At 40.1% G+C, this 72,089-nt stretch overlaps 2 protein-coding genes across 2 annotated transcripts; both read right to left on the reverse strand.

Moving 5' to 3' along the window:
- Positions 1-15,845: 15,845 nt before the first annotated feature.
- Positions 15,846-20,370, reverse strand: LOC307118521 (uncharacterized protein). The gene is made up of 6 exons (XM_079804164.1): positions 19,774-20,370; positions 18,406-18,681; positions 17,991-18,314; positions 17,791-17,898; positions 17,235-17,297; positions 15,846-17,156 (listed from the first exon to the last, which is right to left on the reverse strand). Exons 2-6 carry the CDS (start codon positions 18,653-18,655, stop codon positions 16,756-16,758), a joined length of 1,146 nt encoding a protein of 381 aa, XP_079660290.1. The 5' UTR covers positions 18,656-18,681; positions 19,774-20,370; the 3' UTR covers positions 15,846-16,755.
- Positions 20,371-23,178: 2,808 nt separating this feature from the next.
- hhla2a.1 (HERV-H LTR-associating 2a, tandem duplicate 1) lies at positions 23,179-30,424 on the reverse strand. The gene is made up of 7 exons (XM_079804165.1): positions 29,790-30,424; positions 26,181-26,465; positions 25,232-25,510; positions 24,049-24,375; positions 23,841-23,930; positions 23,676-23,738; positions 23,179-23,550 (listed from the first exon to the last, which is right to left on the reverse strand). Exons 1-7 carry the CDS (start codon positions 29,857-29,859, stop codon positions 23,489-23,491), a joined length of 1,176 nt encoding a protein of 391 aa, XP_079660291.1. The 5' UTR covers positions 29,860-30,424; the 3' UTR covers positions 23,179-23,488.
- Between the last annotated feature and the right edge of the window lie 41,665 nt (positions 30,425-72,089).

Consider the following 72,089-nt stretch of genomic DNA (forward strand, 5'->3'; position numbering starts at 1 on the left):
CAACACTATGAGGCACTGATAGAGGAGGCTATGTCTAATATTAGACAACAGAATAACCAAGCAGATTGGCCGCAAGCCTTCGAGACAGCGAGTAACTGGGCTGAGAGAAGGTTCGGAAAAAGAATCACCAGCCAAACCATCGAACAGGCTGAAGCCTTGATCGCGGCAGAAAGAACAGAGGAAGCCACTAATGCAGTGGCTCCCTCAGAAAGAGCTGTAGTAGAGGTGGCGCCGGCGGCACCACCACCACCACCACCACAAAAAAGACGCACCTATGCGGAAATAGTGGCACAAGTGTCCACTTCACAGCAGGCGGGTCCCAGTCGGGTCTCTATGCCAGTGGTGCGACCCAGAAAGGGGGTTCAACATATAGAGGTGCAGACATCGCCCACGCTATTAGGGTCCCCTTTAAACAGGAGGGACTGGTCTTTCGAGGAGGAAGTTCCTCCAGCAGACCTCCGGGAGGTGCTCCAGCCCATACAGGCTGGTGAGTTCCCTCCATTGGAACAAAGGGCCCAAAAAAGAGCACAAAAACTCCGGCACTGCACTCGCCACCCTGACACCCCCGAGGCTCGCCCACCTCATGCAGCAGAAGTCTCTCCTGCCATAGCAGGGGAGCTGCTGTCATTTGAGGATGAGCAGCCACCACAGAGCCCACCTCATGCGGCAGAAGCCTCTGCTACAATTGTAGCGGAGCTGCTAGCATTGGAGGCCGAACCTCCTGTGGAGAATCCTCCTTCTCCTTCTCCTCCTCCTCCCGCAGCAGAAGCCTCTGCTACCATAGTAGCGGAGCTGCTGGCTCTGGAGGAGGACGCTCCTTTAAACTCATTCCAAGTTCCGACCAGTCAGAATGACCCTGACCCCTTGTTGGACGCTCAGTCACCACAGTCTAGCGTCATCCTTTTCTCCTCATATCATTCGGAGGATCCGGCCCAATCACCGTCTCCACTCACTAAACTCCTGAGACAGCTCTCACCAAATCTTAGTCCCATCACGGCTGTAGATAAAGAGAAAGGTCAGGAAAGTGAGACAGCGGAAAGGGTACAACAGGTCAAAATAAACCAACCCGTTTTCACTGACATAACAAAAAGCAAAACAGTGCAGTTTGAGAGATTCCCGTTAAGACCACTCTATGCCCCGACACACAAAGCACCAGAGAAGTCCACACTTGTGTCGTTGCGGCCGCTGGCAGATAACAGAGAGGCTCAGGTTCCCTCACTTCTTCCAGTTAGTCCGATAGGCAGAACGGTCAGGCACGCAAACACGTACAAGAAGCTGTCAGATTGGAGTCTAACCATTGAGAAAAAATATGTCATCATCGGGGACTCTAATCTGTCCAGATTTCCTGATTTTGACTGCCCGGAGCTCCAGGTAGAAAGCTACCCGGGCGCCAAATTGCATCATGCTGGCCATTTAATAGAAAAGGCCACTATAACAACGGAACCAGAGAAAGTTATCTTAGCCTTCGGACTAAACAATAGAAGTCAGAGAAACAAACTCACAGCGGTCACTGAGCTGGTCCGAACTAACAGAGCGGCCATCAAAAGACTGCCCAGAACGGAGATCCTGTACCCTATCATTAACTTCTCCAGATCTCTTCCTATCTTTGAACAGGAAGTACTAGAGCATATTAATTCACATATAAAAAAGCACTTGAATTTTGTACCGGCCCTGCCCTCCACCAGTTTCCATGTTGACACGGACGGTTTTCATTGGAGGCCTGTTACTGCGAAAGCCATGCTGGAACATTGGATGCAGGCTTTAAACTGCCAGCTGTCCATAACCGAGTAGGGGGACAGAACAAGCTGATAGTTAACCTTTCCAAAACAGTAACACTCAGCCCAGTACAAAATGCGGTGCTCTCTCGTGGTCTCTCTTTCATTCCCACTCCGCTAGATTTTAAAACGCAAAGAATAGAGCTACTTAAAGACCTTCAAGACTATCACCGTAGACTTAAATTAGAGGCTTTCTTTGAAGGGAAGAAAAACAGTAAGGAAAAGGTCCCTTTTACCCACAACTCAGACTGGTCTCCAGCACTGTCCAGTCTCCCCAAGGAAATTATAAATATTATTAAAGCGGATAATTATGCATACAAACACTTAAATTGGGGACATAAAGATATTTTAAATTTAACGTCTACGGAAAGAAAGGCTTTGAAAGAATTAAAAAATAATAATAACATTATAATAAAACCCGCGGATAAAGGGAATGCGACTGTGATTTTAGATAGAGAGCAATATGTTCTAGAGGGACAGAGACAGTTAGGAGTGGAAGAACACTATCGTCCATTGGAAAAACCTATTTATACAGATACAATACAGGAAGTGAGAGAGATTTTAGAGGAAATGTGTATAAAGAAAATAATTAGCGGTTCACAAAAGGAGTATCTGATGGGTGAGACATCCCCTAGGCCGAGGAGATTTTACCTCCTGCCGAAGATCCACAAAGAGCCAGAGAAGTGGAGCGTCCCCCATGAGGTCCCTCCAGGCAGGCCCATCGTCTCGGACTGCAACAGCGAGACGTATCGCACGGCGGAATATATTGAACATTTCCTGAATCCTCTCTCCACCAGGCACCCCAGTTATCTGAAAGATACTTATGATTTTATTAATAAAATAGGGCCACTAAAAATTCCTCCAAACTCATTATTATTTACTATAGATATTGACAGTTTATATACCAACATAGAGACGGAAGTGGGATTAGAAGCAGTAAAAAAGATGATGATTAAATATCCAGATTATAACAGACCAGATAAATATATACTCCAACTATTAAATATAAACCTTACTAAAAATGATTTCGAGTTTAACAATAAATATTATTTACAAACCAAAGGAACTGCCATGGGCAAAAAGTTCGCCCCTTCCTATGCCAATATTTTTATGGCAGATTGGGAGGAATCTGCTTTAAACACGGCCCCTATCAAACCATATCTATATTATAGATTTTTAGATGACATCTGGGGCGTCTGGACCCATTCTATGGACGATTTTGTTGCTTTCACTAATCACTTAAATAGTCACCAATCATCAATAACAATTAAATATACGGTACATCCAGAAAAAGTAAATTTCCTAGATGTTGTGTCTTACAAAGGTCTCAATTTTCCTGCCACCGGTCAGCTGGACTTCAAGGTCTATTTTAAGGAGACCGATACGCATTCACTACTGCACAAAGACAGTTACCACCCTAGCCACACTTTTGGAGGTATAGTAAAATCACAGTTGTTAAGGTTTAAGAGAATTTGCACACAAAACACATCTTTCCTTGAAGCATGCAAGACCTTGTTCACAGCACTGAGAAAACGAGGATATACCCGTACTTTTCTCAAAAATGTATTCAGAACTTTTGATCGGCCGGCAGAGAAACCTTTAGAGGACGTGAGACAGAGAGACAAAATCATACCTCTGGTGACACATTATTCTAGTTTTAGTACACAGTTAAACGCAGCAGTTAAAAGTAATTTTGAAAAATTCATAACACCCTCTAAATACTTGCAACGTCATAAACCCATTGCAGCCTATAGGAGAAATAAAAACTTCCTGGACATACTGGTCCAAAGTAAACTTGTTAAACCAAAAAACAAAGGCCGAATTGGCAGTTGCAAATATTATGTTTCTCACAGATTCATTAAAAGCAGGGTAAATAAATGCGTTATAAAACTGTCTACGTCTCTGTCACATCTCAGCAAGAACTGCATATATCTCATTTACTGCCACAAATGTCGACGACAGTATGTAGGCCAAACCAAAAATGAATTAAGGGAAAGAGTGTACCAACATGCACATAATGTGACGCACAAAATAATGAAAAGACAACATTTGGTTCAGCATTTCCTGGTTCATGGCCTACAGTCGTTGAGGGTCACGTGTCTTCAAGCTAACCCACGATGGTCCTTACAGGAGCGACTCAGGGCCGAGAGTCGCTGGATCAAACGCTTGGACACTGTGCACCCCAGGGGACTAAATGAGATGTAAAAACTTATATGTATCTATCCTCTTTTATCTTTCTATCCTTTTCTCCACTTTCCAAAGCCTATGTTTTTTCCTTCTTTGAGCCACGTGTTTTTTATTAAGGTGACACACCACTCTAACCCTAAACCTAACCATTTGAGACCTGGCTCATAACCCTGATGGGCACACACCACTCTAACCCTAAACCTAACCATTTGAGACCTGGCTCATAACCCTGATGGGCACACACCACTCTAACCCTAACCCTAACCAGCACAGCCCTCTGGCACACAACCCTGAGGCGCTCACCCCTCGCTCTTCTAACCCTACCCAATTCTAGCCCGCGGGTTTTGAACCCGGGTAATAATAGCCCTCTCCAAAATTACCCCTCTGAACCGTACCCCGGGCTTGGTGTGACCCCCGGAAAAAACAAGTGGCTTCCTTTCTCCTTTTTGTTCTTTTTCTTAAATTATCAATACATTATTAATATATACCCCCTCTGTTCCTATAAAAACAGAAGTAATGGATAAATGGTTATATAAATAAATAAATAAATGAGTACATGAACACACTACAACACATCACACACAAGGAAACATACAACTGTGGGGCAGAGTACTGTGGGGTTTGGACCCTGGCCCCGTCCAGTAGCCGTCTTTAGTGGTCAGTGGTTGGGTGGAGAGTGCATAACCATTTCCGATTCCTTCGGGGATCGGATCTTGGATCGATTTCCCCTAACCCTAACCCTAACCCTAACCTAACCCTTAACCTAACCCTAACCCACACCCACTTAAGTCCCACCCAAGTCAAACACAAGTCCCACCCAACTAAGTCCCACCCAAGTCAAACATAAGTCCCACCCACCTAAGTCCCACCCAAGTCAAACACAAGTCCCACCCACCTAAGTCCCACCCAAGTCAAACACAAGTCCCACCCAACTAAGTCCCACCAAAATCAAACACAAGTCCCACCCAACTAAGTCCCACCCAAGTCAAACACAAGTCCCACCCACCTAAGTCCCACCCAAGTCAAACACAAGTCCCACCCACCTAAGGTCCAACCACGTCCTATATATATATATATGTGGGGCTCAACTCCATAACTCAAAAAGGGGAGGAGATAGAGGGATGGGACCACGCCCAATCGACTGGGCGTGGCCAAATTAGTATATATACCAAATATCCTCCCTCTAGGACCAAGGGAAGCAAAGTGCACCAGGGGGTGCAATAGCATATCTCGGCACCTGGTGGCGCTAGAGCCACGGAACCAAGTGCAATCGACTGGGCATACTCTAATTAGTATACTCACAAAATTTCAGATCTGTAGCTGCAAAAAAAATGGTGGTGCAATACCATATCTCGGCCCCTGGTGGCGCTAGAGCTCCCAAACCAAGTGCAAACGATCGGGCGCCCTCTAAATAGTATATATACCAAATTTCAGCCTCCTAGGACCTATAGAAACGAAGTGCACCCCACCCTATAGGGGGGTGCACTTTCGCATTTTACCCTATTACCCCTAACCCTAACCCTAACCCTAACCCTAACCCAGACAGGCCCTAGGGAAATGTGTGGCCCAGACAGGTCTAGCATTTCTTGGTTCGTCTCTGAGTAGAGTTCTGGGGAGGGGGAGCAGGTTCGGAGAAGGACTTTGTACTCGGCCAGGTTTAGGTAGGATTGAGGCGTTTAGTTAGTTTGTGGATTAGACACCCGGGCCTTGAATTCCGAAAAATCCATACAAATTTCGTTTTTGCCCAGATTGGTTGGATCCTTGAATTCTGAAAAATCTAAAGAAACTTCGGTTTCTGCCCAGTCAGACAATGATCTTTGGGTTCGAAAATATCGATAATAGCTCCGGTCTTTGAGGAGTAGAGTTCCCAGAAATTTCGAAAAAACTTACCGCGGGTGAGGTGACAGGTCCTGCAAGAGGTACTTGTTGGTTCAGTTGGGTGGAGTCAGGAATTGAAGCACCTGACGGTTGTCTTTCAGGTAAGGATGCTGTCTGCTCGGTGTTGCTTTGATCATTAGGGAGAAGGGCTGGTAGAAGCTTGGTGTGCAGAAATGTGCATCCGCCAGTTTTGACTCTCGGCCAGGTTTGAGTTGTTGGGGCCTTGCCCTTGTCCCGGGGCAGGTGCTCTTGGTTTAAGTCAGTAGAAATTGTTCTCTGACAAAGGGCCCTGATGGCAGACGTTTCTCTCAGGCTTTTCTTGAGCAACCTGGATACCTTGCGGTGTTAACGAAGGGTTGTTTGGGGAAGCGGTAAGTATCCAGCCCCCCTGGGTCCACTTGGACAGCACGCAGGGATGGTGGCCTGGGGCTAACAGGCCTTAATTGGAGCCCAATCTTCTATGGTTGATTAGCACCACTCAAGCACCAGCACACTTGCATCAACATGCCTACACACTGAAAAGGGGTTGTAGTGGGGTTCGATCTATACTGTTTAATGTTGACTGAACCTTAGGAAAATAAGCTTATAGTTTTTTTTACCGAAGCATATAAGTGTTGAAAACATTGTTTAACTCCATTTGCTCAACCAGTACAGAAACAATTGGCACAGTTGACCACTTAAAGTTCTGCAAGTTTCCAGTAGGTCAACGCAAATGAACAAAGTACCCAATGAACCAGACTATCCGTTCCAATGAGGAGGAAGATTTCAAACAAGCTGAATGAAATCTCAGGCAAAAAAGGCACAAAGTGTAATGGATATCCACTGGAGGCGAGTTGCAAAACACAAGTGCAGTTTAATTTTAAAGATGACCATATACTGAACAAACAATGACTTAAACTTGACTTAAAACATGAACAGACACTCACCAACAGCAGATTACATATAACAATACTAGACCAGGGCTTAAAGAGGGCTTAAATACACAAGGACTAATGACAAAACTAGACACACCTGTGAACAATGAACAAAACAATGAACCAATGAGAACATAGAACACAAGAGACTAGGGAAGCACATGACATGATCACATGAGGGCATGGGAATCACATGAAAAACCAGGAAACATGAATGTGATCAACTTCAAAATAAAAGACATAAAACATGAACAGGAAACAAAACCAAAACACACTGTGACAAAGGCAGAATTAAATGCATACAAAAGTCAGTCAGAGGGAAAAACAGAGGTGCATAAATAGACAAAAAAAAAAAAAATATATATATATATATATATATAGGAGGGGGCATTGTCAAGTCAATGGGGACAAAGAACATAATGGCTAATAAAAGGCAACGAGTATAAATATGAACAACATTAATTAAAAAAACAAACAGGAAAAATGTTTTACCTTTTTGTATTTGTTCATTTTTTTGGTCTATCAAAGACGAGTCTTAAAGAGGAATACAAGAGATGAAGACATGAATACAAAAGCAAACACTTATATGGGTATGATGTCACAGGCCTTGTAATATTCCAGGGAGAAAATGCAGATGACCTCATCAAGGAAAACACTTGGATGTCAGCATATCCCACATCAGATACAGAGCGGTGTAACTGCCTGTGTTGGTTATTAAAAAGGTTTCAGGATAGCGATCAGTGTCTGAGCGTGAGATGGAGCACCAGTGTTCATCACTCGAGGAGAAACACGAGCAGCTGCTGGCGGCGGCTTTATCGAAACATGCAAACTCCGTAAGGACACATGGCCCGGGACCTTCTCGCTGTGAGGCAACATTGCTACTCACAGTTTGTCTGGAGGTTCCTGTCTGTTTCACGTGTTCCTGGTCGTGGCTCTTCGTTCCGGATTTCTGGATCCCGCTGGTTCAGTTTGCCCATTGCGTCCCTGCGTCGCTGTTCTGAGTGGTGTTCTCTTCAGCCTGCTTCAGTCCTGCTTCATTCGTCTGCGCTTTGTCCAGCGATCTGTCCTAACTCTACTGTGAACCCGAGTATAATGAATACCTGTTGTTGAACTGCTATTGGGTCTTCTGCCTTTTTCCTGTCACCAGACGTAACATTCAGCTGCTGCTTTTGAAATAAACCTCATTCATTTACTGTGAACTAGGGATGTGGAAATGAAGCCTCATGAAGCAGTGAGGCTTTACCCTGACTGTTTCGGGAAAAGATTCAAAGCTTCGAGAGTGTCAAGAACAGCGCCATCTGGTGCTTATTTAAAATTAAGCAGGCAGAAGTCTGTGGAAGAAGCTCTGTCAGATGAAGCAACCACAACACACTCCATCGTTTCAATGCTATGTGTACAAATAAAAGCTTTATATGTTTGTGTTTAATGTGTCCAGTAAATAAATTAATTTACCCATTAAAGTGTGTCAATAAAATATAATATGAGCTTATATGATTCAATAAGATGTAACGTAGGCCTACTCTCTCTCTCCACACACACACACACACACACAAAATAAGGACATTGTGTGATAGGATCATCTGTAATTAAATGTGCTTATGACACTTGGCAGTGATAGTGCTTGTGTAACAGTAGGAATGACAGTAAGGCAAATATTTTACCAAAATACAAAGACACAACTCCAACAAACAAAAAATAATAAATAGTGACAAATAAATGTTTATCTAAATGTAATATATTATTTAACTTTCAAAGTACAGCACTCTCCTCACAAAACCATCAACCAGACTGAGGCAACCAAGGACTTGTTAAGTAAGATCTGGGGGTTCGAAGCTTCTGACACGCAAAGTGAAACGCGCACGTGATTGGACAGAAAGTGAGGCTTCATTTGTCATCGATCACGTGACTCTAGGAAACCAATACACACCCCGATACGGAGCTTCACTACAAAATGTGTCGCATGCGCGATACGCGCATCGACTTTTCAGTGTCATACGTAACATCACTACTGTGAACTATACTGATGTCTTATTCAATCTATTATATTTTAAAATATATGACAGACATTGTACATTAGATTATTTCATATTTACAATGTATACAATATATATTATAATTATATATAATATATTATGTAATATAAATCAATATATTTAAGACATATGTTCCCATATAAATCTGATTATATTATCTTGTACATTGAGGTATATTATCACATATAATTTTACATATATATATACAATGGCTCTTCCAATATATAATTTCATATTAAAAGGGATGTATTTCAATATAAATAACAATATATTAAATAGTATATGTATTTATTCAATATATGAAAACGGCAATTGCAGTATTGTCCCATATATTGCAATATATAACTTACATATATAATATATTATATAATATATCATATGATATATTACTATGTAAATCTCACAATATATGGAGACACATGAAATATATTGTCATGTAATATATTGAGAAATGTATTTTTGTTGCGTAAGGGACAGATCAGGTTGGGAGGTTTCCTTGACATCCCCGAACATAGAGTTAGCGTTTCTGTCATGTTAGATGGTTATTTCTCTCTCAGCATGTCAATGCAGATGACTGGCAGTCAAGAGCAGGAATGGATGAAGGCCGTCTCTATATCAATGAAGGAGTGAATGAATCTTCACATCAAGATCATCCACTTAAGATCAACAAAAAACATTATTTACGCATTTACTGTCGCTATTCCAGAATATTATGAATATTAGGCCTATAAGTCCTGCATTGATTCAGACTTCTACTTATTCTGTAGCTAATCCACCTTTTTCCGGCGGGCGCTACTGTAAAAAAAGAATGTGGGTACAACTTCCGGTGAGGCGACAGAAGCAGTTTACCAATGGGATTTTGTGTGCTTGTTAGTGGAGAGGCTAAATCATTAGCAAGGTTTCAAAATTAACATTTTTACTATTGTTTTTATCAGATGGTGCCACAAGGGTTAAGTGAAGGTTACACAAGTGAAGCAACATGAATGACACACACTAAACATTTCAGTTTAGTACATTTATTAGTTAATTTATAATATCACAATACAATAAACAAACCTTTAATTGTCCTTACTTTACTGACCTTCCACAAAAGAGCTGCTGCATGACAACAACCGCGTCCTGGCCCTAACACATGAACACCCTCGGTCTGTCCTTCACCGGTCACTGATGCTGGCACACATGCCTTGTGAAGGGAAACGTGTAGACTCAGGCTCGGCTCAATGTCCGCTTTTAGATCGTTTCCGACAGATACTGATACGCCTCTGAGCTTTTTAAATTGCTTGTCTTTCCATCACAGGCTACTGAACCTAGAAAACAGCTAAAAATGCTACCGTACGTGATCCGAGGCACTTCTTCACGTCATCCTCCCAACCCACTACCGCGGAGGTTAAAGGTACTGTTGCTTCACCCTTTTGAAAGTTCGTTGAGGTTGTGTTCCCACAGCGTTAGCAAATTTGGAGAGCTTGAATGACTGTCAACTGTTGAATGTCAATAAGCTGTTTCCATCCACCTATTTTTATGCACATTTTAGGATACCGCATCAAAAAATGCTGAATGGAAATGCCAAGATTCGCACAAATTCTATAAATATGCATAAAAGCGTATGCGATCGTTTGAGTCGGATACATTTTCTACTTCAGTGTACTTCATTAACTAGTGTACTTCACTATCTAGTGCACGTCCTAGTGTACTTCACTATCTAGTGCACTTCACAATCTAGTACACTACCTAGTGTACTTCACTATTTAGCGCACTCCCTAATGTACTTCACTATCTAGTGTACTTCACAAACTAGTGCACTTCCTAGTGTATACTTCACTATCTAGTGCACTACCTAGTGTACTTCACTATCTAGTGCACTATCTAGTGTACTTCACTATTGAAAGGTGGATTCTGAAATCCACTACTGCTTCAATATAATTATGTATATATCCTAATTAAATTCATAATCAAAGCCTCGATCAATATTCATCCTCCTATATATTTTTTATGATTTGAATGATTGTTTCCAGTTATGATTTTGCTTATATCAAGAGGACCAATGATTGTTTCTTCCTTTATATTATCTAAAGTTTATATTTGGTCTCTGAGTGGTGACTGAGGGTCTGTCCTGGTTGTGTGTGATGTTTCGCAAGAACACTTGATTTCAGAACGTGTGTGTTTGGATTTTGGGGGCATCACACACCTCCAACTCGACAGGAATGCAGTAACAGAGATTGCTCATTTAGCCTGGCTTCCAGAGATTAAATATGGATTTGTCTTTCATTTTATTTTATTTTATATTTCCTTTTACTGAAATCCTACAGATTGCTCACGGTTCGGTTTGTGTCACCGTTTTAGGTTCACGGTTTCGGTGCGGTTCAGTATTTGCTATGTTCAGGGAAAAAAGCACTACTGTCAAATAAAAATAAAGAAAATAATAAGAACAAATAATTTAAATACAAGCAGCAGCACAAATAAATACTATTGAGCAAAGATAGGCCTTCTAATAAAATAAACTATTCTTTTCAGGTACGTTTAACATTAGTTTTCAGGTACAGAAATTGATCAAATGTAAAATAGCATTGCATATTTGAGTGTATAAATTAAAGATTAATCCTATTAAACTTACAAAAGTTATTCAGTCAAAAGCAGTGAGTGATGTCCTTGTCTTTTGTTGTTTGACATTAAACAGACCGCAGTAAAGGCGACTGCCCCTTCAAGACCTAATGCTCGGATATGCGTCATCTTTCTCGACTATAGAGACAGAGCGACACGCGTCATAATCTGAAGACCACGCCCAACGTCTCCATTGACTTTGCATTGCGGGAGGCGGCCTCCTTGTCATTTCGGACTATTACAAAAAACTGAACAATGTATAAAAGCTGATATGTGACAAAGTGAACTGCAAACAAGCTAAACAAAACCCAGAAGCAAAAACCCAGACGTTTTTATAAGCTGTTGACCCAAAAAACGAGCGTTTAAGGACAAAAAAGTGGATTCAGGCCATTGAGACAGAGCGCTACAGGTCATATTACACTGAGAACTACGGCGACTAGAGCGGAATGTAATCAACGACAGGAAATATCATATATAAAACGGACATTTGGATATTTGACTTAACAGTGACAAAATGTTTACTGCACACATACACATACTGAGACATACTGAGTGTCAGGATCCCAAAATTGACCCATTCATCCTGCTGAAGCGTCACTTCGTATTGCCTGTATCCACTTTTATCTTCTTAAACGCTCGTTTTTTTGGGTCGACAGCTTATAAAAACTTATTTCTGTGTTGTTTAACTTGTTTGCTGTACACCTTGTCACATATCAGCTTTTAGACATTGTTCTGTTTTTTGGGGGGCGGCAGTGGCTCAGTGGTTCATGTAGGTTGTCTACAAACCGGAAGGTTGGTGGTTCGATCCCCAGTACTACCTGACCAAGTGCCGAGGTGTCCATGAGCAAGACACCTAACCCCAGCTGCTCCCGACGAGCTGGATGGCGCCTTGCATGGCTGACACCGCCGTCGGTGTGTGAATGAGTGTGTGAATGGGTGAATGTGAGGCAAATGTAAAGCGCTTTGGATGGCCGTAGGTCTGTTAAAAGCGCTATATAAATGCAGTCCATTTACCATTACCATTTACCATTTTTGTTATAAGTCCGAAAAGACAATGAGGCAGCCTCCCGCAATGCAAAGTCAATGGAGAGCGTTGGATTGTTTTCCCCCCCGGTGTGGGCGTGGCCTAAATACGCTCTGTCTCTATATTAAGTTTACTTAAGGCATATACAGACTATATCTGCTACAATACTCATCAAGATGGACATGTTGACATACTTTTTGTTTGAGTTTGTCCGTTCAAGAGCGAGACTTGAAAGGGAACTCAGTATTTGCGCGCTGTGAGATGTGTGCACGCTCTCGGATGAGTGCACAGAGACAAATTTTCTCACAGCGCACACGACTTCTCATTCGCGTCTTCTGGTACTACACCCGGGTGGTGACGGCGAAAATGACTGGTCATATTCGAACATACGGCAGCACTCGCGTGCGTGCGTGCGTGCGTGTGTGCGTGCGTGCCCAGGGCTTTCGGTTCGGTGCGCGTGTGTTCAATCCTAGTTCCCACTCAAACATATTACAGTTTTTCTCAGTCGCTTTGGTACATTTCTCAGATCAGAATTGAAATTCTCAAAGCTACCTGTTCAATCTTCACATCATTGTGTCACTTGTGCACATCAAAAAAGCAGTTTCTCATTTCTTTGAACAAGTTGCAAATGCTTGTATACATCCATGCAAATGATTATGTCCAATTATCTGCTGTTTCCTACATTATCAGTTGCTTATGTCATGTTGATCAGGATGTATTATAATGAGTCTCTGTTGAATAGTCTTACCCCCCACAACATTTAGGCATTAGTTCATAGCAGAAGTCTTTACATGCAAAATGGTTGAACAAGTTGTCATAAAATGTCAAGCATATTTCTATACATTTCCATTAGACGTTCACATTTCTACTTTTGTTTTTCTCTTTTTTTTCTCTTTGTGCTATGCAGTGCTGTCTTTTCCTTTCTGTATCGATTCGCAATGACATGGTCTGTCAACAAATTACAGTACAAACAGTAAAAGCGTAAATGTGAATCTTGTCCAGTCTCTTGCATTCAAACTCCCACATACACTAAGGTGTAACCTACAATTTACAATAATTGTCATCAAAACTTTAGCCATATTTACATCAGAACATCCCTCCAGAGTACAGTTATATTGACAACATGACTAAGCAATTTGACTGTGTTATTCATACACAATGACACAGGACTTGTCATTCTGATGGCACTGACATGTTCATTGACACAGAGATTTACTTTTGAGAGATGAACTAAGGATTTTGAGCAAGAGACTGGCTTTTGCAGGTAATCCATGGGGTTTTGCTATTTGTATGAATTGTTTTGAGAAATGGACCTACTGTTTTGCAAATGTCGAGGATGATTCGAGAAATGTACCAAAGCGACTGAGAAAAACTAAGTATTCAGTCCATTTCATCACGAAATTCAAACGATAAATGCCGTTTTGATGCTCTTTAATGTGACAACTGATCGCTGTATAGACGCGTCAATTCAAGCGGCTGCGACGCGAGTGAACGCGATCATCTCTTCCAGAAGAATAAACATGAATTAACATCTTAAGGTATGTTTAGGATAACACTTACTGAAACGTTTCATATGTCGTGTAATCGCTCAATCAGTGTTTCAATCGCGGAAAGACGTCAAACAGCTTGTAAACAATGTCAAGCAGCATCATGTACCTCGGAGTCATAAGTCCTTCAGTGTCCACAGCTGTTAATTCACTGAAATCAACTCTTTCACTAAAAATATGCACTATATTAGCCTATATATATATATATATATATATATATATATATATATATATATATATATATATATATATATATATATATATATATATATATATATATATACACTCACCTAAAGGATTATTAGGAACACACACTAATACTGTGTTTGACCCCCTTTCGCCTTCAGAACTGCCTTAATTCTCCGTGGCATTGATTCAACAAGGTGCTGAAAGCATTCTTTAGAAATGTTGGCCCATATTGATAGGAGAGCATCTTGCAGTTGATGGAGATTTGTGGGATGTACATCCAGGCCACGAAGCTCCCGTTCCACCACATCCCAAAGATGCTCTATTGGGTTGAGATCTGGTGACTGTGGGGGCCATTTTAGTCCAGTGAACTCATTGTCATGTTCAAGAAACCAATTTGAAATGATTGGAGCTTTGTGACGGTGCATTATCCTGCTGGAAGTAGCCATCAGAGGATGGGGACATGGTGCTCATAAAGGGATGGACATGGTCAGAAACAATGCTCAGGTAGGCCGTGGCATTTAAACCATGCCCAATTTGTACTAAGGGGCCTAAAGTGTGCCAAGAAAACATCCCCCACACCATTACACCACCACCACCAGCCTGCACAGTGGTAACAAGGCATGATGGATCCATGTTCTCATTCTGTTTACGCCAAATTCTAACTCTACCATCTGAATGTCTCAACAGAAATCCACACTCATCAGACCAGGCAACATTTTTCCAGTCTTCAACTGTCAAATTTTGGTGAGCATGTGCAAATTGTAGCCTCTTTTTCCTATTTGTAGTGGAGATGAGTGGTACCCGGTGGGGTCTTCTGCTGTTGTAGCCCATCCGCCTCAAGGTTGTGTGTTGTGGCTTCACAAATGCTTTGCTGCATACCTCGGTTGTAACGAGTGGTTATTTCAGTCAAAGTTGCTCTTCTATCAGCTTGAATCAGTCGGCCCATTCTCCTCTGACCTCTAGCATCAACAAGGCATTTTCTCCCACAGGACTGCCGCATACTGGATGTTTTTCCCTTTTCACACCATTCTTTGTAAACCCTAGAAAGGGTTGTGCGTGAAAATCCCAGTAACTGAGCAGATTGTGAAATACTCAGACCGGCCCGTCTGGCACCAACAACCATGCCACGCTCAAAACTGCTTAAATCCCCTTTCTTTCCCATTCCGATATTCAGTGTGGAGTTCAGGAGATTGTCTTGACCAGGACTACACCCCTAAATGCTTTGAAGCAACTGCCATGTGATTGGTTGATTAGATAATTGCATTAATGAGAAATTGAACAGGTGTTCCTAATAATCCTTTAGGTGAGTGTATATATATATATATATTAATTCTACTTAACCTGTTAGTGATGCCTTGATTATTTAATGCTATGTTTAGATAAATCTGTCATGATTATATTTCAACAACGAATTGGAGAAAAAACATAATTTTATAATTAGATTTAGGAGTTAATGCAAAAACTGCCTTATGTGAAGTTTACATGTTTGCACACAATGTGTTATTTGAGTGTTGATTATCCTATATCCTATATCTAAACATGAATATCAGCTGAATATAGGCTCATAGTTTAGGCTCTGTTGTTAACCTTTAATATTACAGTATTAATGTGCAAGTAAGGGCTCCCTATATAGTTTACAGCATTATCTTTAAGAAACTTTTAGTTATAATTTAATTCATTTAAGGACAGACACATTATTTCCAGTAAAGCACTGTTTAATAAAAAAAAAATGCAATTTTTTAAAACTGCTGTACCGAACCAGTACCGAACCGTGACTTCAAAACCAAGGTGCATACCGAACCGTCAGTTTGTGTACCGTTACACCCCTACTATTGACACAGTTGAACAAGCTGGGAAGAGAAATTTCGGCTTCTTTCATTTTTAAATGTCCATGAGGGACAGACGTGTCAAAAATAGTGTCAGCCCCTTCCCCTGAATCAGGAGAGATGTACTGTAAAAGCAGCCTGAGGTCATTACTATAATGTGAAGTGTGTTTGTGTTTGCTGATTCAACAACATGACAGTTGCCTGTGGTTCACGGCCAAAACATTTTATATTAAATGTTTTTTTTTAAATATTACTAAAACACTTGGCCAATATTATTTGTTTTAAAAAATCACACACTTTTAATCCAAAGAAAAGCACAGATAAGTCTAGCAGATATTTACACAAATAGAAATATCGCCACCTGCTGGTTAAATAATAGCACATTTCACAGTTTTATGTATTTAGTATTATGTTTATTTATGTAAAAGTCACTTAGTCGGTTCACATTGTCACTTTCTATATCAAAGTGAGAGAAATAAACCACTAATCAAACTAATTAAAAATGAAAATGGTCAATTTCATAAGCTTTATCTAAATTATGATAACCTAATAGGTCTGTGAGGTTTGTGTACTTGTTTAAAGACATACCTTTATATAATGTGCACGAAATATAATAATAAAATAATTTTATATTCAAATGTATTTTATTAATTGAGTATATTGAGGGTTCAGCTGGGTGGTTGTGGTTGGACAAGATAATATAATAATACTGTATAAGAGGCCATGCATTCCAGAAGTGAATATAACTAGTCAGCACCATTTTAATGAATCAAACGAATATCCATCACCTGAAGCCATGAATCTGTGAGAGCTCAGGTGTGGCAAACCTCTGGATCATCGTACTTTCCATCTCTACTTCATCTGCAGAGTGTGCTTCAGATTTAAGCTCATTTCTCTCGTTTTCTTTATTATCAGATGCATGTGTATTCATCTCAGTTATTACAGCACCTGTGGGCGATTGTGGCCTGGATTCATGCCTTTCCTCTGGTGTGTCAGATGCAGAGGAATCTCTGATAAACGTGTTCATCACTGTTGGTGGATGTGGCTGGAGCTCATTAAGGCCGTCAGGGTCTTGTTTAAATGGCTTGGATGCTGCAAAAGGTGTTGTGTTGCACGGTGTCTCCGCTGATTCCAAACCGTTGCGTCCGGGTTCATCTGGTCTTTGTCTTTCAAATAGAGGGATTTCTGCCAAAAGTAATAAAGGATTTTTGAGATTGTTGCATTCACAGCAGTATGAACGCATGAATGAGGATCATTATTTACCAGTTTTGTTGCTACATCTGATTCGTTTATTGATGTCTGAATGCCCGCGTACTGGACGCTCACCTGCAAGAGACAATGTGCATAAAGTAAAAGCTAAAGCGAAATCGCTTTAATAATACAATATTATATATTTTACAATACATTATTATAATATTTTACATTATAATATTATTTATGATTAATATAACCTTATATAGATAGTGTAAAAATTGTGTAATAAAAATATATAATATTTTTGATTCTTATAATACAGCAAATGTTTAATCACATATTATACTGTGTAATATTATAAACTATATTTAATATAACATGTTATCATAACATAATCATAATATAACCTATGCATATTGTATAAAATATTTTGTAAAAATATGTTTGTATCAATAATATATTGCTTAAAATTGTTATTATAATAAAGTGAAAGCTAAAGGGAAATTGCTTCTATTTATATATTAAATTATGTAATATTACACAAAATATATTAGGATATTTTATGAAATATTATTACAAAAGTATGACATATTGCTATGTCAAAAATGCTAAATATTTGATTTACCTCTCAGTCTAAAGCATCGTGACAGAGCGACAGATACTGTGATGAGAAATATGAAGACCGAAGCAGCAGTTCCCCACCATGACCTCCTGCAGTCATACTCATCATCATCTGGGGGAAATTAGAATATTATGTATTGACATTTTAGTCATGAAGTTAAATGAGCCTGTTCCAATCTTTCACACACATGAAGTAAATCTTACCAGTCACAAGAACTGTAACATTGACATGGGTCTGGACTTGATGTCTCATTTGGAAGCCGGAGAATGTGCAGATGTAGGTTCCGCTGTGTCCCGCGCTGTCTGGGTTCAGCAGATGAAGGGAACCGTTCCCTAAGTGAGACTGATCTATGTCGAGTTCAGCTTTACTTTCCCACAGGTTCGCGATCCGACGGGTCCGGCTGTCATAGGTGAAGATGAAGATGGGTTCTGTGCTTCTGATGAAGGTCCAAGTGAGGGTAAAATCGTGGCGAGGTTGTGGTATCATGCAGGGAATCATAAGTCCAGATCCCTCCTCACCAAATAACTCTAAAAGATTCAAATAGCCGTTTGAAGTTTGTAACAAACACTTTTATTGATATTGTCTGTTTTAGCAAGTGTCAGAAATGGAAACTGTTACCTTGGTGATGCAGTGAAGCGGTCCACACCTGCGCTCCATCCGCTGAGACCACAGAGCAGAAGTAAATGTGGTCCGAGACGTTGCCCATCACGCGGATGGTGCTCTCCACGGTGAACAGGCCCTTGGAGTCCGAGGTTTTCCGAGTGAAGTTCTGGATGCTTCTGCTGTCACTAGGGGGATCCGTGGCCCAGGTGACCTCAGGAGCTGGATAGATGTTCTGGGACAGACATGTGACCCTTTCCTCAACCATCTCAAGCTTCACAAACTGGATCAGAGCTGAACATAACAGGAAAAGGATATGAAATTCTCTAAACACTTTGGTTTGTTTTTTAGGAGCATTGCAGATGCAATTCAAATGAATCGATTAGTTATTATTTGAGTGGTGAATCTATACAAACGTATACAATCTGACAATCTTTTTTTGTTAATTTTATCCACGTTATCTTGTCTACATGCATTGTAATAAAACTGTACACTGTAACAGAGACAAACTCCGTGATTCCCTCCTCTGGCCATCAGAGGGAGCTCTCTCCTGAGTACTGACTCTCACTTACACTGACACACTACATTTCCCATAAGCCCATGCCTTGGACTGATTACTGTACAGCTGTTACCCATTACCTGGCTCTATAAGAACCCCTTTCTCCCTCAGAACCATGCAAAGTCTTGTTTTGCCGTGGTGAACATTTCTGAGTGTTATCCCCAATCCTTTGTTGCTGATCCAGTTATCGACCCGTTATCGACCCTTGGCTGCCTGTCTCTGACTCCTGCCTGTTATACCGTTCTGTGAGTGTTATCTGCCTGCCCTGACCTACTGCCTGTCTACTGTTTACGATTCTGCCTGCCCCTGTTACACCTGTTTGCTCCTGCCTGTACTACTACGATTGTTTCTAATAAAAGCATGCAAATGGATCCCTGCCAGAGTGATGAATCGTTACATACACAATATATAATGCATGGCATAAAATGCTCTAAAATGTATGATATAATGCAATATATTTTCATGTATAAAATATTTTAACTATTTATCTATTCTTTGTTATTGTTAACAATTTTGTGCTTAAGACCAAACAACAAACCTGAAGAAAAAAGGTGTAAAAAATGATTAAATAAACAAACAAATGAATACATTTTTTCAATATTAAAATGAATAGTTTTTTCAAAAATTGTCCTAATTATTTCAGTGTTATTTGTTTTAAATGTACACCTTTCTCTGAAGTTTCGCTCAGAGTTCCTAGTGCCCTCTTGTGCCCCCCAGTGAGTAAAATAAATTACTTTTACAGTAGGTGACCAAAAGTAGCTTTTTACATCAGACAACCTCAAAAACCCAGGCAAACTCAAATAATATGACAGGACCATGTTACTGACCTTTCACCCCCAGGTTAACAAAGGTTTCCTGGTTTCCCTTCCTGGTGCTGGTGTAGCACTTATACCTCCCTTGATCCTGGACTTTCACTTTCCTCAGCACCAGAGAGGCATTTCCCTGTGCAATCTGGGAATTAAACAGGTTCGTCCTGCCACTGAAATGTTTGTTCTGTAGCCCATACTGGTCTTTATTGTAGTAGTAGCTGTGGACGGGGATTTGCTGCTTGTACCAGTGGATGACCACGGCTCCTGTGGGCCTGAAACTGCAGGGTAGCACGCAGTCTTCCAAGAACAGACACGTCACGTGTGCATCTAGAGTGAGGCCAGCACATGTCAAATAATTGCAATGTTAAATTCAATTTTGCTTTGCATTCAAAAATACAAGCCTATATTAGTTTCTCCAGCTAACTAATGTTCTGTGAACTATTGAGTTATGAAAGCAAGATTATTCTGAACTTCCTCAGATCATTTAAAACATCCAGTTTTTTTTTCTTGGTTATAGGAATGTTAAAGGACAACTCCGGTGAAAAATGAGAATATTACGCGTACACAGACAGGAGCCATCTTGGAAAACAGTCTCGACAAGTCGAGCCACGAACGCTGTGCTAAGCTGCGATAATTCCTATCAACCAGCTCACTTAGCACAGCGTTCGTGGCTCGACTTGTCGAGACTTTTTTCCAAGATGGCTCCTGTCTGTGTACGCGTAATATTCTGTCTTTATAAAGTATCTTCTTATTAAACTGTTCTTACACTTACAAAGTTGTCAATGCTTCGGTTTGCATGTAGGGACCCTCATTATGCTACCGTGTTAGTGTGAGGCTATTTTGAGCCTTGTTAGTGGTATAAACTAGCGATTTAATTTTACTTACTCTGTGCCCCATTCACTCGCGTTATAAGCTAATCTGCTTTTAGAGATATAACTCTTTACATTCGATTTTCAGGAAAACGCATCCCAGAGAACGATCTACTCGGTAACCATGTGTCAATTACCCCTAGGTTCATTATTCACCGGAGTTGTCCTTTAAGGGAACTTATCCATGCTAGGCTGCACAGACAGAACAGAACCATAACGAAAATCCAAACTATATGCAATCATCTATGATGACAGTGGTCCTGACAGAACTCAAATATGTCAGTATGACTTGGCGTGTGCATGCGCAAGCGACGGGATTTCGGTGTACGATCACCAATTGCACTGAATCGGCTGCAATTTGCCGCTGTGTCTCTCATTGAAAATGGGAAAATTGCGCTTTCGCCGTCCCGTGTGAATCTGCCTTAATGTCGAAGTCGTAGGCCTACTACCGGCCCAATTTATGAGCGGCCCACCGGGAATTCTCCCGATGTGGAGTTATTGCTGTCACAATGAGCGACAGAGAGAAGAGAATGCGGCAGAGCTTGTAATAAAATGAGAACCAACATTGCCTTAGCTTTTCGGAGTTGACCAGAACTGAGGGATTTGCAATTATGTAAAAGTGACGCGGAGAAGGTGTTTTTGTTGCTCAATAGGTGAGTAAGGTATTAAACAGATAAATGGCCACGTAGTTAACAGATAAACAGAGTCCATGTTAAAGCACTGTCTAATGCGAAGGGTCGTGAGATTTTCACCTGCACAGTCACGAAAAGCCACAGCACAACCAAAACAATATTCTTACAAAAAAGCATGCTATTTAGTTTTTTGACCACTAGAGGGCATAGCGTACTTTAAAAACGTTACACAAACTGAAAAGTTTCAGAAAAATGTTCTAGATAACTTTGAACTAACATTCTCTAAACATTATTGGAAGAACATTTGTTCATGACTTTGAGAGAACATTCCCTGTTAACTGGGTCACTACAGATTCTGGTGTTCTGGTTGTCTTGTTTTAAAACTGCTTTATGCCAAACAATGGCAAAATATCAACATATAAAGATGTATTCATGAACCTGTTCTTTTGTTCAAATAGCCTGTTATGCAGGTGCTAAAATATTCCCTTAGCCTTATGAGGATAAATAAATGACAGACTCAGTGTCATTATTCTGAGACTAATGAAGTTTCCTACACGAGCTGCTTTGATCCATTCACTGAGCAACAACTAAAGCTGAACGACTTAAAGATGGAAAACGGGAAACAATTTGAATAAACAAGCACCATTCCAATAAAAGAAATATTCCAGTAACAATTTATTCACTTATCATCTACAAAATATTTGATCTTGTATTTTATGTTTTATATTATAAATGAAACATTTTATTGTACATTATAGAATCACTTTTTTTTCTGATAAAGCACATTTAATATTTTAAAAAGACAACAAAACCATTAAAAAGCATGTAGAGACATGGATGGTCATTTTTCTATTTTTCCCTTAAGAGAGTAGCATTATATCACACTGAGAAGTATCAAAAGTGAGCATGTGTGTCCATATGTGGTCTTACCTTTAGTAACGCTGATCCCAGAAACACAAGTCCTGAGTAAAAGTACAAATGCAACACACAGGAACAGCAGAACCATGACTGTCAGACTATGCCACACGTTCAGATCATTTATTGTGATGGTCAATCTTTCTCTCTGTGCATGTACATGTGTCCTGAGAGTGTGTGCGCGTGAGAAAGGGGGAGAGAAAGACCCTTGTGGACATATCAATTAAACCAGTAAATGATTATCCAGAGAGTGCATGAGTGGACATATAGTGACCAGAACTGGTTTGGCCATGTAATGGGTACAGTTAAGCTGAGGATAAAGAAAAAATAACCAGGAAAAAGAACAAACCGGTTCATTTAAACCTCAAAGCGGACTGTGTGGTCTGTCCATGCATGTGTCATGTTGTGGTTATTTTAGTCCTAAATAAGTTGATGATTATGATTAAAAACACAACCGTTCAAAAGTGTGGGGATGGTAAGATATTTGAATGTCTTTAAAGGAAACTTTATTTATTTGATCAAAAATACAATAAAAACAGTAATATATTGAAATATTATTACAATTTAACACAACTGTTCTCTATGTGAATATATAGTAAAGTGTGATTTATTCCTGTGATCAAAGCTGAGTTTATCATCATTACTCCAGTCTTCAGTGTCACATGACCCTTCACTCATTCTCATATGAGGATCTGATGATCAACACACAGTTATGATTATGATCAGTGTTGAGGACAGTTGGGCTGTGTCATTTTTTTGATACATTTTTATCATGATTCTTTGATATATAGAAATTTCAAAAGAACCACATTTATTTGAAATATAAATCTTTTGACACTTTTGATCAATTTAATGCATCTTTGCTGAATAAAAGTATGAATTTCTTTTTAAAAATCCTGCTATCCTCAAATTTTTGAACAGTAGTGTAATTACAAATTATATTGCAAAAAATAGCCGTGTGAGATTTATGGAAAATTACTAATAAAATATGGATAAATAATATATTTGTAAATAATATTTATTGTATTGTATTTTACAAATTTATTACAAACATTGTAAAAACAGCCAGTGTGAGATTTATGGGAAATTTTTAAAAAATGTATTGATAAATAATATATTATTTTTTTAATATATTATTTTTTTAAATATTTAATCAAAGTACCATTCAAAAACATAAAATACAAGAGATGTATTCGGTTTCTTAAAATGTCTGAATGACATTTTGTTCACACAAACACTAGAATGCATAGAAATAAAGTCCCATCGACTGGTCTCCAAACGTGTATTTCCTCTGATTCCTCTGTCATCTGTCCACGGTTAACTGGGAGAAGGCTCTCTCATGAGTTTACTTCCTGCTTGTGGCTCTTCCAATGTTTTGGCTATGAAAGAAAAGAAAAAATTCAGTTGCAAAATTGAAAATCTATGTTTAAAAATTTGATTTGGCAGAAAACTTCTATAAAGTGCTTCTTATGAATTAATTATAAAATAAAAAACAGGACAGTACCCGAGTTCATGCTTTGCATTTCCGCGTTCTCTTCAGCATTTTCGTGTTTTCTTTTTGATTTTGCTGTGAACATAAATATCATGGACCATTTTTACAGACTGAATATATACACAACATTATTATGCAGACAAAATATTATGGATTGAGTTCTGTTTACTGCATTACCTCTGTATTTTTTAACAACCAAAGTTATTGCGAGAAGAGTGATTAATCCTGCGACGATACCCAGCATCCACAGATTATATTTAAGAAAATCTACAAAGAGAAAGAGAGAAAACGTTTAAACTGCCACAGTGTTTTAGCAGGAAAGGACTTCTATGTTTGGTCCCACAGATTAATTACTGGATGGATGAGTTCATGGATCAGTGGATACCTTTCCCCTGCCTGAAGGATGTAATATTAACACTGGTCTGGATCAGATGCCGAGCCTCTGCTCCTGAGAAGGCACATGTGTAGATTCCAGAATGTTCTGAGCCAACAGGTTTCTGCAGGTTTAGTGAAACATCCCCTTTCAATGCGTTGTCCTCTTCCAGTTTTGCATGATCCCAGGAGCGGCTGGATTTATGGGTCCTGCTGTCGTACTCGAGGACATCTGTGGTTTTGTTTGCTGACGTAAAAGTCCAGACGAGAGAGAAGGACTGAAGGTTCTTGGGAGTTCTACATGGAATAATCAGGTCTTGCCCTTCAGAGCTGCTCATTTCTGTTTTATACATGAGAAAACATTGTTGGGGAAAGTTACTTTGAAAAGTAATGCATTACAATATTGCGTTACTCCCTTAAAAAGTAACTAATTGAGTTACTTAGTTACTTTTTAAGAAAAGTAATGCGTTACATTACTTTTGCGTTACTTTTTCTCACCTGGGCAGGGCTTGTTTTTGTTTTGTTTTTATAACAAAAAAGTTATATTTTTGTAAAGACCTCTTCATACCAACATGTAAATAATAAGCCCCAGGCTGAGGTAAAGATGCCGATTCCCTCATGAACACTAGAGGGCGCAGCTCTGGATAATGGAGAATAGGATGCAGGAGAAAAAAGTTTTACCAATAAAAACAAAAAATCTAGTAATTTTCCTCATCAAAGGTCAGCAGCAAGACATTGATAAATTAAATATAAAGGTAGATTAAATGCATAAAAATAGTTGTTTTATTTAACATTTAATTATTGGAGGTTTGCATAGTATTCTGATTTTGCATTTGACTGATTTTATTCATTTTGAGGAGAATAGAATCTTTATTGTGCAAGTGAGATAAATAAATGCTCACATTTAGAACTACAATAACCATCATGTTCACATACACGCCTCTGCACTAACTCAACATGAGGGCAGGAGAGCTGTCAGTCAAATTAATGTGAAAAAGTAACTCAGATATTTTGTTGTAAACTTTTAGAAAAGTAATGCGTTACTTTACTAGTTACTTGGAAAAAGTAATATTATTACGTAACTCAAGTTACTTGTAATGTGTTACCCCCAACACTGATTATCACCTTATATTCATAAGCATAACATTTATAACATTCATCTGTATTAGTACTACAGCATATATCACAAGTTTTACCTTGCAGCTTTAATGAAGCAGTCCATGTCTGCGTGCCATATTTGGAGGTGATGTTACACACATATATCTGATGGAGACTGTTGTTCTGCTGTTTTAGAAAACTCTCCACTGTGAAAAGGCCCTTTCCGGCCGGAGCCATGCGTGTGAGGGGCCTCAGGGCCGCAGGAGCTGATCTGGGCTCTGTGCTCCACTGGACCACCGGAGCCGGGTACACGTCTTCAGTAGAGCAGCGAATCAGCCCAGACGGGTCTGTCTTAATGGAGATCATCCTGATGGGAGCTGAAGGACATCAAATGAAAAAAAATATTTGATAAAGTATCAATACCAATAAAAAAATATTGATATTAAGAGTCGATCAGTCAAAATTTAGCTATTGTCATAATAGAATTGGTCAATATCTAAATCAAAATCTTCATCACTATACAAATGGATAGGTTATTATGGCAGTGTTTTCCAAACCTGTTCCTGGAGGCACACCATGGCTGTTCGAAATCGCCCCCTCATTCACTATTCCCTACATTAATCCACTAATAAAGTACACTTGAATTTGTACATTCGTTGTACACTAATTATTTTGGTGCATTGTGGGATTAAATGAGTGCACTCTGTGGTTTCGGACAACACTACAAATGGCTGTCCCCTCAAATAGTGCCCTATTTAAGGGTATGGGTTAGGGTTAGGGTATGGGTTAGGACCGACCAATTTCCTCTTCCTATTCCTAATCGAACACACCTGATTCAACTCATCAGCTCATTAGTAGGGACTCCAAGTCCAGAAATAGAGGGATCAGAAGAGGGAGAACTCTAAAATGTTGGTGGGAACACTGCTGGGAAACACTGAATTATGGTAATAATAACAGATGTAGTCCTAACCTACTGATAAACCCACATTGGTTGACGACTATTAATCACAGATAAAACATTTACAAATAAATCAATATAAATCAAACCTTCCACTGTTGCAACAACATATGTCTGAGTCACATTGTTGACCACACATTTGTATCGTCCTTTACTCCTTGTATCTACTTGTTTCACAAGAAGTGATGCATTGCCATTGGAGACGTCGTCACTGAACAGCCACGTGTTGCCATTGCTAAGCCTCTGTCCCGCCGGCTGTAAACTGAGAATGATCACATCCTGCTGGTACCACTTAATGTTCAGATCACCATTATTGGGCGTGAAAGTGCAGGGAAGAATACAGTCCTCAGAGAAGATGCAGGTCACACGAACCTCTGCAAATCAACAAAAAGGCTTTTAAGATATTCCTGCATTTACAAGAATGATTTATGAGTATTGTTTAAAGCAGGGATGTCCAGTTGACTTGACTGAAAAATCCAGCATTGCTGAACACCAGCATAAGCATACGTTTTGCACACTGGTACCAGCTTGGGTTGCTGGTTTGCTGATGGAGCAGCATATGCTGTCTTCTGCATGTTGGATTATCCCAGCAAGACCACAACAAACAGTGTGTGTGAATGTTGTAGAAGTATGTTGTCACTATTATGGTGATAGTGTTCCCTTAAGATGGGCCCTTGACTTTGGTTGGCTTTCAGCAATTGTTGAAGTGCACAATGTCACTATTGTCTACAATAGTATGTCATGCTCCTGACTGCAATAACATTCTTCTAAGTGCTTTTAACATTTATTATAACCTTTTACAACAAGTTTACAACTTTTAGGGGGTCAGTGACTGCCAGCTGGATTTTTACAGATAAACTTTCCTAAATAAAAATAAAGCAAATTTCAACTTTGAACTTGATGCAACAGATGATACGTACAACATTTTAATTACGTAATGATGTTTATTTATTTTGATTGAAATGTGATTTAAAATTTAGCACTTGACTTGTATTACTATATTCAGAGTTTCAGATGACTCTGCTGGTCCACCAGCTAGACCAGCACTAACCTAACCCTAACCAGCCTAGACCAACACTAACCTAACCCTAACCAGCCTAGACCAGCACTAACCTAACCCTAACCAGCTAGACCAGCACTAATCTAACAGCACTAACCTAACTCTAACCAGCTAGACCAGCACTAACCTAACCCTAACCAACCTTGACCAGCACTAACCTAACCCTAACCAGCTAGACCAGCACTAACCTAACCCTAACCAACTAGACCAGCACTAACCTAACCCTAACCAGCCTAGACCAACACTAACCTAACCCTAACCAGCTAGACCAGCACTAACCTAACCCTAACCAGCTAGACCAGCACTAACCTAACCCTAACCAGCCTAGACCAGCACTAACCTAACCCTAACCAGCCTAGACCAACACTAACCTAACCCTAACCAGCCTAGACCAGCACTAACCTAACCCTAACCAGCCTAGACCAGCACTAACCTAATCCTAACCAGCTAGACCAGCACTAACCTAACCCTAACCAGCTAGACCAGCACTAACCTAACCCTAACCAGCTAGACCAGCACTAACCTAACCCTAACCAGCCTAGACCAGCACTAACCTAACCCTAACCAGCCTAGACCAACACTAACCTAACCCTAACCAGCCTAGACCAGCACTAACCTAACCCTAACCAGCCTAGACCAGCACTAACCTAATCCTAATCACCTAGACCAGCACTAACCTAACCCTAACCGCCTAGACCAGCACTAACCTAACCCTAACCAGCCTAGACCAGCACTAACCTAACCCTTACCAGCCTAGACCAGCACTAACCTAACCCTAACCAGCTAGACCAAAACTAACCTAACCCTAACCAGCCTAGACCAGCACTAACCTAACCCTAACCAGCCTAGACCAACACTAACCTAACCCTAACCAGCCTAGACCAGCACTAACCTAACCCTAACCAGCCTAGACCAGCACTAACCTAACCCTAACCAGCCTAGACCAACATGGAATTAATGCTTCTCAAATATTTCCTTCTCCAGATATTGATGATAAGATGATGCTGGATTGATGCTTTTGTCGTATATGTAAATCTCTACACCCAGTTTCCGAACCACAAGGTAAATATGTGTGCATGTGTACAATACATACATATGTGCACCCGTATATATGCCGTATTTTTTCTCAGAAAAAGTGAGTTCTGCTGCCCTTATATGCCGTCTGTCCTTTTCTGTGGGTGATTACAATTGTGTGTTCACCCAGAACATCATGCTAAGAGGACATTTATCAGTAATGACCACTTATGACTGTGATTGTTTAGCGTTCAACACACTCACCTTATCGGAATAGGCAAGAGGATTGTTTGACTATAAATACCAAATAAACAGCAGCGGCAGAGTGCATGAAGGCATGACCTTTAAGCTGTGACACTGGCCTAGCTTTGCATGCATTGCCAGACTCAGATTGCACCAAACAATCTCTTTCTACAGATTAATCGGCATTGATAATAATGTGTTAGATTGATCATTGATTATGTTGATATTATACAATTTTTATTATTGCCATTAGCGTGGCAAAATCTCATATGGAAGAGTTATGATGTAATGGATCAGTTGCACTTGTGTTTCTCAACTTATCTTGATGTCATGCATGGCACACTTTCCTTTCAGCTAAATGTCTAGTCTAGATCTATTATAGAGAGTCCCTGGAGAGGTCTTGGCTTGTCGAAATATTCACAGTAACTGTGTTAGTCCAAACAGATGACGAGTCAGAGTGAATTCTAGCAGACTCGCTCATCTCCTTCGTTTGCAGACTATAACAAGGAGGAGCTCAAAAACACATTAGCTGAACTTCTGCCTCCACTTGAGATCTAAGAGTAGCATCCACTTTAATTACATAACAAGGTATATTTATAACAATCATTCATCTTTCCTGGCTGTTGATCTTTTGCAGGAATAATGCACATTCAAAAGAAGTGGCCCAATGAAAAAGATAAATCAGCCACTTCAGATGAAAGATAATACTTAGTTACATTAATTAATGATTAATTAATGCTTAAACAAAAATGTATTACTAAATTATATTATAGTACTATATAACTATTATACAACTATTAAAATATTAAAAATAAAATAATATTATTAAAATAAATAAATGCTACAGTAGTATGTAAATAATACTAAAATAACATATATATTTAACCTATTTAATAATAATTAACAGCAAAAGCAATCAATGGCAATCATAATCTAATATTTGTTTCATTTAATTTGAGTACTGGAAAGAATTGAGGAGAACTACCTATAACTAGAAAACAGATGTCTGTGGATGATCTTGCCAACATTCGAGCCCTATTCCATCCACTTAAATTACGTAAGGTATATTCATAACGTCTTTCCTGGCATCTCTTCAGCCTGGCCACTGTGACGTACAAACATGAAATGATCATAAATGAAAGCAGCAGGTACTGAAATCAAAGCCGATCAAGAGCCAAAGTAAAATAAAAGTAAATCACTCACTTTCTTTTAAAAGAACAGAACTTTAAATTGTTTCATTTCATAAAGGAAAGTGGTATTTTTGTACACCCTAACCCTAACTCAAACTCTGGACCTAAAAGTGAATGACATAATGGAAAATAAGAAAAAAAGTTACTTCACTTTTACAGAAATGTCAAAAATCTAAATAAGTTAATCTTACCTGGAACCTTACACTCCACTAAGGAAAAAATCCATAAAACAACGTAAGCCCCAAAGTGAGTCCTTGACATTCTCCCTCACAACAACGTACTGATGCAAAAAAGAGGTTTGGCACTAAAATTGCTGAGAAGATGAGACTCTTCAGAGAGTCTCTCTCAGGGACGTAATCAGACCCTGTTCCTCTTTACTGCTCCAACAGCACAGGCAGGCAAAAAAAGAAGTATCCCTTGGGTCCACCTGAATGAAAGTCTTTGTGAATAAAAAACAAGAGTTCCTCATGTGATTTCTGAATATTGACTCTGCTGAGTGAGCTTACTGTGGGTATGAATGACAGAGAAGGAGAAAGAGAGAGAGAGTGGGTGGACAGGTTTCCACGCCTCTTCATAGATCATGAGTTGAGTCACTAAATGGCAGCTGAAACCCTTTACTGCCTACCCCATACTCCTGCGAATGACTGGAAGATAACCTTCCCACATCCCCCCAGGTCAAGCTTTCTGAAGTCCTTTGTCTTTTCTCAACACCTTGTTCTTTGATGAGCCTTTGCTAAATATAGACATGCTGCAACTGTCCTGACCAACTTCTTGCTCACTTTGCCAAACTCTAAGAGTGTGCTAACCATGTATATGTACCTAGTATAGTGGATTGCAGTAACCCTGCTGATTAGTAAAGATTCTTATGACGTCAATCAGTTGTTTCCTTCCTGGAAGGAGCCCTTAGATGGCTCAATAACACTTAAAAAAATGTTTTTTTTTGACATTCCACAGCTCCATTTGAATGATGTGTAATCCATAGAAGGAGTCCAAACTTGTAGCATTACAGACTTTGACAGGTGCAAGTTGTCATACCAACCTTACAGGTTTACAAATGCAGAGGCTTGAGAAAGTGCTTTACTTGTCTGCACTGATCTAGTCCCCTAGGGCAATAGCAGAATTGTGGTCAATGTGTTTGATGACATGGCAGTTCTGCTTCAGTTCTGTCCAGTAAATACATTCCTATTGGCTGTAATCACACTACAGACAAATGCAATTTTGGTTTTCAAATCCAGTATCTAGGAATGACTGTCCGCATTGTCATTTTGCAACAGATGCAATCCGATCGATTTGTTCAGACAGTCACACTGTTAGACATTTATAAGAGATTTTACAGTAACTTACTGGCAACACTGTTGCCAGTAAGTTACTGTATTTGAGATTTACAGTACAATAACCGCATTTCAGTTTACAGTAACTACATGTTACTGTAATTTTGTAATACAGTACTGTTACTGTAAACCTTGGTTAACAGTGCATTAATCCTAATCCTATTCAATAATTAATACTTACTGAATTACATTAATTCTTACATTAATCTATCCTACAGAAGTAATCCAAACAGACAATTATTATGAAATATAAAATTCTTTATTTAAAACATTTTAAGTGCTTTAACTTAAACATGTAAATGTGTGGAAAAAGTTCACTTTAAAACATCCTCGAATCAAATCTTATTTTCAGAAAATCATGTATAAAAGTAATCAGAGTGCATTCAATATCACTTATTTTACATTTTATTTACATTTACATTTATGCATTTGGCAGACGACTTGCATTGCATTCAAGATACACATTTTACATTTTGTCAGTTCTTGCTTTCCCTGGGAATTGAACCCATGACCTTGCTAGCGCCACACACTATTGTTTGAGCTACAATTTTAAAAACAGAAAATAGTTGGTAGAATACTGTAAATAGTTGGTTGAAGAATACTGTAACTTTGGTGCAAAATACACATATACATGAATAAAATATAAACAAAGAGCAAATTAATTCTGAAACAAGTTATCACAACACAACACAAACACAAGTTTCATGTCTGTACCGATCTGTGTCATCTTCCACATTGGATGATTTCAAACAGGAACCAGGATTCTGCTCCTTTATGGCAAGAAGTCCCTCTAGATAAGAATGATATGAAGTTAGTCATACAATTTGAGTATACACAAACATTTTACACTGTTGGAATTTAATAAAAATTAATAATCCCATTACAATTCATCATAATGGTAAAATACTATTTTATAGACAGTTAACACTTTGAGGTACACCTAGCTAAACGTATGCTGTCTAGTCTAATCCAGTCCTGCAATGCCTTCATGAAGATGTGAAATGAAATGTTCAGTTTTTGTTTTAGCTGGTGATTCAATGTTATGAATATTTTGAAGAATGTACTTTGTAGTGATGCTGAACCTGATTGCATATTAGAGAGGTGTCTCTGTTATTAGCTTAACAAAATTGATATTGAGTAAAAAACTAAAGAAAACTGTCAGTACATAATAGTAGCAGCAGCACAAACTACATGCTCCAAAAAAGTAATATTACTGAATCACCTCAACATGATTTCACAAACTATTTAATCAAAAACAACAATGTAACCTTTTATTGCAGGATGGATTACATGTATACTGCATTAGCTTTAGTAAGGTATCCTCAAACTTAATGCTGCATTCACACGGTTCGCTTCTCATTTACTTTGAATGGTTGACGTCATGCATTGCTGAACTGAATTGTGGGTTCCGTCGCGTCGCTTCACTCACGTTGCAAGCGGCAGAAGTTGAAAGGTGTGTTGGACATCGGCTGTGGCTGGATGCAACCAATCGGCGAGAGTAGCCGCGTGCAGGCGGGGAGGAGCTGCAAACGGAGACGTGAAGTCGAACTGCTTCCCGCAGTGACGCTTGCACTGTGTTTGCACACTTTATCAGCTGAAGTGAAATAAATGCAATATTTGTCAATGCACAGATGTTTCAGAGACATTTTTTGTCATGTAAAACTTTATGCACTACTTAATACAGCGTGTGTTTGTACAAGAATAAAGTTCAACATACAAGCCTAAACTATCAATGAAGTGGGGGCTACGGTTTTCATCTGTTTTATTTTGATAAACATGACAATATAACAACGCAACTACATGAAAAGAGATTTAACTGTTATAAAAAAGAGATTTGTGCGCATTAGAGGAACTGAAGGTTTTAGAATAAACACGAAACACATGTGATCGCTGTCATGCGGAGAATCTGGCCAATCGTGGAACAGCTGTGTCATCATCAAAGTCTGTGCAGTCGCTCTGGAGAAACTGCACCAGCTGTATTAGCCGACTGCTCTCGAATTGCTCTCGAGGTGCTTTGATGCCATATGTCACTGTCACGTGGCGTTGGCGCTGTCTCAGGTCAGACAAAATTTCTAACCGGCATGACGCCCTGTGTGAATGCAGCGTAAGTGTCTGTGTACATTACATATCCTATTAAAAAAGTGTCTCACCTAGTCCAAGTTTTTCCATTCAAACTCCATTAGGTGGCGAAGGAAGGATGACACTCTGTTGTTGATTACAGTTGTCTTCCTGTTCACAACTTCCCCGGTCTTCCGACTCACTCCGGTTTTGGTGGTGCATCTTGTTCCCTCCTCTGGGTTTTTCCTCACGAAAAAAACTTAAAGCAAGAGAAAATTAAGAGAATAAAGATATTTTAAATTTCATCACCCTTAGTGCCTTTGCTTTAAATGTTTTTGGTAACACTTTAGAATAATGGTCCGTCATTAAACGGATAGTTCACCAAAAAAAAAAAAAAGTTAATTGTGTCATTTAGTCGCCCTGTTGTTCTAAACCTTTTAAAGAATGTTTGTAAACAGACAATTTTGAGGCACCATTCACTTCCATGGTAGGAAAAAATTTACTATAGAAGTGAATGGTGCCTCAATCTGTTAGGTTACAAACATTCTTCTTCTTCTTTTGTGTTCAGAAATGTATTCAGGTTTGCACTTGAGCAACATTATTCTAAAGTTTTGCCATGTTTTTTTCATAAATTATATTTCATCTGCCAAAATCATCCAAAAATTGTCCAGGACTGCTTCAATTCCAGAAAATAAAATTATAATCTGTCAGTCCTGGACAAACACAGTTTTGGATTATTTTAGTATAATATAATTTATGAAAAAAAACATGGTACATGGCTAGTTACAGCTAAAAAGAGGTGGAAAAACTAAATAATTGTGTGATTCTGTTAAACAGACCCGACTAAAACATACAAGAAAAACTTTGAATTATCAGTAATATGTGGAGAAACAAAGAGGACTAACGTTACTTACCGTTGTATGAGTTCCAGTGTCGCACAGCACAGGCAGGCTCCTGGTATTCTTATCTAAAATGTAAAATAAATAATGTCAATCCAAATGTAAACTTTGTTTGTTAACGACATTATTTTTGCAACTAGTGGCCAACGTTAATTTACTAACTAACGTCGTCCTAAATGTACGCTTAATATGCTCGATAAACAAAACCTTCATTGTATTGGTAAAGTTAATTCAATAAACTCACTAACGTTAAGTCTTTTTAAAAATAAAACGTTAGGTTTATGTTACCTCAGTTTTAGTACCAAAGCTGAAGCAAATGATAACCTAACGTTATGTAAAGTATGTTGTCCGGGCCGTGAGCTCTCTCCTCGGGCAGTAACGTTACACACGACGCTGGCTGCACTGGTTCCTAATCTAACGTTAATTCAATAAACTCATTTTTTTTTTAATAAAACGTTAGGTTTGCCTCAGTTTTTAACAGCAAAGTTTAAGCAAATGATAACCTAACGTTATGTAAAGTATGTTGTCCGGACTGTGAGCTCTCTCCTCGGGCAAAACTTAGAACGCTGCACCGGTTCCTAATCTAATTCAATAAATTCATAAAACGTTAGATTTACCTCAGTTTTTAGCACCAATGCTGACAAGCTAAAATTGGGGTGCAGACAACCGCGGATAGTACAAATCACACTTACCTTGCTTGTTTGCCGTTCTCACGGGGGATGAAAAATCTTTGCAGGGTGTCCGGACACATATGTTCTCTGGAACCGTGAGCTCTCTCCTCGGGTGAAACTGTCAACGCTGCACTGATGGTTCCTAATATAAATCTAAAGCAAATCCTGTAGATCCCAATTGTGCCAAATAGGCCGTTGTGGTAAATACAGTATTATACTTTATTTTAAAAAAATACAGGAAATCACTGTATTTGGTGTTTGACGTCATAGAAAATACCCATGATGCAACGGGAATTACAGTTATTTACTGTAAAGAGAATTTACAGTATTATACTGGGTGATATATAGTAAATAACTGTACAAATTACAGAAATGTCTAACAGTGCAGCGTTGTCAATATCCTTCAATCCATTCACTCATCCATCCAAGAACACCATTCACAAAGCCTACACTGAAAAACATTTACTTAATTTTTCTTTTGCAAGTTTTTGCACACAGATTTTTTAACTTAGTTAGTTTACTTAATTCCATATGTGATATTAACTTAAGTAAACAAAGAAAATAAGCAATGTTATTTTACAATTTAACTTGGCCAGTAAAAGGTTGAGTTATTGCAACTTAGTTGAAGTTTCCTTTCCTTTTTACTCAAAAAATATAACACTAAATGAAACCACACTTTTAAAGTGTATGCTTTACTTAGAAACATCAAGTAAATAATACAGTAGATATTGTGTAGACACCATAACTACATAATAGAAACAATGTGGCACCCGAACACAGACCCCAATAATTGGTACACAATGACGGTAACATTTGTTTTGAGTACAAATGTGTCATTAGAAAATTAACTCCAAATGTTACAAAATGGCACGTTACTGAACCTAACAGCAAAAGCAATGATAAAACAAATACAGCTGGAAAACAGCTTATTAACTTATTGACTAATCAACCGTATTAATTATTCAAGCCCCAGTATATGATGGGTACACCAGTATCAGAAAACTTGAGTAGTTTTATTTAGTGAAGTTCCTAAAGGTAATTTAGGGAGGAGCGAGCCCATCTAACCCATCTAACAGCTGCTAACCTCTCCTCAGTCTCAGCTGTTCCAGCACCCCCCCCCCCCCCCCCCCCAAACTCCACCTTCATCTCAGGGTTGGGGTTAACCCTTGCCCTGTGGAATCATATCCTATATTTATTCACTGTGGGGTTAGGGTTAACCCTTGCCCTGTGGAATCATATCCTATATTTATTCACTGTGGGGTTAGGGTTAACGCTTGCCCTGTGGAATCATATCCTATATTTATTCACTGTGGGGTTAGGGTTAACCCTTGCCCTGTGGAATCATATCCTATATTTATTCACTGTGGGGTTAGGGTTAACCCTTGCCCTGTGGAATCATATCCTATATTTATTCACTGTGGGGTTAGGGTTAACGCTTGCCCTGTGGAATCATATCCTATATTTATTCACTGTGGGGTTAGGGTTAACTCTTGCCCTGTGGAATCATATCCTATATTTATTCACTGTTTGGGTTAGGGTTAACCCTTGTCCTGTGGAATCATATCCTATATTTATTCACTGTGGGGTTAGGGTTTACCCTTGCCCTGTGGAATCATATCCTATATTTATTCACTGTAGGGTTAGGGTTAACCCTTGCCCTGTGGAATCATATCCTATATTTATTCACTGTGGGGTTAGGGTTAACTCTTGCCCTGTGGAATCATATCCTATATTTATTCACTGTTTGGGTTAGGGTTAACCCTTGTCCTGTGGAATCATATCCTATATTTATTCACTGTGGGGTTAGGGTTTACCCTTGCCCTGTGGAATCATATCCTATATTTATTCACTGTAGGGTTAGGGTTAACCCTTGTCCTGTGGAATCATATCCTATATTTATTCACTGTGGGGTTAGGGTTAACCCTTGCCCTGTGGAATCATATCCTATATTTATTCACTGTTTGGGTTAGGGTTTACCCTTGCCCTGTGGAATCATATCCTATATTTATTCACTGTAGGGTTAGGGTTAACCCTTGCCCTGTGGAATCATATCCTGTATTTATTCACTGTAGGGTTAGGGTTAACCCTTGCCCTGTGGAATCATATCCTATATTTATTCACTATAGGGTTAGGGTTAACCCTTGCCCTGTGGAATCATATCCTATATTTATTCACTGTGGGGTTAGGGTTAACTCTTGCCCTGTGGAATCATATCCTATATTTATTCACTGTAGGGTGTGAGGGTTAACTCTTGCCCTGTGGAATCATATCCTATATTTATTCACTGTAGGGTTAGGGTTAACCCTTGCCCTGTGGAATCATATCCTATATTTATTCACTGTAGGGTGTGAGGGTTAACGCTTGCCCTATGGAATCATATCCTATATTTATTCACTGTAGGGTGTGAGGGTTAACGCTTGCCATGTGGAATCATATCCTATATTTATTCACTGTAGGAGGTGAGGGTTAACTCTTGCCCTGTGGAATCATATCCTATATTTATTCACTGTAGGGGGTGAGGGTTAACCCTTGCCCTGTGGAATCATATCCTATATTTATTCACTGTGGGGTTAGGGTTAACTCTTGCCATGTGGAATCATATCCTATATTTATTCACTGTAGGGGGTGAGGGTTAACTCTTGCCCTGTGGAATCATATCCTATATTTATTCACTGTAGGGGGTGAGGGTTAACCCTTGCCCTGTGGAATCATATCCTATATTTATTCACTGTGGGGTTAGGGTTAACGCTTGCCCTGTGGAATCATATCCTATATTTATTCACTGTAGGGTTAGGGTTAACGCTTGCCCTGTGGAATCATATCCTATATTTATTCACTGTGGGGTTAGGGTTAACCCTTGCCCTGTGGAATCATATCCTATATTTATTCACTGTTTGGGTTAGGGTTAACCCTTGCCCTGTGGAATCATATCCTATATTTATTCACTGTGGGGTTAGGGTTAACCCTTGCCCTGTGGAATCATATCCTATATTTATTCACTGTGGGGTTAGGGTTAACCCTTACCCAGTGGAATCATATCCTATATTTATTCACTGTTTGGGGTTAGGGTTAACCCTTGCCCTGTGGAATCATATCCTATATTTATTCACTGTAGGGTTAGGGTTAACCCTTACCCAGTGGAATCATATCCTATATTTATTCACTGTGGGGTTAGGGTTAACCCTTGCCCTGTGGAATCATATCCTATATTTATTCACTATAGGGTTAGGGTTAACCCTTGCCCTGTGGAATCATATCCTATATTTATTCACTGTGGGGTAAGGGTTAACCCTTGCCCTGTGGAATCATATCCTATATTTATTCACTGTAGGGTTAGGGTTAACCCTTGCCCAGTGGAATCATATCCTATATTTATTCACTGTAGGGTGTGAGGGTTAACTCTTGCCCTGTCGAATCATATCCTATATTTATTCACTTTGGGGTTAGGGTTAACCCTTGCCCTGTGGAAACATATCCTATATTTATTCACTGTATGGTGTGAGGGTTAACTCTTGCCCTGTCGAATCATATCCTATATTTATTCACTGTAGGGTGTGAGGGTTAACGCTTGCCCTATGGAATCATATCCTATATTTATTCACTGTAGGGTGTGAGGGTTAACGCTTGCCATGTGGAATCATATCCTATATTTATTCACTGTAGGAGGTGAGGGTTAACTCTTGCCCTGTCGAATCATATCCTATATTTATTCACTGTAGGGTGTGAGGGTTAACGCTTGCCCTATGGAATCATATCCTATATTTATTCACTGTAGGGTGTGAGGGTTAACGCTTGCCATGTGGAATCATATCCTATATTTATTCACTGTAGGAGGTGAGGGTTAACTCTTGCCCTGTGGAATCATATCCTATATTTATTCACTGTAGGGGGTGAGGGTTAACCCTTGCCCTGTGGAATCATATCCTATATTTATTCACTGTGGGGTTAGGGTTAACTCTTGCCATGTGGAATCATATCCTATATTTATTCACTGTAGGGGGTGAGGGTTAACTCTTGCCCTGTGGAATCATATCCTATATTTATTCACTGTAGGGGGTGAGGGTTAACCCTTGCCCTGTGGAATCATATCCTATATTTATTCACTGTGGGGTTAGGGTTAACGCTTGCCCTGTGGAATCATATCCTATATTTATTCACTGTAGGGTTAGGGTTAACGCTTGCCCTGTGGAATCATATCCTATATTTATTCACTGTGGGGTTAGGGTTAACCCTTGCCCTGTGGAATCATATCCTATATTTATTCACTGTTTGGGTTAGGGTTAACCCTTGCCCTGTGGAATCATATCCTATATTTATTCACTGTGGGGTTAGGGTTAACCCTTGCCCTGTGGAATCATATCCTATATTTATTCACTGTGGGGTTAGGGTTAACCCTTACCCAGTGGAATCATATCCTATATTTATTCACTGTTTGGGGTTAGGGTTAACCCTTGCCCTGTGGAATCATATCCTATATTTATTCACTGTAGGGTTAGGGTTAACCCTTACCCAGTGGAATCATATCCTATATTTATTCACTGTGGGGTTAGGGTTAACCCTTGCCCTGTGGAATCATATCCTATATTTATTCACTATAGGGTTAGGGTTAACCCTTGCCCTGTGGAATCATATCCTATATTTATTCACTGTGGGGTAAGGGTTAACCCTTGCCCTGTGGAATCATATCCTATATTTATTCACTGTAGGGTTAGGGTTAACCCTTGCCCAGTGGAATCATATCCTATATTTATTCACTGTAGGGTGTGAGGGTTAACTCTTGCCCTGTCGAATCATATCCTATATTTATTCACTTTGGGGTTAGGGTTAACCCTTGCCCTGTGGAAACATATCCTATATTTATTCACTGTATGGTGTGAGGGTTAACTCTTGCCCTGTCGAATCATATCCTATATTTATTCACTGTAGGGTTAGGGTTAACTCTTGCCCTATGGAATCATATCCTATGTTTATTCACTGTGGGGTTAGGGTTAACTCTTGGCCTGTCGAATCATATCCTATATTTATTCACTGTGGGGTTAGGGTTAACTCTTGCCCTGTGGAATCATATCCTATATTTATTCACTGTAGGGTGTGAGGGTTAACTCTTGCCCAGTGGAATCATATCCTATATTTATTCACTGTAGGGTGTGAGGGTTAACTCTTGCCCTGTCGAATCATATCCTATATTTATTCACTTTGGGGTTAGGGTTAACCCTTGCCCTGTGGAAACATATCCTATATTTATTCACTGTATGGTGTGAGGGTTAACTCTTGCCCTGTCGAATCATATCCTATATTTATTCACTGTAGGGTTAGGGTTAACCCTTGCCCTGTGGAATCATATCCTATATTTATTCACTGTGGGGTTAGGGTTAACTCTTGCCCAATGGAATCATATCCTATATTTATTCACTATAGGGTTAGGGTTAACTCTTGCCCTGTGGAATCATATCCTATATTTATTCACTGTAGGGTTAGGGTTAACCCTTGCCCTGTGGAATCATATCCTATATTTATTCACTGTAGGGTTAGGGTTAACCCTTGCCCTGTGGAATCATATCCTATATTTATTCACTGTGGGGTTAGGGTTAACTCTTGCCCTGTGGAATCATATCCTATATTTATTCACTGTAGGGTGTGAGGGTTAACTCTTGCCCTGTGGAATCATATCCTATATTTATTCACTGTAGGGTTAGGGTTAACCCTTGCCCTGTGGAATCATATCCTATATTTATTCACTGTAGGGTGTGAGGGTTAACGCTTGCCCTATGGAATCATATCCTATATTTATTCACTGTAGGGTGTGAGGGTTAACGCTTGCCATGTGGAATCATATCCTATATTTATTCACTGTAGGAGGTGAGGGTTAACTCTTGCCCTGTGGAATCATATCCTATATTTATTCACTGTAGGGGGTGAGGGTTAACCCTTGCCCTGTGGAATCATATCCTATATTTATTCACTGTGGGGTTAGGGTTAACTCTTGCCATGTGGAATCATATCCTATATTTATTCACTGTAGGGGGTGAGGGTTAACTCTTGCCCTGTGGAATCATATCCTATATTTATTCACTGTAGGGGGTGAGGGTTAACCCTTGCCCTGTGGAATCATATCCTATATTTATTCACTGTGGGGTTAGGGTTAACGCTTGCCCTGTGGAATCATATCCTATATTTATTCACTGTAGGGTTAGGGTTAACGCTTGCCCTGTGGAATCATATCCTATATTTATTCACTGTGGGGTTAGGGTTAACCCTTGCCCTGTGGAATCATATCCTATATTTATTCACTGTTTGGGTTAGGGTTAACCCTTGCCCTGTGGAATCATATCCTATATTTATTCACTGTGGGGTTAGGGTTAACCCTTGCCCTGTGGAATCATATCCTATATTTATTCACTGTGGGGTTAGGGTTAACCCTTACCCAGTGGAATCATATCCTATATTTATTCACTGTTTGGGGTTAGGGTTAACCCTTGCCCTGTGGAATCATATCCTATATTTATTCACTGTAGGGTTAGGGTTAACCCTTACCCAGTGGAATCATATCCTATATTTATTCACTGTGGGGTTAGGGTTAACCCTTGCCCTGTGGAATCATATCCTATATTTATTCACTATAGGGTTAGGGTTAACCCTTGCCCTGTGGAATCATATCCTATATTTATTCACTGTGGGGTAAGGGTTAACCCTTGCCCTGTGGAATCATATCCTATATTTATTCACTGTAGGGTTAGGGTTAACCCTTGCCCAGTGGAATCATATCCTATATTTATTCACTGTAGGGTGTGAGGGTTAACTCTTGCCCTGTCGAATCATATCCTATATTTATTCACTTTGGGGTTAGGGTTAACCCTTGCCCTGTGGAAACATATCCTATATTTATTCACTGTATGGTGTGAGGGTTAACTCTTGCCCTGTCGAATCATATCCTATATTTATTCACTGTAGGGTTAGGGTTAACTCTTGCCCTATGGAATCATATCCTATGTTTATTCACTGTGGGGTTAGGGTTAACTCTTGGCCTGTCGAATCATATCCTATATTTATTCACTGTGGGGTTAGGGTTAACTCTTGCCCTGTGGAATCATATCCTATATTTATTCACTGTAGGGTGTGAGGGTTAACTCTTGCCCAGTGGAATCATATCCTATATTTATTCACTGTAGGGTGTGAGGGTTAACTCTTGCCCTGTCGAATCATATCCTATATTTATTCACTTTGGGGTTAGGGTTAACCCTTGCCCTGTGGAAACATATCCTATATTTATTCACTGTATGGTGTGAGGGTTAACTCTTGCCCTGTCGAATCATATCCTATATTTATTCACTGTAGGGTTAGGGTTAACTCTTGCCCTATGGAATCATATCCTATGTTTATTCACTGTGGGGTTAGGGTTAACTCTTGGCCTGTCGAATCATATCCTATATTTATTCACTGTGGGGTTAGGGTTAACTCTTGCCCTGTGGAATCATATCCTATATTTATTCACTGTAGGGTGTGAGGGTTAACTCTTGCCCTGTGGAATCATATCCTATATTTATTCACTGTGGGGTTAGGGTTAACTCTTGCCCTATGGAATCATATCCTATGTTTATTCACTGTGGGGTTAGGGTTAACTCTTGGCCTGTCGAATCATATCCTATATTTATTCACTGTAGGGTGTGAGGGTTAACTCTTGCCCTGTGGAATCATATCCTATATTTATTCACTGTGGGGTTAGGGTTAACTCTTGCCCTATGGAATCATATCCTATATTTATTCACTGTGGGGTTAGGGTTAACGCTTGACCAATGGAATCATATCCTATATTTATTCACTATAGGGTTAGGGTTAACTCTTGCCCTGTGGAATCATATCCTATATTTATTCACTGTAGGGTTAGGGTTAACCCTTGCCCTGTGGAATCATATCCTATATTTATTCACTGTAGGGTTAGGGTTAACCCTTGCCCTGTGGAATCATATCCTATATTTATTCACTGTGGGGTTAGGGTTAACTCTTGCCCTGTGGAATCATATCCTATATTTATTCACTGTAGGGTGTGAGGGTTAACTCTTGCCCTGTGGAATCATATCCTATATTTATTCACTGTAGGGTTAGGGTTAACCCTTGCCCTGTGGAATCATATCCTATATTTATTCACTGTAGGGTGTGAGGGTTAACGCTTGCCCTATGGAATCATATCCTATATTTATTCACTGTAGGGTGTGAGGGTTAACGCTTGCCATGTGGAATCATATCCTATATTTATTCACTGTAGGAGGTGAGGGTTAACTCTTGCCCTGTGGAATCATATCCTATATTTATTCACTGTAGGGGGTGAGGGTTAACCCTTGCCCTGTGGAATCATATCCTATATTTATTCACTGTAGGAGGTGAGGGTTAACTCTTGCCCTGTGGAATCATATCCTATATTTATTCACTGTAGGGGGTGAGGGTTAACCCTTGCCCTGTGGAATCATATCCTATATTTATTCACTGTGGGGTTAGGGTTAACTCTTGCCATGTGGAATCATATCCTATATTTATTCACTGTAGGGGGTGAGGGTTAACTCTTGCCCTGTGGAATCATATCCTATATTTATTCACTGTAGGGGGTGAGGGTTAACCCTTGCCCTGTGGAATCATATCCTATATTTATTCACTGTGGGGTTAGGGTTAACGCTTGCCCTGTGGAATCATATCCTATATTTATTCACTGTAGGGTTAGGGTTAACGCTTGCCCTGTGGAATCATATCCTATATTTATTCACTGTGGGGTTAGGGTTAACCCTTGCCCTGTGGAATCATATCCTATATTTATTCACTGTTTGGGTTAGGGTTAACCCTTGCCCTGTGGAATCATATCCTATATTTATTCACTGTGGGGTTAGGGTTAACCCTTGCCCTGTGGAATCATATCCTATATTTATTCACTGTGGGGTTAGGGTTAACCCTTACCCAGTGGAATCATATCCTATATTTATTCACTGTTTGGGGTTAGGGTTAACCCTTGCCCTGTGGAATCATATCCTATATTTATTCACTGTAGGGTTAGGGTTAACCCTTACCCAGTGGAATCATATCCTATATTTATTCACTGTGGGGTTAGGGTTAACCCTTGCCCTGTGGAATCATATCCTATATTTATTCACTATAGGGTTAGGGTTAACCCTTGCCCTGTGGAATCATATCCTATATTTATTCACTGTGGGGTAAGGGTTAACCCTTGCCCTGTGGAATCATATCCTATATTTATTCACTGTAGGGTTAGGGTTAACCCTTGCCCAGTGGAATCATATCCTATATTTATTCACTGTAGGGTGTGAGGGTTAACTCTTGCCCTGTCGAATCATATCCTATATTTATTCACTTTGGGGTTAGGGTTAACCCTTGCCCTGTGGAAACATATCCTATATTTATTCACTGTATGGTGTGAGGGTTAACTCTTGCCCTGTCGAATCATATCCTATATTTATTCACTGTAGGGTGTGAGGGTTAACGCTTGCCCTATGGAATCATATCCTATATTTATTCACTGTAGGGTGTGAGGGTTAACGCTTGCCATGTGGAATCATATCCTATATTTATTCACTGTAGGAGGTGAGGGTTAACTCTTGCCCTGTGGAATCATATCCTATATTTATTCACTGTAGGGGGTGAGGGTTAACCCTTGCCCTGTGGAATCATATCCTATATTTATTCACTGTGGGGTTAGGGTTAACTCTTGCCATGTGGAATCATATCCTATATTTATTCACTGTAGGGGGTGAGGGTTAACTCTTGCCCTGTGGAATCATATCCTATATTTATTCACTGTAGGGGGTGAGGGTTAACCCTTGCCCTGTGGAATCATATCCTATATTTATTCACTGTGGGGTTAGGGTTAACGCTTGCCCTGTGGAATCATATCCTATATTTATTCACTGTAGGGTTAGGGTTAACGCTTGCCCTGTGGAATCATATCCTATATTTATTCACTGTGGGGTTAGGGTTAACCCTTGCCCTGTGGAATCATATCCTATATTTATTCACTGTTTGGGTTAGGGTTAACCCTTGCCCTGTGGAATCATATCCTATATTTATTCACTGTGGGGTTAGGGTTAACCCTTGCCCTGTGGAATCATATCCTATATTTATTCACTGTGGGGTTAGGGTTAACCCTTACCCAGTGGAATCATATCCTATATTTATTCACTGTTTGGGGTTAGGGTTAACCCTTGCCCTGTGGAATCATATCCTATATTTATTCACTGTAGGGTTAGGGTTAACCCTTACCCAGTGGAATCATATCCTATATTTATTCACTGTGGGGTTAGGGTTAACCCTTGCCCTGTGGAATCATATCCTATATTTATTCACTATAGGGTTAGGGTTAACCCTTGCCCTGTGGAATCATATCCTATATTTATTCACTGTGGGGTAAGGGTTAACCCTTGCCCTGTGGAATCATATCCTATATTTATTCACTGTAGGGTTAGGGTTAACCCTTGCCCAGTGGAATCATATCCTATATTTATTCACTGTAGGGTGTGAGGGTTAACTCTTGCCCTGTCGAATCATATCCTATATTTATTCACTTTGGGGTTAGGGTTAACCCTTGCCCTGTGGAAACATATCCTATATTTATTCACTGTATGGTGTGAGGGTTAACTCTTGCCCTGTCGAATCATATCCTATATTTATTCACTGTAGGGTTAGGGTTAACTCTTGCCCTATGGAATCATATCCTATGTTTATTCACTGTGGGGTTAGGGTTAACTCTTGGCCTGTCGAATCATATCCTATATTTATTCACTGTGGGGTTAGGGTTAACTCTTGCCCTGTGGAATCATATCCTATATTTATTCACTGTAGGGTGTGAGGGTTAACTCTTGCCCAGTGGAATCATATCCTATATTTATTCACTGTAGGGTGTGAGGGTTAACTCTTGCCCTGTCGAATCATATCCTATATTTATTCACTTTGGGGTTAGGGTTAACCCTTGCCCTGTGGAAACATATCCTATATTTATTCACTGTATGGTGTGAGGGTTAACTCTTGCCCTGTCGAATCATATCCTATATTTATTCACTGTAGGGTTAGGGTTAACCCTTGCCCTGTGGAATCATATCCTATATTTATTCACTGTGGGGTTAGGGTTAACTCTTGCCCAATGGAATCATATCCTATATTTATTCACTATAGGGTTAGGGTTAACTCTTGCCCTGTGGAATCATATCCTATATTTATTCACTGTAGGGTTAGGGTTAACCCTTGCCCTGTGGAATCATATCCTATATTTATTCACTGTAGGGTTAGGGTTAACCCTTGCCCTGTGGAATCATATCCTATATTTATTCACTGTGGGGTTAGGGTTAACTCTTGCCCTGTGGAATCATATCCTATATTTATTCACTGTAGGGTGTGAGGGTTAACTCTTGCCCTGTGGAATCATATCCTATATTTATTCACTGTAGGGTTAGGGTTAACCCTTGCCCTGTGGAATCATATCCTATATTTATTCACTGTAGGGTGTGAGGGTTAACGCTTGCCCTATGGAATCATATCCTATATTTATTCACTGTAGGGTGTGAGGGTTAACGCTTGCCATGTGGAATCATATCCTATATTTATTCACTGTAGGAGGTGAGGGTTAACTCTTGCCCTGTGGAATCATATCCTATATTTATTCACTGTAGGGGGTGAGGGTTAACCCTTGCCCTGTGGAATCATATCCTATATTTATTCACTGTGGGGTTAGGGTTAACTCTTGCCATGTGGAATCATATCCTATATTTATTCACTGTAGGGGGTGAGGGTTAACTCTTGCCCTGTGGAATCATATCCTATATTTATTCACTGTAGGGGGTGAGGGTTAACCCTTGCCCTGTGGAATCATATCCTATATTTATTCACTGTGGGGTTAGGGTTAACGCTTGCCCTGTGGAATCATATCCTATATTTATTCACTGTAGGGTTAGGGTTAACGCTTGCCCTGTGGAATCATATCCTATATTTATTCACTGTGGGGTTAGGGTTAACCCTTGCCCTGTGGAATCATATCCTATATTTATTCACTGTTTGGGTTAGGGTTAACCCTTGCCCTGTGGAATCATATCCTATATTTATTCACTGTGGGGTTAGGGTTAACCCTTGCCCTGTGGAATCATATCCTATATTTATTCACTGTGGGGTTAGGGTTAACCCTTACCCAGTGGAATCATATCCTATATTTATTCACTGTTTGGGGTTAGGGTTAACCCTTGCCCTGTGGAATCATATCCTATATTTATTCACTGTAGGGTTAGGGTTAACCCTTACCCAGTGGAATCATATCCTATATTTATTCACTGTGGGGTTAGGGTTAACCCTTGCCCTGTGGAATCATATCCTATATTTATTCACTATAGGGTTAGGGTTAACCCTTGCCCTGTGGAATCATATCCTATATTTATTCACTGTGGGGTAAGGGTTAACCCTTGCCCTGTGGAATCATATCCTATATTTATTCACTGTAGGGTTAGGGTTAACCCTTGCCCAGTGGAATCATATCCTATATTTATTCACTGTAGGGTGTGAGGGTTAACTCTTGCCCTGTCGAATCATATCCTATATTTATTCACTTTGGGGTTAGGGTTAACCCTTGCCCTGTGGAAACATATCCTATATTTATTCACTGTATGGTGTGAGGGTTAACTCTTGCCCTGTCGAATCATATCCTATATTTATTCACTGTAGGGTTAGGGTTAACTCTTGCCCTATGGAATCATATCCTATGTTTATTCACTGTGGGGTTAGGGTTAACTCTTGGCCTGTCGAATCATATCCTATATTTATTCACTGTGGGGTTAGGGTTAACTCTTGCCCTGTGGAATCATATCCTATATTTATTCACTGTAGGGTGTGAGGGTTAACTCTTGCCCAGTGGAATCATATCCTATATTTATTCACTGTAGGGTGTGAGGGTTAACTCTTGCCCTGTCGAATCATATCCTATATTTATTCACTTTGGGGTTAGGGTTAACCCTTGCCCTGTGGAAACATATCCTATATTTATTCACTGTATGGTGTGAGGGTTAACTCTTGCCCTGTCGAATCATATCCTATATTTATTCACTGTAGGGTTAGGGTTAACTCTTGCCCTATGGAATCATATCCTATGTTTATTCACTGTGGGGTTAGGGTTAACTCTTGGCCTGTCGAATCATATCCTATATTTATTCACTGTGGGGTTAGGGTTAACTCTTGCCCTGTGGAATCATATCCTATATTTATTCACTGTAGGGTGTGAGGGTTAACTCTTGCCCTGTGGAATCATATCCTATATTTATTCACTGTGGGGTTAGGGTTAACTCTTGCCCTATGGAATCATATCCTATGTTTATTCACTGTGGGGTTAGGGTTAACTCTTGGCCTGTCGAATCATATCCTATATTTATTCACTGTAGGGTGTGAGGGTTAACTCTTGCCCTGTGGAATCATATCCTATATTTATTCACTGTGGGGTTAGGGTTAACTCTTGCCCTATGGAATCATATCCTATATTTATTCACTGTGGGGTTAGGGTTAACGCTTGCCCAATGGAATCATATCCTATATTTATTCACTATAGGGTTAGGGTTAACTCTTGCCCTGTGGAATCATATCCTATATTTATTCACTGTAGGGTTAGGGTTAACCCTTGCCCTGTGGAATCATATCCTATATTTATTCACTGTAGGGTTAGGGTTAACCCTTGCCCTGTGGAATCATATCCTATATTTATTCACTGTGGGGTTAGGGTTAACTCTTGCCCTGTGGAATCATATCCTATATTTATTCACTGTAGGGTTAGGGTTAACTCTTGCCCTATGGAATCATATCCTATGTTTATTCACTGTGGGGTTAGGGTTAACTCTTGGCCTGTCGAATCATATCCTATATTTATTCACTGTGGGGTTAGGGTTAACTCTTGCCCTGTGGAATCATATCCTATATTTATTCACTGTAGGGTGTGAGGGTTAACTCTTGCCCAGTGGAATCATATCCTATATTTATTCACTGTAGGGTGTGAGGGTTAACTCTTGCCCTGTCGAATCATATCCTATATTTATTCACTTTGGGGTTAGGGTTAACCCTTGCCCTGTGGAAACATATCCTATATTTATTCACTGTATGGTGTGAGGGTTAACTCTTGCCCTGTCGAATCATATCCTATATTTATTCACTGTAGGGTTAGGGTTAACCCTTGCCCTGTGGAATCATATCCTATATTTATTCACTGTGGGGTTAGGGTTAACTCTTGCCCAATGGAATCATATCCTATATTTATTCACTATAGGGTTAGGGTTAACTCTTGCCCTGTGGAATCATATCCTATATTTATTCACTGTAGGGTTAGGGTTAACCCTTGCCCTGTGGAATCATATCCTATATTTATTCACTGTAGGGTTAGGGTTAACCCTTGCCCTGTGGAATCATATCCTATATTTATTCACTGTGGGGTTAGGGTTAACTCTTGCCCTGTGGAATCATATCCTATATTTATTCACTGTAGGGTGTGAGGGTTAACTCTTGCCCTGTGGAATCATATCCTATATTTATTCACTGTAGGGTTAGGGTTAACCCTTGCCCTGTGGAATCATATCCTATATTTATTCACTGTAGGGTGTGAGGGTTAACGCTTGCCCTATGGAATCATATCCTATATTTATTCACTGTAGGGTGTGAGGGTTAACGCTTGCCATGTGGAATCATATCCTATATTTATTCACTGTAGGAGGTGAGGGTTAACTCTTGCCCTGTGGAATCATATCCTATATTTATTCACTGTAGGGGGTGAGGGTTAACCCTTGCCCTGTGGAATCATATCCTATATTTATTCACTGTGGGGTTAGGGTTAACTCTTGCCATGTGGAATCATATCCTATATTTATTCACTGTAGGGGGTGAGGGTTAACTCTTGCCCTGTGGAATCATATCCTATATTTATTCACTGTAGGGGGTGAGGGTTAACCCTTGCCCTGTGGAATCATATCCTATATTTATTCACTGTGGGGTTAGGGTTAACGCTTGCCCTGTGGAATCATATCCTATATTTATTCACTGTAGGGTTAGGGTTAACGCTTGCCCTGTGGAATCATATCCTATATTTATTCACTGTGGGGTTAGGGTTAACCCTTGCCCTGTGGAATCATATCCTATATTTATTCACTGTTTGGGTTAGGGTTAACCCTTGCCCTGTGGAATCATATCCTATATTTATTCACTGTGGGGTTAGGGTTAACCCTTGCCCTGTGGAATCATATCCTATATTTATTCACTGTGGGGTTAGGGTTAACCCTTACCCAGTGGAATCATATCCTATATTTATTCACTGTTTGGGGTTAGGGTTAACCCTTGCCCTGTGGAATCATATCCTATATTTATTCACTGTAGGGTTAGGGTTAACCCTTACCCAGTGGAATCATATCCTATATTTATTCACTGTGGGGTTAGGGTTAACCCTTGCCCTGTGGAATCATATCCTATATTTATTCACTATAGGGTTAGGGTTAACCCTTGCCCTGTGGAATCATATCCTATATTTATTCACTGTGGGGTAAGGGTTAACCCTTGCCCTGTGGAATCATATCCTATATTTATTCACTGTAGGGTTAGGGTTAACCCTTGCCCAGTGGAATCATATCCTATATTTATTCACTGTAGGGTGTGAGGGTTAACTCTTGCCCTGTCGAATCATATCCTATATTTATTCACTTTGGGGTTAGGGTTAACCCTTGCCCTGTGGAAACATATCCTATATTTATTCACTGTATGGTGTGAGGGTTAACTCTTGCCCTGTCGAATCATATCCTATATTTATTCACTGTAGGGTTAGGGTTAACTCTTGCCCTATGGAATCATATCCTATGTTTATTCACTGTGGGGTTAGGGTTAACTCTTGGCCTGTCGAATCATATCCTATATTTATTCACTGTGGGGTTAGGGTTAACTCTTGCCCTGTGGAATCATATCCTATATTTATTCACTGTAGGGTGTGAGGGTTAACTCTTGCCCAGTGGAATCATATCCTATATTTATTCACTGTAGGGTGTGAGGGTTAACTCTTGCCCTGTCGAATCATATCCTATATTTATTCACTTTGGGGTTAGGGTTAACCCTTGCCCTGTGGAAACATATCCTATATTTATTCACTGTATGGTGTGAGGGTTAACTCTTGCCCTGTCGAATCATATCCTATATTTATTCACTGTAGGGTTAGGGTTAACCCTTGCCCTGTGGAATCATATCCTATATTTATTCACTGTGGGGTTAGGGTTAACTCTTGCCCAATGGAATCATATCCTATATTTATTCACTATAGGGTTAGGGTTAACTCTTGCCCTGTGGAATCATATCCTATATTTATTCACTGTAGGGTTAGGGTTAACCCTTGCCCTGTGGAATCATATCCTATATTTATTCACTGTAGGGTTAGGGTTAACCCTTGCCCTGTGGAATCATATCCTATATTTATTCACTGTGGGGTTAGGGTTAACTCTTGCCCTGTGGAATCATATCCTATATTTATTCACTGTAGGGTGTGAGGGTTAACTCTTGCCCTGTGGAATCATATCCTATATTTATTCACTGTAGGGTTAGGGTTAACCCTTGCCCTGTGGAATCATATCCTATATTTATTCACTGTAGGGTGTGAGGGTTAACGCTTGCCCTATGGAATCATATCCTATATTTATTCACTGTAGGGTGTGAGGGTTAACGCTTGCCATGTGGAATCATATCCTATATTTATTCACTGTAGGAGGTGAGGGTTAACTCTTGCCCTGTGGAATCATATCCTATATTTATTCACTGTAGGGGGTGAGGGTTAACCCTTGCCCTGTGGAATCATATCCTATATTTATTCACTGTGGGGTTAGGGTTAACTCTTGCCATGTGGAATCATATCCTATATTTATTCACTGTAGGGGGTGAGGGTTAACTCTTGCCCTGTGGAATCATATCCTATATTTATTCACTGTAGGGGGTGAGGGTTAACCCTTGCCCTGTGGAATCATATCCTATATTTATTCACTGTGGGGTTAGGGTTAACGCTTGCCCTGTGGAATCATATCCTATATTTATTCACTGTAGGGTTAGGGTTAACGCTTGCCCTGTGGAATCATATCCTATATTTATTCACTGTGGGGTTAGGGTTAACCCTTGCCCTGTGGAATCATATCCTATATTTATTCACTGTTTGGGTTAGGGTTAACCCTTGCCCTGTGGAATCATATCCTATATTTATTCACTGTGGGGTTAGGGTTAACCCTTGCCCTGTGGAATCATATCCTATATTTATTCACTGTGGGGTTAGGGTTAACCCTTACCCAGTGGAATCATATCCTATATTTATTCACTGTTTGGGGTTAGGGTTAACCCTTGCCCTGTGGAATCATATCCTATATTTATTCACTGTAGGGTTAGGGTTAACCCTTACCCAGTGGAATCATATCCTATATTTATTCACTGTGGGGTTAGGGTTAACCCTTGCCCTGTGGAATCATATCCTATATTTATTCACTATAGGGTTAGGGTTAACCCTTGCCCTGTGGAATCATATCCTATATTTATTCACTGTGGGGTAAGGGTTAACCCTTGCCCTGTGGAATCATATCCTATATTTATTCACTGTAGGGTTAGGGTTAACCCTTGCCCAGTGGAATCATATCCTATATTTATTCACTGTAGGGTGTGAGGGTTAACTCTTGCCCTGTCGAATCATATCCTATATTTATTCACTTTGGGGTTAGGGTTAACCCTTGCCCTGTGGAAACATATCCTATATTTATTCACTGTATGGTGTGAGGGTTAACTCTTGCCCTGTCGAATCATATCCTATATTTATTCACTGTAGGGTTAGGGTTAACTCTTGCCCTATGGAATCATATCCTATGTTTATTCACTGTGGGGTTAGGGTTAACTCTTGGCCTGTCGAATCATATCCTATATTTATTCACTGTGGGGTTAGGGTTAACTCTTGCCCTGTGGAATCATATCCTATATTTATTCACTGTAGGGTGTGAGGGTTAACTCTTGCCCAGTGGAATCATATCCTATATTTATTCACTGTAGGGTGTGAGGGTTAACTCTTGCCCTGTCGAATCATATCCTATATTTATTCACTTTGGGGTTAGGGTTAACCCTTGCCCTGTGGAAACATATCCTATATTTATTCACTGTATGGTGTGAGGGTTAACTCTTGCCCTGTCGAATCATATCCTATATTTATTCACTGTAGGGTTAGGGTTAACTCTTGCCCTATGGAATCATATCCTATGTTTATTCACTGTGGGGTTAGGGTTAACTCTTGGCCTGTCGAATCATATCCTATATTTATTCACTGTGGGGTTAGGGTTAACTCTTGCCCTGTGGAATCATATCCTATATTTATTCACTGTAGGGTGTGAGGGTTAACTCTTGCCCTGTGGAATCATATCCTATATTTATTCACTGTGGGGTTAGGGTTAACTCTTGCCCTATGGAATCATATCCTATGTTTATTCACTGTGGGGTTAGGGTTAACTCTTGGCCTGTCGAATCATATCCTATATTTATTCACTGTAGGGTGTGAGGGTTAACTCTTGCCCTGTGGAATCATATCCTATATTTATTCACTGTGGGGTTAGGGTTAACTCTTGCCCTATGGAATCATATCCTATATTTATTCACTGTGGGGTTAGGGTTAACGCTTGACCAATGGAATCATATCCTATATTTATTCACTATAGGGTTAGGGTTAACTCTTGCCCTGTGGAATCATATCCTATATTTATTCACTGTAGGGTTAGGGTTAACCCTTGCCCTGTGGAATCATATCCTATATTTATTCACTGTAGGGTTAGGGTTAACCCTTGCCCTGTGGAATCATATCCTATATTTATTCACTGTGGGGTTAGGGTTAACTCTTGCCCTGTGGAATCATATCCTATATTTATTCACTGTAGGGTGTGAGGGTTAACTCTTGCCCTGTGGAATCATATCCTATATTTATTCACTGTAGGGTTAGGGTTAACCCTTGCCCTGTGGAATCATATCCTATATTTATTCACTGTAGGGTGTGAGGGTTAACGCTTGCCCTATGGAATCATATCCTATATTTATTCACTGTAGGGTGTGAGGGTTAACGCTTGCCATGTGGAATCATATCCTATATTTATTCACTGTAGGAGGTGAGGGTTAACTCTTGCCCTGTGGAATCATATCCTATATTTATTCACTGTAGGGGGTGAGGGTTAACCCTTGCCCTGTGGAATCATATCCTATATTTATTCACTGTAGGAGGTGAGGGTTAACTCTTGCCCTGTGGAATCATATCCTATATTTATTCACTGTAGGGGGTGAGGGTTAACCCTTGCCCTGTGGAATCATATCCTATATTTATTCACTGTGGGGTTAGGGTTAACTCTTGCCATGTGGAATCATATCCTATATTTATTCACTGTAGGGGGTGAGGGTTAACTCTTGCCCTGTGGAATCATATCCTATATTTATTCACTGTAGGGGGTGAGGGTTAACCCTTGCCCTGTGGAATCATATCCTATATTTATTCACTGTGGGGTTAGGGTTAACGCTTGCCCTGTGGAATCATATCCTATATTTATTCACTGTAGGGTTAGGGTTAACGCTTGCCCTGTGGAATCATATCCTATATTTATTCACTGTGGGGTTAGGGTTAACCCTTGCCCTGTGGAATCATATCCTATATTTATTCACTGTTTGGGTTAGGGTTAACCCTTGCCCTGTGGAATCATATCCTATATTTATTCACTGTGGGGTTAGGGTTAACCCTTGCCCTGTGGAATCATATCCTATATTTATTCACTGTGGGGTTAGGGTTAACCCTTACCCAGTGGAATCATATCCTATATTTATTCACTGTTTGGGGTTAGGGTTAACCCTTGCCCTGTGGAATCATATCCTATATTTATTCACTGTAGGGTTAGGGTTAACCCTTACCCAGTGGAATCATATCCTATATTTATTCACTGTGGGGTTAGGGTTAACCCTTGCCCTGTGGAATCATATCCTATATTTATTCACTATAGGGTTAGGGTTAACCCTTGCCCTGTGGAATCATATCCTATATTTATTCACTGTGGGGTAAGGGTTAACCCTTGCCCTGTGGAATCATATCCTATATTTATTCACTGTAGGGTTAGGGTTAACCCTTGCCCAGTGGAATCATATCCTATATTTATTCACTGTAGGGTGTGAGGGTTAACTCTTGCCCTGTCGAATCATATCCTATATTTATTCACTTTGGGGTTAGGGTTAACCCTTGCCCTGTGGAAACATATCCTATATTTATTCACTGTATGGTGTGAGGGTTAACTCTTGCCCTGTCGAATCATATCCTATATTTATTCACTGTAGGGTGTGAGGGTTAACGCTTGCCCTATGGAATCATATCCTATATTTATTCACTGTAGGGTGTGAGGGTTAACGCTTGCCATGTGGAATCATATCCTATATTTATTCACTGTAGGAGGTGAGGGTTAACTCTTGCCCTGTGGAATCATATCCTATATTTATTCACTGTAGGGGGTGAGGGTTAACCCTTGCCCTGTGGAATCATATCCTATATTTATTCACTGTGGGGTTAGGGTTAACTCTTGCCATGTGGAATCATATCCTATATTTATTCACTGTAGGGGGTGAGGGTTAACTCTTGCCCTGTGGAATCATATCCTATATTTATTCACTGTAGGGGGTGAGGGTTAACCCTTGCCCTGTGGAATCATATCCTATATTTATTCACTGTGGGGTTAGGGTTAACGCTTGCCCTGTGGAATCATATCCTATATTTATTCACTGTAGGGTTAGGGTTAACGCTTGCCCTGTGGAATCATATCCTATATTTATTCACTGTGGGGTTAGGGTTAACCCTTGCCCTGTGGAATCATATCCTATATTTATTCACTGTTTGGGTTAGGGTTAACCCTTGCCCTGTGGAATCATATCCTATATTTATTCACTGTGGGGTTAGGGTTAACCCTTGCCCTGTGGAATCATATCCTATATTTATTCACTGTGGGGTTAGGGTTAACCCTTACCCAGTGGAATCATATCCTATATTTATTCACTGTTTGGGGTTAGGGTTAACCCTTGCCCTGTGGAATCATATCCTATATTTATTCACTGTAGGGTTAGGGTTAACCCTTACCCAGTGGAATCATATCCTATATTTATTCACTGTGGGGTTAGGGTTAACCCTTGCCCTGTGGAATCATATCCTATATTTATTCACTATAGGGTTAGGGTTAACCCTTGCCCTGTGGAATCATATCCTATATTTATTCACTGTGGGGTAAGGGTTAACCCTTGCCCTGTGGAATCATATCCTATATTTATTCACTGTAGGGTTAGGGTTAACCCTTGCCCAGTGGAATCATATCCTATATTTATTCACTGTAGGGTGTGAGGGTTAACTCTTGCCCTGTCGAATCATATCCTATATTTATTCACTTTGGGGTTAGGGTTAACCCTTGCCCTGTGGAAACATATCCTATATTTATTCACTGTATGGTGTGAGGGTTAACTCTTGCCCTGTCGAATCATATCCTATATTTATTCACTGTAGGGTTAGGGTTAACTCTTGCCCTATGGAATCATATCCTATGTTTATTCACTGTGGGGTTAGGGTTAACTCTTGGCCTGTCGAATCATATCCTATATTTATTCACTGTGGGGTTAGGGTTAACTCTTGCCCTGTGGAATCATATCCTATATTTATTCACTGTAGGGTGTGAGGGTTAACTCTTGCCCAGTGGAATCATATCCTATATTTATTCACTGTAGGGTGTGAGGGTTAACTCTTGCCCTGTCGAATCATATCCTATATTTATTCACTTTGGGGTTAGGGTTAACCCTTGCCCTGTGGAAACATATCCTATATTTATTCACTGTATGGTGTGAGGGTTAACTCTTGCCCTGTCGAATCATATCCTATATTTATTCACTGTAGGGTTAGGGTTAACCCTTGCCCTGTGGAATCATATCCTATATTTATTCACTGTGGGGTTAGGGTTAACTCTTGCCCAATGGAATCATATCCTATATTTATTCACTATAGGGTTAGGGTTAACTCTTGCCCTGTGGAATCATATCCTATATTTATTCACTGTAGGGTTAGGGTTAACCCTTGCCCTGTGGAATCATATCCTATATTTATTCACTGTAGGGTTAGGGTTAACCCTTGCCCTGTGGAATCATATCCTATATTTATTCACTGTGGGGTTAGGGTTAACTCTTGCCCTGTGGAATCATATCCTATATTTATTCACTGTAGGGTGTGAGGGTTAACTCTTGCCCTGTGGAATCATATCCTATATTTATTCACTGTAGGGTTAGGGTTAACCCTTGCCCTGTGGAATCATATCCTATATTTATTCACTGTAGGGTGTGAGGGTTAACGCTTGCCCTATGGAATCATATCCTATATTTATTCACTGTAGGGTGTGAGGGTTAACGCTTGCCATGTGGAATCATATCCTATATTTATTCACTGTAGGAGGTGAGGGTTAACTCTTGCCCTGTGGAATCATATCCTATATTTATTCACTGTAGGGGGTGAGGGTTAACCCTTGCCCTGTGGAATCATATCCTATATTTATTCACTGTGGGGTTAGGGTTAACTCTTGCCATGTGGAATCATATCCTATATTTATTCACTGTAGGGGGTGAGGGTTAACTCTTGCCCTGTGGAATCATATCCTATATTTATTCACTGTAGGGGGTGAGGGTTAACCCTTGCCCTGTGGAATCATATCCTATATTTATTCACTGTGGGGTTAGGGTTAACGCTTGCCCTGTGGAATCATATCCTATATTTATTCACTGTAGGGTTAGGGTTAACGCTTGCCCTGTGGAATCATATCCTATATTTATTCACTGTGGGGTTAGGGTTAACCCTTGCCCTGTGGAATCATATCCTATATTTATTCACTGTTTGGGTTAGGGTTAACCCTTGCCCTGTGGAATCATATCCTATATTTATTCACTGTGGGGTTAGGGTTAACCCTTGCCCTGTGGAATCATATCCTATATTTATTCACTGTGGGGTTAGGGTTAACCCTTACCCAGTGGAATCATATCCTATATTTATTCACTGTTTGGGGTTAGGGTTAACCCTTGCCCTGTGGAATCATATCCTATATTTATTCACTGTAGGGTTAGGGTTAACCCTTACCCAGTGGAATCATATCCTATATTTATTCACTGTGGGGTTAGGGTTAACCCTTGCCCTGTGGAATCATATCCTATATTTATTCACTATAGGGTTAGGGTTAACCCTTGCCCTGTGGAATCATATCCTATATTTATTCACTGTGGGGTAAGGGTTAACCCTTGCCCTGTGGAATCATATCCTATATTTATTCACTGTAGGGTTAGGGTTAACCCTTGCCCAGTGGAATCATATCCTATATTTATTCACTGTAGGGTGTGAGGGTTAACTCTTGCCCTGTCGAATCATATCCTATATTTATTCACTTTGGGGTTAGGGTTAACCCTTGCCCTGTGGAAACATATCCTATATTTATTCACTGTATGGTGTGAGGGTTAACTCTTGCCCTGTCGAATCATATCCTATATTTATTCACTGTAGGGTTAGGGTTAACTCTTGCCCTATGGAATCATATCCTATGTTTATTCACTGTGGGGTTAGGGTTAACTCTTGGCCTGTCGAATCATATCCTATATTTATTCACTGTGGGGTTAGGGTTAACTCTTGCCCTGTGGAATCATATCCTATATTTATTCACTGTAGGGTGTGAGGGTTAACTCTTGCCCAGTGGAATCATATCCTATATTTATTCACTGTAGGGTGTGAGGGTTAACTCTTGCCCTGTCGAATCATATCCTATATTTATTCACTTTGGGGTTAGGGTTAACCCTTGCCCTGTGGAAACATATCCTATATTTATTCACTGTATGGTGTGAGGGTTAACTCTTGCCCTGTCGAATCATATCCTATATTTATTCACTGTAGGGTTAGGGTTAACTCTTGCCCTATGGAATCATATCCTATGTTTATTCACTGTGGGGTTAGGGTTAACTCTTGGCCTGTCGAATCATATCCTATATTTATTCACTGTGGGGTTAGGGTTAACTCTTGCCCTGTGGAATCATATCCTATATTTATTCACTGTAGGGTGTGAGGGTTAACTCTTGCCCTGTGGAATCATATCCTATATTTATTCACTGTGGGGTTAGGGTTAACTCTTGCCCTATGGAATCATATCCTATGTTTATTCACTGTGGGGTTAGGGTTAACTCTTGGCCTGTCGAATCATATCCTATATTTATTCACTGTAGGGTGTGAGGGTTAACTCTTGCCCTGTGGAATCATATCCTATATTTATTCACTGTGGGGTTAGGGTTAACTCTTGCCCTATGGAATCATATCCTATATTTATTCACTGTGGGGTTAGGGTTAACGCTTGCCCAATGGAATCATATCCTATATTTATTCACTATAGGGTTAGGGTTAACTCTTGCCCTGTGGAATCATATCCTATATTTATTCACTGTAGGGTTAGGGTTAACCCTTGCCCTGTGGAATCATATCCTATATTTATTCACTGTAGGGTTAGGGTTAACCCTTGCCCTGTGGAATCATATCCTATATTTATTCACTGTGGGGTTAGGGTTAACTCTTGCCCTGTGGAATCATATCCTATATTTATTCACTGTAGGGTTAGGGTTAACTCTTGCCCTATGGAATCATATCCTATGTTTATTCACTGTGGGGTTAGGGTTAACTCTTGGCCTGTCGAATCATATCCTATATTTATTCACTGTGGGGTTAGGGTTAACTCTTGCCCTGTGGAATCATATCCTATATTTATTCACTGTAGGGTGTGAGGGTTAACTCTTGCCCAGTGGAATCATATCCTATATTTATTCACTGTAGGGTGTGAGGGTTAACTCTTGCCCTGTCGAATCATATCCTATATTTATTCACTTTGGGGTTAGGGTTAACCCTTGCCCTGTGGAAACATATCCTATATTTATTCACTGTATGGTGTGAGGGTTAACTCTTGCCCTGTCGAATCATATCCTATATTTATTCACTGTAGGGTTAGGGTTAACCCTTGCCCTGTGGAATCATATCCTATATTTATTCACTGTGGGGTTAGGGTTAACTCTTGCCCAATGGAATCATATCCTATATTTATTCACTATAGGGTTAGGGTTAACTCTTGCCCTGTGGAATCATATCCTATATTTATTCACTGTAGGGTTAGGGTTAACCCTTGCCCTGTGGAATCATATCCTATATTTATTCACTGTAGGGTTAGGGTTAACCCTTGCCCTGTGGAATCATATCCTATATTTATTCACTGTGGGGTTAGGGTTAACTCTTGCCCTGTGGAATCATATCCTATATTTATTCACTGTAGGGTGTGAGGGTTAACTCTTGCCCTGTGGAATCATATCCTATATTTATTCACTGTAGGGTTAGGGTTAACCCTTGCCCTGTGGAATCATATCCTATATTTATTCACTGTAGGGTGTGAGGGTTAACGCTTGCCCTATGGAATCATATCCTATATTTATTCACTGTAGGGTGTGAGGGTTAACGCTTGCCATGTGGAATCATATCCTATATTTATTCACTGTAGGAGGTGAGGGTTAACTCTTGCCCTGTGGAATCATATCCTATATTTATTCACTGTAGGGGGTGAGGGTTAACCCTTGCCCTGTGGAATCATATCCTATATTTATTCACTGTGGGGTTAGGGTTAACTCTTGCCATGTGGAATCATATCCTATATTTATTCACTGTAGGGGGTGAGGGTTAACTCTTGCCCTGTGGAATCATATCCTATATTTATTCACTGTAGGGGGTGAGGGTTAACCCTTGCCCTGTGGAATCATATCCTATATTTATTCACTGTGGGGTTAGGGTTAACGCTTGCCCTGTGGAATCATATCCTATATTTATTCACTGTAGGGTTAGGGTTAACGCTTGCCCTGTGGAATCATATCCTATATTTATTCACTGTGGGGTTAGGGTTAACCCTTGCCCTGTGGAATCATATCCTATATTTATTCACTGTTTGGGTTAGGGTTAACCCTTGCCCTGTGGAATCATATCCTATATTTATTCACTGTGGGGTTAGGGTTAACCCTTGCCCTGTGGAATCATATCCTATATTTATTCACTGTGGGGTTAGGGTTAACCCTTACCCAGTGGAATCATATCCTATATTTATTCACTGTTTGGGGTTAGGGTTAACCCTTGCCCTGTGGAATCATATCCTATATTTATTCACTGTAGGGTTAGGGTTAACCCTTACCCAGTGGAATCATATCCTATATTTATTCACTGTGGGGTTAGGGTTAACCCTTGCCCTGTGGAATCATATCCTATATTTATTCACTATAGGGTTAGGGTTAACCCTTGCCCTGTGGAATCATATCCTATATTTATTCACTGTGGGGTAAGGGTTAACCCTTGCCCTGTGGAATCATATCCTATATTTATTCACTGTAGGGTTAGGGTTAACCCTTGCCCAGTGGAATCATATCCTATATTTATTCACTGTAGGGTGTGAGGGTTAACTCTTGCCCTGTCGAATCATATCCTATATTTATTCACTTTGGGGTTAGGGTTAACCCTTGCCCTGTGGAAACATATCCTATATTTATTCACTGTATGGTGTGAGGGTTAACTCTTGCCCTGTCGAATCATATCCTATATTTATTCACTGTAGGGTTAGGGTTAACTCTTGCCCTATGGAATCATATCCTATGTTTATTCACTGTGGGGTTAGGGTTAACTCTTGGCCTGTCGAATCATATCCTATATTTATTCACTGTGGGGTTAGGGTTAACTCTTGCCCTGTGGAATCATATCCTATATTTATTCACTGTAGGGTGTGAGGGTTAACTCTTGCCCAGTGGAATCATATCCTATATTTATTCACTGTAGGGTGTGAGGGTTAACTCTTGCCCTGTCGAATCATATCCTATATTTATTCACTTTGGGGTTAGGGTTAACCCTTGCCCTGTGGAAACATATCCTATATTTATTCACTGTATGGTGTGAGGGTTAACTCTTGCCCTGTCGAATCATATCCTATATTTATTCACTGTAGGGTTAGGGTTAACTCTTGCCCTATGGAATCATATCCTATGTTTATTCACTGTGGGGTTAGGGTTAACTCTTGGCCTGTCGAATCATATCCTATATTTATTCACTGTGGGGTTAGGGTTAACTCTTGCCCTGTGGAATCATATCCTATATTTATTCACTGTAGGGTGTGAGGGTTAACTCTTGCCCTGTGGAATCATATCCTATATTTATTCACTGTGGGGTTAGGGTTAACTCTTGCCCTATGGAATCATATCCTATGTTTATTCACTGTGGGGTTAGGGTTAACTCTTGGCCTGTCGAATCATATCCTATATTTATTCACTGTAGGGTGTGAGGGTTAACTCTTGCCCTGTGGAATCATATCCTATATTTATTCACTGTGGGGTTAGGGTTAACTCTTGCCCTATGGAATCATATCCTATATTTATTCACTGTGGGGTTAGGGTTAACGCTTGCCCAATGGAATCATATCCTATATTTATTCACTATAGGGTTAGGGTTAACTCTTGCCCTGTGGAATCATATCCTATATTTATTCACTGTAGGGTTAGGGTTAACCCTTGCCCTGTGGAATCATATCCTATATTTATTCACTGTAGGGTTAGGGTTAACCCTTGCCCTGTGGAATCATATCCTATATTTATTCACTGTGGGGTTAGGGTTAACTCTTGCCCTGTGGAATCATATCCTATATTTATTCACTGTAGGGTGTGAGGGTTAACTCTTGCCCTGTGGAATCATATCCTATATTTATTCACTGTAGGGTTAGGGTTAACCCTTGCCCTGTGGAATCATATCCTATATTTATTCACTGTAGGGTGTGAGGGTTAACGCTTGCCCTATGGAATCATATCCTATATTTATTCACTGTAGGGTGTGAGGGTTAACGCTTGCCATGTGGAATCATATCCTATATTTATTCACTGTAGGAGGTGAGGGTTAACTCTTGCCCTGTGGAATCATATCCTATATTTATTCACTGTAGGGGGTGAGGGTTAACCCTTGCCCTGTGGAATCATATCCTATATTTATTCACTGTGGGGTTAGGGTTAACTCTTGCCATGTGGAATCATATCCTATATTTATTCACTGTAGGGGGTGAGGGTTAACTCTTGCCCTGTGGAATCATATCCTATATTTATTCACTGTAGGGGGTGAGGGTTAACCCTTGCCCTGTGGAATCATATCCTATATTTATTCACTGTGGGGTTAGGGTTAACGCTTGCCCTGTGGAATCATATCCTATATTTATTCACTGTAGGGTTAGGGTTAACGCTTGCCCTGTGGAATCATATCCTATATTTATTCACTGTGGGGTTAGGGTTAACCCTTGCCCTGTGGAATCATATCCTATATTTATTCACTGTTTGGGTTAGGGTTAACCCTTGCCCTGTGGAATCATATCCTATATTTATTCACTGTGGGGTTAGGGTTAACCCTTGCCCTGTGGAATCATATCCTATATTTATTCACTGTGGGGTTAGGGTTAACCCTTACCCAGTGGAATCATATCCTATATTTATTCACTGTTTGGGGTTAGGGTTAACCCTTGCCCTGTGGAATCATATCCTATATTTATTCACTGTAGGGTTAGGGTTAACCCTTACCCAGTGGAATCATATCCTATATTTATTCACTGTGGGGTTAGGGTTAACCCTTGCCCTGTGGAATCATATCCTATATTTATTCACTATAGGGTTAGGGTTAACCCTTGCCCTGTGGAATCATATCCTATATTTATTCACTGTGGGGTAAGGGTTAACCCTTGCCCTGTGGAATCATATCCTATATTTATTCACTGTAGGGTTAGGGTTAACCCTTGCCCAGTGGAATCATATCCTATATTTATTCACTGTAGGGTGTGAGGGTTAACTCTTGCCCTGTCGAATCATATCCTATATTTATTCACTTTGGGGTTAGGGTTAACCCTTGCCCTGTGGAAACATATCCTATATTTATTCACTGTATGGTGTGAGGGTTAACTCTTGCCCTGTCGAATCATATCCTATATTTATTCACTGTAGGGTTAGGGTTAACTCTTGCCCTATGGAATCATATCCTATGTTTATTCACTGTGGGGTTAGGGTTAACTCTTGGCCTGTCGAATCATATCCTATATTTATTCACTGTGGGGTTAGGGTTAACTCTTGCCCTGTGGAATCATATCCTATATTTATTCACTGTAGGGTGTGAGGGTTAACTCTTGCCCAGTGGAATCATATCCTATATTTATTCACTGTAGGGTGTGAGGGTTAACTCTTGCCCTGTCGAATCATATCCTATATTTATTCACTTTGGGGTTAGGGTTAACCCTTGCCCTGTGGAAACATATCCTATATTTATTCACTGTATGGTGTGAGGGTTAACTCTTGCCCTGTCGAATCATATCCTATATTTATTCACTGTAGGGTTAGGGTTAACTCTTGCCCTATGGAATCATATCCTATGTTTATTCACTGTGGGGTTAGGGTTAACTCTTGGCCTGTCGAATCATATCCTATATTTATTCACTGTGGGGTTAGGGTTAACTCTTGCCCTGTGGAATCATATCCTATATTTATTCACTGTAGGGTGTGAGGGTTAACTCTTGCCCTGTGGAATCATATCCTATATTTATTCACTGTGGGGTTAGGGTTAACTCTTGCCCTATGGAATCATATCCTATGTTTATTCACTGTGGGGTTAGGGTTAACTCTTGGCCTGTCGAATCATATCCTATATTTATTCACTGTAGGGTGTGAGGGTTAACTCTTGCCCTGTGGAATCATATCCTATATTTATTCACTGTGGGGTTAGGGTTAACTCTTGCCCTATGGAATCATATCCTATATTTATTCACTGTGGGGTTAGGGTTAACGCTTGCCCAATGGAATCATATCCTATATTTATTCACTATAGGGTTAGGGTTAACTCTTGCCCTGTGGAATCATATCCTATATTTATTCACTGTAGGGTTAGGGTTAACCCTTGCCCTGTGGAATCATATCCTATATTTATTCACTGTAGGGTTAGGGTTAACCCTTGCCCTGTGGAATCATATCCTATATTTATTCACTGTGGGGTTAGGGTTAACTCTTGCCCTGTGGAATCATATCCTATATTTATTCACTGTAGGGTGTGAGGGTTAACTCTTGCCCTGTGGAATCATATCCTATATTTATTCACTGTAGGGTTAGGGTTAACCCTTGCCCTGTGGAATCATATCCTATATTTATTCACTGTAGGGTGTGAGGGTTAACGCTTGCCCTATGGAATCATATCCTATATTTATTCACTGTAGGGTGTGAGGGTTAACGCTTGCCATGTGGAATCATATCCTATATTTATTCACTGTAGGAGGTGAGGGTTAACTCTTGCCCTGTGGAATCATATCCTATATTTATTCACTGTAGGGGGTGAGGGTTAACCCTTGCCCTGTGGAATCATATCCTATATTTATTCACTGTGGGGTTAGGGTTAACTCTTGCCATGTGGAATCATATCCTATATTTATTCACTGTAGGGGGTGAGGGTTAACTCTTGCCCTGTGGAATCATATCCTATATTTATTCACTGTAGGGGGTGAGGGTTAACCCTTGCCCTGTGGAATCATATCCTATATTTATTCACTGTGGGGTTAGGGTTAACGCTTGCCCTGTGGAATCATATCCTATATTTATTCACTGTAGGGTTAGGGTTAACGCTTGCCCTGTGGAATCATATCCTATATTTATTCACTGTAGGGGGTGAGGGTTAACCCCTTGCCCTGTGGAATCATATCCTATATTTATTCACTGTAGGGTGTGAGGGTTAACGCTTGCCCTGTGGAATCATATCCTATATTTATTCACCGTAGGGGGTGAGGGTTAACCCCTTGCCCTGTGGAATCATATCCTATATTTATTCACTGTAGGGTTAGGGTTAACTCTTGCCCTGTGGAATCATATCCTATATTTATTCACTATAGGGTTAGGGTTAACTCTTGCCCTGTGGAATCATATCCTATATTTATTCACTGTGGGGTGTGAGGGTTAACTCTTGCCATGTGGAATCATATCCTATATTTATTCACTGTAGGGGGTGAGGGTTAACTCTTGCCCTGTGGAATCATATCCTATATTTATTCACTGTAGGGGGTTAGGGTTAACCCTTGCCCTGTGGAATCATATCCTATATTTATTCACTGTGGGGTTAGGGTTAACCCTTGCCCTGTGGAATCATATCCTATATTTATTCACTGTGGGGTTAGGGTTAACCCTTGCCCTGTGGAATCATATCCTATATTTATTCACTGTGGGGTTAGGGTTAACCCTTACCCAGTGGAATCATATCCTATATTTATTCACTGTTTGGGGTTAGGGTTAACCCTTGCCCTGTGGAATCATATCCTATATTTATTCACTGTAGGGTTAGGGTTAACCCTTACCCAGTGGAATCATATCCTATATTTATTCACTGTGGGGTTAGGGTTAACCCTTGCCCTGTGGAATCATATCCTATATTTATTCACTATAGGGTTAGGGTTAACCCTTGCCCTGTGGAATCATATCCTATATTTATTCACTGTGGGGTAAGGGTTAACCCTTGCCCTGTGGAATCATATCCTATATTTATTCACTGTAGGGTTAGGGTTAACCCTTGCCCAGTGGAATCATATCCTATATTTATTCACTGTAGGGTGTGAGGGTTAACTCTTGCCCTGTCGAATCATATCCTATATTTATTCACTGTGGGGTTAGGGTTAACCCTTGCCCTGTGGAATCATATCCTATATTTATTCACTGTGGGGTTAGGGTTAACTCTTGGCCTGTCGAATCATATCCTATATTTATTCACTGTGGGGTTAGGGTTAACTCTTGCCCTGTGGAATCATATCCTATATTTATTCACTGTAGGGTGTGAGGGTTAACTCTTGCCCTGTGGAATCATATCCTATATTTATTCACTGTGGGGTTAGGGTTAACTCTTGCCCTATGGAATCATATCCTATGTTTATTCACTGTGGGGTTAGGGTTAACTCTTGCCCTATGGAATCATATCCTATGTTTATTCACTGTAGGGTTAGGGTTAACTCTTGGCCTGTCGAATCATATCCTATATTTATTCACTGTAGGGTGTGAGGGTTAACTCTTGCCCTGTGGAATCATATCCTATATTTATTCACTGTGGGGTTAGGGTTAACTCTTGCCCTGTGGAATCATATCCTATATTTATTCACTGTAGGGTGTGAGGGTTAACTCTTGCCCTGTGGAATCATATCCTATATTTATTCACTGTAGGGTTAGGGTTAACCCTTGCCCTGTGGAATCATATCCTATATTTATTCACTGTAGGGTGTGAGGGTTAACGCTTGCCCTATGGAATCATATCCTATATTTATTCACTGTAGGGTGTGAGGGTTAACGCTTGCCATGTGGAATCATATCCTATATTTATTCACTGTAGGAGGTGAGGGTTAACTCTTGCCCTGTGGAATCATATCCTATATTTATTCACTGTAGGGGGTGAGGGTTAACCCTTGCCCTGTGGAATCATATACTATATTTATTCACTGTGGGGTTAGGGTGAACTCTTGCCATGTGGAATCATATCCTATATTTATTCACTGTAGGCGGTGAGGGTTAACTCTTGCCCTGTGGAATCATATCCTATATTTATTCACTGTAGGGGGTGAGGGTTAACCCTTGCCCTGTGGAATCATATCCTATATTTATTCACTGTGGGGTTAGGGTTAACGCTTGCCCTGTGGAATCATATCCTATATTTATTCACTGTAGGGTTAGGGTTAACGCTTGCCCTGTGGAATCATATCCTATATTTATTCACTGTAGGGGGTGAGGGTTAACCCCTTGCCCTGTGGAATCATATCCTATATTTATTCACTGTGGGGTGTGAGGGTTAACGCTTGCCCTGTGGAATCATATCCTATATTTATTCACCGTAGGGGGTGAGGGTTAACCCCTTGCCCTGTGGAATCATATCCTATATTTATTCACTGTAGGGTTAGGGTTAACTCTTGCCCTGTGGAATCATATCCTATATTTATTCACTATAGGGTTAGGGTTAACTCTTGCCCTGTGGAATCATATCCTATATTTATTCACTGTGGGGTGTGAGGGTTAACTCTTGCCATGTGGAATCATATCCTATATTTATTCACTGTAGGGGGTTAGGGTTAACTCTTGCCCTGTGGAATCATATCCTATATTTATTCACTGTTTGGGTTAGGGTTAACTCTTGCCCTGTGGAATCATATCCTATATTTATTCACTGTAGGGGGTTAGGGTTAACCCTTGCCCTGTGGAATCATATCCTATATTTATTCACTGTGGGGTTAGGGTTAACGCTTGCCCTGTGGAATCATATCCTATATTTATTCACTGTAGGGTTAGGGTTAACGCTTGGCCTGTGGAATCATATCCTATATTTATTCACTGTAGGGGGTGAGGGTTAACCCCTTGCCCTGTGGAATCATATCCTATATTTATTCACTGTAGGGTGTGAGGGTTAACTCTTGCCCTGTGGAATCATATCCTATATTTATTCACTGTAGGGTGTGAGGGTTAACTCTTGCCCTGTGGAATCATATCCTATATTTATTCACTGTGGGGTTAGGGTTAACTCTTGCCCTATGGAATCATATCCTATGTTTATTCACTGTGGGGTTAGGGTTAACTCTTGCCCTATGGAATCATATCCTATGTTTATTCACTGTAGGGTTAGGGTTAACTCTTGGCCTGTCGAATCATATCCTATATTTATTCACTGTAGGGTGTGAGGGTTAACTCTTGCCCTGTGGAATCATATCCTATATTTATTCACTGTGGGGTTAGGGTTAACTCTTGCCCTGTGGAATCATATCCTATATTTATTCACTGTAGGGTGTGAGGGTTAACTCTTGCCCTGTGGAATCATATCCTATATTTATTCACTGTAGGGTTAGGGTTAACCCTTGCCCTGTGGAATCATATCCTATATTTATTCACTGTAGGGTGTGAGGGTTAACGCTTGCCCTATGGAATCATATCCTATATTTATTCACTGTAGGGTGTGAGGGTTAACGCTTGCCATGTGGAATCATATCCTATATTTATTCACTGTAGGAGGTGAGGGTTAACTCTTGCCCTGTGGAATCATATCCTATATTTATTCACTGTAGGGGGTGAGGGTTAACCCTTGCCCTGTGGAATCATATCCTATATTTATTCACTGTGGGGTTAGGGTTAACTCTTGCCATGTGGAATCATATCCTATATTTATTCACTGTAGGCGGTGAGGGTTAACTCTTGCCCTGTGGAATCATATCCTATATTTATTCACTGTAGGGGGTGAGGGTTAACCCTTGCCCTGTGGAATCATATCCTATATTTATTCACTGTGGGGTTAGGGTTAACGCTTGCCCTGTGGAATCATATCCTATATTTATTCACTGTAGGGTTAGGGTTAACGCTTGCCCTGTGGAATCATATCCTATATTTATTCACTGTAGGGGGTGAGGGTTAACCCCTTGCCCTGTGGAATCATATCCTATATTTATTCACTGTGGGGTGTGAGGGTTAACGCTTGCCCTGTGGAATCATATCCTATATTTATTCACCGTAGGGGGTGAGGGTTAACCCCTTGCCCTGTGGAATCATATCCTATATTTATTCACTGTAGGGTTAGGGTTAACTCTTGCCCTGTGGAATCATATCCTATATTTATTCACTATAGGGTTAGGGTTAACTCTTGCCCTGTGGAATCATATCCTATATTTATTCACTGTGGGGTGTGAGGGTTAACTCTTGCCATGTGGAATCATATCCTATATTTATTCACTGTTTGGGTTAGGGTTAACTCTTGCCCTGTGGAATCATATCCTATATTTATTCACTGTAGGGGGTTAGGGTTAACCCTTGCCCTGTGGAATCATATCCTATATTTATTCACTGTGGGGTTAGGGTTAACGCTTGCCCTGTGGAATCATATCCTATATTTATTCACTGTAGGGTTAGGGTTAACGCTTGCCCTGTGGAATCATATCCTATATTTATTCACTGTAGGGGGTGAGGGTTAACCCCTTGCCCTGTGGAATCATATCCTATATTTATTCACTGTAGGGTTAGGGTTAACTCTTGCCCTGTGGAATCATATCCTATATTTATTCACTGTAGGGGGTGAGGGTTAACCCCTTGCCCTGTGGAATCATATCCTATATTTATTCACTATAGGGTTAGGGTTAACTCTTGCCCTGTGGAATCATATCCTATATTTATTCACTATAGGGTTAGGGTTAACTCTTGCCCTGTGGAATCATATCCTATATTTATTCACTGTAGGGGTATCAGAGCTTGAGTTGAAGCTGCTTCATCAGTGGAAAGCAAGCCAAATAAGTTAATCTAATACCTTAAATATTATATGGGTAAACGAACACGTTAAATTGTTAAATGTTGATATTTACGATTTTTCAAGATTCAAGAGTTTTATTTGTCACATACACAGTTATATACACAATATACAACTGGCAGTGAAATGTAAACAGGTCCGCTCCATGGACAGTGCAAATAACAGTTACAAGAAATTAAAATAGAAATAGAATAAAATTAGAATAAAAAGTATTAACATAAGTAGAATTATAAATAAATCAAGTAAAAGATAAAAATAGGAAATAAGATAAATAAAAATATAAAAAATATGTGGATATGATAAGTGAGATAAACTGTAGACTTAAAAATAAGTGGTTAACATAAAATATATATATATGTATATATAAAGAAGTATAATGTGCTAGGTTTATTACAGGTTGTTACGCAGTAACAATAGGAAAGTAAAGTGCAGTGCAATTGCAGTATGTGGATGTTAATGTTAAAAGACTGTATGTTTATGTGTGTGCGGGGGTGAAGTGAGTCACGTGACTGAGTTCAGGAGTCTGATGGCCTGGGGGAAGAAACTCCTCCTGAGTCTTTCAGTCTTTGCCATCAGGCTACGGAAGCGCTTACCAGATGGCAGCAGGGTGAAGTGAGAGTTTGCAGGGTGATTAATGTCTCTGATGATTTTAGTAGCTCTACCTCTGCAGCGTTTGGTGTAGATGTCCTGCAGAGACGGGAGAGCTGAGCCTGAGATGCGCTCGGATAAGCGCACCACTCTTTGCAGGGTTTTGCAGTCGTGACTGGTGCTGTTCCCGTACCACGCTGTGATGCACTGAGTCAGGACACTTTCTATCGCCCCTCGATAGAAAGTTTTCAGGATGGCTGGTGAAACCCTGAATTTCCTCAGCTGGCGCAGGTGGTACAGTCTTTGCCTGGCTTTTTTCACCTGTGTCTGGATGTGTGTAGTCCAGGTCAGATCCTCGGAGATGTTCACTCCCAGGTATTTGAAGCTGCTCACTCTCTCTACCGGTGTCCCGCTGATCATGAGAGGGGAGTATGACCGATGCTGTCTCTTCCTGAAGTCCACAATCAGTTCTTTGGTCTTGTTAACATTCAGAGAGAGACAGTTGTCCTGGCACCATGATGTCAGTTGCTCCACTTCGTCCAAGTATGCCGTCTCATTGTTGTTGGAGATGAGACCCAGGACAACAGTATCATCAGCAAACTTGATGATCGAGGTGGAGCTGTGTGTGGACAAACAGTCATGGGTGTAGAGAGAGTAGAGCAGGGGACTCAGCACACAGCCCTGTGGAGCTCCAACACTCAGGGTGATGGAGGTGGAGGTGAACTGGCCTACTCTCACCGCCTGGGGTCTGCCAGTGAGGAAATCTTCTATCCAGAGGCAGAGAGAAGAATTCAGGCCTAGATCCAGGAGTTTGTGTGTTAGCTTAATGGGAACTATGGTGTTAAAGGCTGAGCTATAGTCAATAAATAGCAACCTGACATAGTTCCCACTTTTGCTGTCGATGTGAGTGAGGCAGGAGTGAAGGACGTGAGAAATGGCATCTTCAGTCGATCTATTGGGACGATAGGCAAACTGAAGAGGGTCCAAAGTGTCAGGAATGGAGGAGCAAATGTTGTTTTTAATGAGTCTCTCAAAGACCTTCATGACTAAAGATGTGAGAGCCACTGGACGATAGTCATTTAAGCAAGAGGGTTTACTGATCTTAGGTACAGGGATGATGGAGGATCGTTTGAAGGAGGTGGGGACAACAGATGTAGCAAGGGACTCGTTGAATATGGATGTAAAGAGCCCTGCGAGCTGATCAGCACAGGACCGCAGAACACGACCTGAAATACCATCCGGCCCAGCAGCTTTCCTGACATCCACACATATTTACGATTTGATTTCTACAAGCCTGAATTGAGTACTTAAGTAGAATTTACTTTATTTTTTAAATTCTTGTCTGAACTAACTTTATCATGTAAAACATTTTATGTAGTATTTACCTCACCACAGAATAATTTTTAACGCACTCATTTGGAACTGGAAATACTGTATAAGTAGATGTGTTTTAGATATATTCTAGGAAGTTAAAATCAGACTTTTTTTT

This window comes from Gobio gobio (genome assembly GCF_949357685.1).
Source record: "Gobio gobio genome assembly, chromosome: 22".
In the NCBI taxonomy this organism is placed as follows: Eukaryota; Metazoa; Chordata; class Actinopteri; order Cypriniformes; family Gobionidae; genus Gobio; species Gobio gobio.

Excerpts from the sequence above, each read along its gene's own strand:
- LOC307118521 (XM_079804164.1), bottom strand. The coding sequence starts at position 18,655 with ATGGTTGAGGAAAGGGTCACATGTCTGTCCCAGAACATCTATCCAGCT. Across the intron at positions 18,315-18,405 it reads CGCTTCACTGCATCACCAAG|AGTTATTTGGTGAGGAGGGA; the intron begins GTAACAGTTTCC and ends TGAATCTTTTAG. Across the intron at positions 17,157-17,234 it reads CAGATGTAGCAACAAAACTG|AAATCCCTCTATTTGAAAGA; the intron begins GTAAATAATGAT and ends TACTTTTGGCAG.
- hhla2a.1 (XM_079804165.1), bottom strand. The coding sequence starts at position 29,859 with ATGTCAAGGACTCACTTTGGGGCTTACGTTGTTTTATGGATTTTTTCC. Across the intron at positions 25,511-26,180 it reads TGTTGTTGCAACAGTGGAAG|CTCCCATCAGGATGATCTCC; the intron begins GTTTGATTTATA and ends GATGTCCTTCAG. Across the intron at positions 23,931-24,048 it reads ATCCTTCAGGCAGGGGAAAG|ATTTTCTTAAATATAATCTG; the intron begins GTATCCACTGAT and ends TTCTCTTTGTAG.